Source organism: Pistacia vera, unplaced genomic scaffold (genome assembly GCF_008641045.1).
Source record: "Pistacia vera cultivar Batoury unplaced genomic scaffold, PisVer_v2 Contig68, whole genome shotgun sequence".
In the NCBI taxonomy this organism is placed as follows: Eukaryota; Viridiplantae; Streptophyta; class Magnoliopsida; order Sapindales; family Anacardiaceae; genus Pistacia; species Pistacia vera.
The window spans coordinates 103,168-175,256 of NW_022196534.1; the positions used below are offsets into that span (position 1 = coordinate 103,168).

Here is a 72,089-nt window from a genome sequence, read left to right on the forward strand (position 1 = left end):
TAAAATGGGACATTTGAGAATTACGGACAAAATGGAGTTTTTGACTCAGAAGTTAGCGGATTTCAGAAGTTAGGCGAGTTATGAAGCAGGAGAAAACACGATGAGCTTGTTCCAACGAGAGAGCACGAGAATCGAAGAATCAAGCCGACAGAAGAAGCAAGCAGAGTGGTAGTTCGTAATTCAAGAACTTTCAAAAAAGCTGCGCTGCGGTGAAGATTTGTCCTCGCGCGGTGAAAGTACGCCCAGACACGAAACAAGTTATATCTTTCTTCGCAGCGGCTGAGTTTCTTCTTCGCCGCGGCGACAGTCGTAATGCTCCAGTTTTGTAAACGCACCGTTTTACTTGGTGCGTGTTTTGAGAAAATTGGTGAGGTATAAAAGAAACACTAACCTTTTGCCCAGGGTCGTCAGAAGTCTGGGTTTAGAAACTTTTACTTTTCTGTGATTAAACTTGGCGAGATTTTCGCGAGAGAGGGTAACGATGATTTTGAACCAGGGATTCATCATTGGGGAGAATTTATTTCCTCTCCGTACTTTCAGTATGTTGAAATTGATATTATCGTTTCTCATTTGTAGTGTTCATTTAGCTATGAACTAACCCATTTTGGGGTAGGATTTTGATTGTAATTCGGAATTTCTAATGGGTTAAGTATTGATAATGTTATGTTCATTGACAGTTTGATTGTGGTTTGATCTGGTTTTAATTGCTTTATGGATGAACAGATGAGATTGAGAAATGAATCATGTTAGGTTCTTTGCGGTAAATCACCATTATGTATGGTGCTAGAGATAGATTCAAGAATTATAAAATCATTGTAGGATTATTATAATTAATGACTTTGGAATGTTTAACTTTCAAATTGTTTAGGTGCGGAAGTTAAAAGGAAAGAATAGAAAACATTAGCCTGAGAGGATGTTTAACACTAGTGAGTTTGATTTACATTAATGCAAGAATGTGAATGTAGTTAATTTTTAGGTTTAAACCCATAAAATCCGAATGAAGTCAAAAACCTGCCCGTTTTACTTGAATTGATTACTATCCGTGTTTTTCATCTTGATCATAGTAATTTTAGTTTAAAATTATTGTTCAGTTTAATTAAGAAATAGCTCCCATCAATCAAAGAAACTCGGTTGCTCCAACTGAGAACAGAGGAAGATTAGGCTTAGCTAAAATCCTCGTGGGAAACGAGACTCTCATCATTATATTACTTGTGCGATAGGTATACTTGCTACATATTGCATGTGTAGAAGGACACGCATCAAGTTTTTGGCGACACGTTGCCGGGGATCGTTTTAAGTTAACATTGAGTCTTTCTATAGTTAGCTAGATTGGATTTTTATTTTTGTTTGTGTTTTTCTCATTATTTGTTTTATTTTTGTTTTAATCTTTCAGTGGGTTTGTGATCTCACTTTCCTTTAGTTCTGTGTGCAGTTTTTATGCAGAAGAATGAGACATCAACCAGTGGCGGTTCCTGTTGAGCTTGAGATTGAGAGAACCGTTAGACAATGTAACAGAGAGAGAAGAGAAAGAGAGGAATTTAGTTGTAGAAGCAGAGAAATAGTTGTTGAAAGCGAACCAGAAAACAGGACACTGAGGGGAATTTTCAGTTACCACAGTGAATGGTTAGTGGTCGAGTATACTAGACCTAACGGTTGGAAGCAAACAAATTCAAGATTCAAGCCGGGCATAATCAGATGATCAGCAAGTTCGGTAGATTTAATGGTGTTGAAGGAAGATCGGAAAATCAGCCACATTGCAAAATTCTTGGAAATTGTGACACCTTCAAGTCGAACAGGAGCGTCGGATGCAACTATTAGGCTGCGGTTATCCCATTCTATGGGAGATAAAAACAAAAAGCCAAGGGGGGGGGTTTTGGGCATTACCACCGGAACTATAACAACTTGGATGATCTAGCAAGAAATTCCTTAACCAAGTTCTTTCCTCCAGCTAAATTCAGCAAAATTGAGAAATGATATCACATCATTTCTACAAGAGATTCCGAGTCTTGTATGAGCTTGGAGAGATACAAGGAGTGAATGAGGAAATGTCCGTACCATGGGTGCCAGGTTGGCTTCAAGTCAAACTTTCTACAATGGATGATGGGGTAAGTGTGAAACCACTGGTGGCATGCAGCTTTAGGAGGGCATTGCAAATAAGGCATAACTAAAGGCACCAGAAAAAGCCTATGAGTGCTTGAGGGTTTTGGCAAAGCAACAACTATCAAAGACCAACTGAAGCTGGAGCAACAACAGGAATCTTCGAGAGTCTCAATGAAGTTGATGCTCACGCCATATTCAGCCCAACTCACGGCACTTCAAAAACACACGTTGGGAACTATGCAGGTAAAACGCTATTCAAGCACCGCAAATACTGTGATTTTGTTGCAGGAACCATCGTGCAGCAGCGACCAAGTGTCAGTTGGGAACACATGTGCTTAGTATTTCATCAACTGGCAATGTGAATACCTTGACAAGAAACAGAGGCAACCAAACAACCCATACTCCAACAATACAACCCGGGGTGTGAGGAAATCATTCCAAAATTTGGGCTTGGGGAGAAATCAGAACCAGCAAAAATAATCAAGGGACCAGGAGGACAGTTCGAAATAACCAACCAGGGGTGAATAATCAACTGGGAGATCAAAGCATGACAACGTTGGAAGAGATGTTTGGGAAAATTTATGCAGGGAGGACATGGATTCAGGAATGAGACGAGGACGAATTTTAGAATCAAGGGGTGGCCATTCGGAATCTTGACGGTACAGATGGGCCAATTGGCCGAGAGAGAGCTTAATGAGAAACCACAGGGTTCCTGATCAAGCAATCCAGTAATAAACCACGGAGCAAGCAAATGCATAATGTTGAGAAGGGGGACAGTTTTGAAGAAGAGGTAGAGCAAGCTACCAAGGGAGGGTGAGCAACCGGAAAGGAAGCTTTGATGAGGAGTGATGAAGCGATAGTTGATGAAGAGAACCAGTGATTTGGAGGAAGAGAAAAGAAAAAGGACTGAAAGGCAAAGAAAGAAGGCAAGGGAAACGCCATTTCCCGAGATACCACCAGAGTGCCATCACACCCACCCGTGCCTTTGCATGAGATTGAGGAGAAAAAGAATCAGGATAAGCAATTTTCAAGGTTTATTGAAATTTTTAAAAAATTGGCATATTAACATTCCTTTTGCAGATGCAGTACAGTAGATGCCGAGTTATGCGAAGTTCCTTAAGGAAATCGGATTGAACAAAAGGAAGATAGAAGATGAGGAAACGATGATGCTACGAGGAGTACAGTGCTATCCTCCAGAAGAGTTACCCCAAAGCTCAAAGATCTAGGGAGTTTTAATATTATTGTAATTATAGGAGTATTACATTTGCGGATCGTGGTTTATGTGATTAGGGAGATAGCATTAATTTGTGCCCTTTTCTGTTGTTCAAGAGATGGGGAAATGTGAAGTGAAGCCAACGGACCTGTCGTTGCAATAGGGCTAGGTCAATAAAACAAGAGGGGGCTGTAAGAGGATGTATTAGGAAAGTGGGAAAGATAATTTTTTCAGAGATTTTTGTGGTATTGAGACATGGAAGACGGATAAGGAAAATTTTCCTATGGATTTGGGCCGACCATTCGTGGCCATGGGAGAGCACTAATGATGTACAGGAAGGAAAGTTACTGTTGAGGGTTCAAGATCGAAACAGTAACTGTCAAATGTCTTTGAGGCGGCTGAAGTTTTCGGCTGAACGGTGGAATATCAGGTTTTAGTGCGATGTGGTGGACAAATTGGTGAGGAAGGAATCTATGGAAGTAAACACCCCAAAATTACCTCTAGAAGCTTGTATCGGGCCAAATCAAAAACAGTAGAGGTTAGAAGAGTTGGTGGTAAGATTGTGCTAGGATGTTAGACGCACTTCAACCGATTGATGAGAGTCAAGTATAGAATTTAAGGAGTTGATTTTAACAAGCGAAGGAGAAGGAAAAAAATGAAGACGAAGCTCCAAATCTTGAATTTGAAACCGTTACCATCCCACCTCAAAAAGGTTTATCTGGAGACTCAAAAAAATTTCCCGGTGATTATTAGTTCCAGAGTGAGTACATTAGAGGAAGCGCGGTTGATTTAGGGTGTTGATGGGAACATAGATAGCATAGCTGGACAATTTCGGGACATAGAGCATCTCAACATCCTTTGCATGCATAAGATATCAGGAGATGATTTTAAGCCTAGGGTGCAAAACACAACGGAGATGAATCCTGTCGATGAAGGGAAAGTAGTGAGAAAAGGAGGTGTGTGAACTTTAGATGCGGGGATTATTGATCCTATTTCGATAGCCAATGTGTGAGCCCAGTACAAGTGGTTCCAAAGAAAGGAAGGTTCATGGTGGGTAAAGAAGAGGGAGAACGAGTTGATACCAACGAGGACGGTGACGAGCTGGAGGTATGCATGATTACCGTAAATGAATGAGGCGAACAAGGAAAAGATCAATTTTCCATCCTTCATTGATCAAATTTGGAGAGGTTGGCAAGACATGCCTCATTACTGTTACTGGATGGGTATCAGGATCTAAACTAGATGCCATCGCACAGAGGATCAAGGATAAGAGACAACGTAATGTCACTTGCCCTACAAACCGTGCTTACGAAAGCAGCCTTTTGGGTTGTGCAATAACACCAGAACAATTTCTCAAAGATGCATTTTTTTTGATGTGAATCTTTGGAGACCTGTGGAACAGTATAGAAGTCTTCATGGATGACTTTTAGTTGTTTGGTTAATCATTTGATAGTTGTCTAACTAATCTTTCTTCGGTTTTGCGTGATGTAAGTGACAAATTGGTGCTGAATTGGGAGAAACGTCACTTTATAGTCCAAGAGGGAATACGTGCTAGGGCATAGGATCTCCAAGGATGGAATTGAAGTGATCGAGCAAAGACAGAAGTGATTGAGAAAGCTGCCACCACCATCAAATGGCACGCAGTCCGAGTTTCTTGGGGCATGCGGGGTGTTACAGATTGCCTTCATCAAGGATTTTTCTAAGTTTTAAACCCCTTTGCAAGTTGTAAATCAGATGTTGTTTTGACTTTAATGATGATTGACAGCAGCCTTCGAACTCTGAAAAAATAGTAGGATCTGCCACCTATTATGCAGTTCTAATTGGGGATACCTTTCGAATTGGATGTGTATGCTAGTGATTTTATTTAGGGGTAGTTTTGGAAGAGGAAAAACAAAGTGTTGCATGTAATTCAGTATGCTGCAAAACACTCGTTGATGAAAATTGAATTACACCACCACTGAAAAAAGAAATGTTGGCCGTAGTTTTGCTTTGACACGTTCCGTTTCTTATTTGTTAGGTGCAAAGGTGATCGTCTAACGGACCATTCAGCAATTAGGCACCTCTTGGAAACAGCAAGAAGCAAAAAATGGCTGATAAGGATGGATTTTATATTCAGGAGTTTTGAGGTGGAAATTTGAGACAAGAAGGGGTCGGGAAAAATGTGGCTGGCTGATCACTTGTCCACGAATTGAGAGACCAAAATCAAGGGAAAGAGGAGGAAATGCCAATTAGAGAAACATTTCAGGATGAAAGGTTGATGAGAGTGGAAGAAGCACCATAGTTAGTTGCGGATTTCGAAAACTATTTGTCTCAGGGGCTCCCAAGTGGTATGACGTACAACAAAGAGAAAAATTATCTTAGATTTGAAGACTATTTTGGGAAGACCCATTCTAGAGAGACACTGTACCGATCAATGATACCCCGATTGTGTCCCCCCCCCCCGGAGGCGGAGATGAAGATTCTAAGGCATTGTCAGGAGAAAGGAAGTAGGGGGCCCATGTGGAAAGAGCTAGGACAGAGCCAAGGGTGTACATCGGGATTTTATTGGCCACCCTCTTTAGGATTTCCTCTGGATGATTCAAGAGGGTAACCAAATGGAAACGGATGGGTTAATATTTCAAAAGAAGATGAGATGCCGGTAGAACACATCTTGGTGGTTTGAGCTTTTTGATGTGGGGGGGATGATTTCATGGGTCTTCCAAGTCTTTTGGAAACACATTTATCTTGTTCTGCAGGGATTACGTGTCAAAGTGGGTTGAGGCAGTTGCATTGCCGAATAATGATTCTAGGTAGTGTTAGTTGTGAGGAAAGAATATTTTCTCAAGGTTGGGGGGGGGTACCACGGGGCAATCATTAGTGATGGAGGATACTAATTTTGCAATAGGCAAATGGATGCACTGTTGAGTAGTAAGTTATGAGTGACACATAGAGTTGCACACCATACCATCACAAACGAGCGGGCAAGTGGAACTGTAGAATACAGAAACTCAGGGGGATTTTGGAAAACTTTTTCCTTCTTTTTTGACAACCCCCAGTTAATAATCTAGGAAGATGGTACGGAAGCTGTGGATGTGCATATGGGATTATCGAACGGCCTTTAAGATCGTTGGTTGTCTCCCTGAGGAGGGTTTTTGGAAAGGCGTGCACTTGTCGGGTTGAACTCCAGCATAAGCGTACTGGGAGTCACGCAGCTACACCTGGACTTGAAAGCTGCTGTAGAAGAAAGATTGCTGACTTTGAACGAACTCCGATGAGTTTCGTTGCGAAGCATATGAAAAATGCCCGGATTCTATAAGGAGAAGACAAAAAGGTGGCGGACAAGATTATCCGAGAAAGGTATTTTGAAGGAGGACGAAGTTGTGTTTTTGTTCAATTCTAGCTTCGGCTATTGCCAAGAAAGTAAGTCTAGATGGTCAGGAACATTCACTTAGACAGGGATTCACGCATCCGGCAGTAGTAGTGGAAGTACACATGAAGAAAAGGGCACTTCCAGTCAAGGACAGAGATTGAAGCATACATTGACAGGAGTGATGAGTTGAAACCATCATAAATTGTTGGACATCCAACTTGAAAGGATTGAGACGAGTCGAGCTATCGACTTAAAAACAGCGCTTCTTGGGAGGCAACCCAAGGTTTTAATGTTTGTTTTTCATTTTGTAGTTTGTTTAAATGTGTTGAATTCATTATGAGTTTGTTATGATTTGAATGTTTGTATTTTTGGGTATTTCAGTGAGTCGTCAGCCAAAGAAAGGGAATTTAAAATGCTACAGACTGCGCCGGGGCGAAGAAGTCTTATCGTCGGCAAACAGCCTGGATGAAATTCGGTGTGAAAATTCCAGACTTCACCGGGGCGGAAGAAAGAAGAAGAACCTGAAAAATTGGGTTAGCTCTGGAAGTTTTCGCCGCCAGCAAAGGAATTGTCTTGCCGCGGTGTGATGAGAAGGAAATTTTTTTCAAAAATTGGCCTAAGGCATTCGCGTGGCGAAATTTTCTCGTCGGGGGCAAAGTAAGGTGTATCCTATGAAGGTTTTCACCCGGCGAAAAGAAATATTCTTCGCTGGGGCAAACCTGGGTATTTTTAGGGTCAATGCATGAAGACGTCGCCGCGGCGAACTTGTTCTTCGCACGCGACGATACTTTTCTATAACTACGCACTTTCTTTTTTTTCAGGTGTCATGCAACTTTTCATTGTCACTTAGAGAAAGAAAAGTTTTCCAAAATTCAATCTTTACCTTCCTAGGCTTTTCCAACAAAACTCTACTCCATAACCCTATTAAACACCTTCTCCAAAAAACCCATTTTTTTTTTTTTTTTTTTTTTTTTTGTTCGTTTTTTTTTTTTTTGTTTTTTTTTTTTTTTTGTTTTTTTTTTTTTCTTTTTCTTTCCTTTTCTTTCTTTTTTTTTTTTTTTTGTTTTTTTATCTTTTTTTTTTTTTTTCTGTTTTATTTTTTTCTGTTTTCTTTTTTTTTTTTTTTTTTTTTTTTGTTTCTTTCATTTTTTTCTTTTTTTTTTTGTGTTTTTTTTTTTTTCTTTTTTTTGTTTTTCCCTCTTTTGATTTTTTGTTTTGTTTTGTTTTTTTTTTTTTTGTTTTTTTTTTTTTTTTTTTTTTTTTTTTTTTTTCTCTTTTTTTTTTTTTTTTTGTTTTTTTTTTTCTTTGTTTTTTTTTACTTTGTTTTTTGGTGTTTTTTTTTTTTTTTTTTGGTTGTTTTTTTATTTTTTTGTGGTTTTTTTTTTTTTTTTTTTTTTTTTTTTTTTTTTTTTTTTTTTTTTTTTTACCTTTTTTTTTTTTCTGTTTTTTTTTTTTTTTTTGTTTTTTTTTTTTTTTTTTTTTTTTTTTTTGTTTTTTTTTTTTTTTTTTTTATTTTTTTTTTTTTTTTTCTATTTTTTTTTTTTTCTTTTTTTCTTTTTTTTTTTTTTTTTTTTTTGTTTTTTTTTTTTTTTTTTTTTTTTTTTTTCCCCCCCCCCCCTTCCCCGCCCCCTCCCCCCTTTTTTTTTTTTATTTTTTGTTTTTTTGTTTCAGTGTTTTCTTTTTTTTCTTATTTTTCTTTTTTTTTTTTTTTTTTTTTTTTTTTCTCTTTTTCTTCTTTTTTTTTATTGTTTGTTTTTTTTTTTTGTTGGCAAACAACAATTTTGCGAAAATTTCACGACGCGAAAATTTTGGATCCAAAATTGTTGGGTGTTTCAACGGGCTGTTTTTGGTTCATTGGTGGCAAAATACTCCTTCATTTTGGAAGATCTCAAGTACCAAGTTCTTATCGCACAATTTCAGTTTTTACATGAGATCTGAAAATATTATTGCCGATTGAGTTGTAGAGTTTTGGTGATTTTGAGCATTGAGTTTGTAGAGGAAGAGTGGTTCGTGCATTGGAGTGATTGTGAGGAGTGTGGGTTTTGAATTTTGAAGTGTTTGTGTGAAATGAAAATTTTGTAGTTGGGGCTAAAGCGCGATTTTGGAAGTGTGTGGTGCTTTTGAGGATTGAATGATTGTGTAGAATAACTAAGGTTTGAATTGGGGGTAAAATTGTGAGTGAATTTTTTTGTGAACAATGGTCCCAAAGTTAGCATCCCTACAAGGGTAAACAGAGGGGAACAAACGGTGACACAACTGTTATTAGTGCGAAGCCAGTAAAAGTTATGACGGCGGCAACCAAAAAAAAGGATAAGGGTATTATTCCTGGAGGGCGGATAACCGCGAGTCAGCCTCGGAAGGCGTAGAGGGAGCCGTTGGGAGATGTTTTGCGTGACTCCGGAACAAGCGGACTGCCAATAGATGCTAGTAAGGGGTTCTATGCCAATCTCCGGAGAGTAAGGAACGATACAATGTATAGTAAGAGGGACTGAGGTGCCATTTACGAACAGGGTGATCAATCAGTCTATAACCTGCCTGAATTATCACAGAGGAGTATGTGCGAGTTTTAAGAGATTACGGAAAGATGATAGTGATATCCTCCAGTCATTGCAAAATCGGACTGCAGAATGGGCAGAGGTATCGAAGAAACAGAAGAAGACTCTCAAGGGAACCGTTGCACACGATGGCTAGACTGTGGCAAATTTGTCTGTGCGGAAATTGATGCCGGAATTGCACATACGAACAGTGACTATGAGACAGGCCGTAGTTTCTACTCTTTCCAAAAGGAAGAAGTATCAAGTAGGCAGAATGATCTGAATCAGCATTAAGCTAGCATCCAAAACCAGGGGCGAACAAGTTTATGGTTTCCCACAATCTCATTATAGCTTGTTGCCTTTAGAGGGAGTCGAGGTTTCGGATGACGGAAGCCCCGTTATTCATGCTGCCCCAGACTTCTAGGACTTAGAGTATTACAAGAAGCACCTTGACCGTCGGAACGCTGCGTAACAAAGAAACAGGGGCCGAAAAAGCAAGCGAACAGGCTCTGCCACATCCTCCAGCCCCACAGCTACCAGAAAGAAATGAAGTGCAGCAGGATGATGGTTTAATTGAAATTATGAAAAAAAGCAGATTGGTGGTTGAGCAGACCCGATGATGCATGAGATGCACAGGAATAGCGTTAAGGAGCTCACCGTTGACACAGCATACCAATGGGCGATGGAACTAGTGAGTGGATGGACAATCAAGGAAGAAGCGGACAGAGAGGAAGATGAGAAGAAGAAGAGGAAGAAGAGGAAGAAAAGGCGAAGAAGAAGAAGAGCCGGAACACCCTGTTTTTGTTTGTCTTGTATGTTTATTTGTCTTTTTTTTATTTGTTGTTCATTCTAAACGATAAACCAGTTTAATTTTTGTTTGGAGTTTTGTTAGTTGTTTAGTGTTGCTGTTAATTTGTAGTTGTTGAGCGAGGATGAGATTAGGTTGTATATTTCAAAATCTAGTTGTGAATTTGTGCGTTAACATAAGGGACCCAGCCACAGTTTCATGTTTTGACAGGATTATGGGTTATGACAAAGTGCGGACCGGGTGTTCATGTGGAGCGACACTTCATGGATTAACCAGGGAGCATTCTCGTGCCTTTGTTGTTTTTTTTATTCTCTATTCTGATTTATGCATAATGGAACATTGGGGACAATGTCTGTTAGTGTGGGGTAGGAAATAGAATTAAAAACCTAGTTTAAGGTTAGATTGGTGGAAATAGTGCCCGCCTTAAAAATTGCTAGCCAGTACTTGGTAAACCTCTGGTATAACAACGGCACGTATTACAACTGAAAAAAAAAAAAAAATTGGTTTAGTGTATTTTTCGTTATGTTTGTTGGTTTTTGCGAGATGAATTGTACAATCAAGGATGAGAATGGGTTGTTGAAATTTAGTGTGAGAAATGGTTAAGCAGCTTTAAAGTTTGTGGTTATGACTGGATTTTTATGAGGTTTGTTGAGTGGTTCAGGCACCAATGTCATTATGTTTGGCACTGCTTAGATTCATTTTTGTGGTAGGTGAAGCTCTTGATAATGTTGGTGGACTCTAGAACCAGAGAGCAAGTGTTGAGGCGGAAATTCTGGAGGATCTAGATATGGTTGAGGAGTGATTTAGGCATTCTGTGGAAGTTTGAGCCTTTCTAGCCGACCATGAAAGAACAATTATCCCTAGTCACCATGTGAGGTATGAATTTTATGCTTATTTTCTCTGGAAAACAACAAAATTAGTCCCAAACTCCTTGTACCGAAACCATCTTTATCATACCCTTAGAGAATTCGCCTAATACAAACAAAGAACGGGAAGAGTGGTACGAATGGCCAAAGACTCAGTTGGGGGTTGGGGAGAAAAGGAATAATAACAAAAGAGGTGTCACTCATAAAGTGAATTGTTTTTGTTCATAAAAAAAAAAAAAAAATCTCTTCCTAGTTAAGGGTCATACCGGGGAAACAGTAACCGCTTCACAAAACTGCCTAGCAGTACTTGGCGACCTCTGGTTTAACAATGCAGACACCTTAAATGAATTTCCCGCAGTGTTGGTATCCAAAAATAAGAAAGATAACGTTTGGGAGTTGTGAATTAGTGGACATTCGATTGGTGGTGAGGAAGAAGTGGAGTTCAATGTGATGTTCGTTTGATTAGGAAAAACCGAGTTGTCTTACTTGTTCTTCACTATACTTTTTCTTGGAACCCACTACCCGAGCCTAATGTTACACAGCTTTAAAAGACCTTGTTGATCTTATCTTTGTCTCGTTCATAGTGGAGAGTAGTTCAATATTTAGGATTATGGAGTCTGCCACCATTTGATAAACTTTACATTTTTGCATAAATTAATCGGGAGTGGGATGTGATTGAAGTGGGATCATCTACTGGTGGCGATGTGAGGAAGACAGTCGATAATGCTTAAACTCTTGGAGGAGTGTGAACATTTCCTTATAATAATTTTCAACAAATTTTAGAGATTTTGAAATTCCTAGGCATCAATTTTTAGAGTTTGAGTACTTGTTGGGTTTTGTTCATTTCCAGTTTTGTTGTGGTGTGTTATGTTTCTTGTACGTTTGTTGGTGTTTTTTCGGTTAGTTTTGACGTATGCTCGGGACGAGCTAATCTTAGTTTGGGGGGTATTTGAAATCTCGTGGATTTATACAGTTTTTCATTAGACTTTTTATTGCATTCATGGACTTTCTAGTGGCATTTGTACCTGAATTTGCTTAATCTTTAATCTGTGGTTCTTTTAGGTTAAAATGGACATTTTGAGAATTAATTAACAAATTGGAAGTTGTTGACTCATGAAGTTAGCGGATTTCAGAACGTTAGGAGAGTTCTGAGCAGGATAAAGCCGATGCGGCTTGTTCCAAAGAGAGCGACCGGAATCGAAGAATCACGCGAGAAGCAAGCAGAGTGGCAGTTCGTGATTCAAGAAAACTTTTCAAGAAGGCTTCGCACGGCGAAGATTTGGTCCTTCGCCGCGGGAGTATGCCAGACACGAATAAAGTTGTTCTTCTCGCGCGGCGACAGTCGTAATTTCCAGCTTTGTAAAGCACAGTTTACTTGTGCAGTGTTTTTATAGGAATTCGGGTGAAGATAAAAGAAACTTTGCCCAGTACTCCTCTCAAATTTACCTCTTCTTTGCTCTCCTGGTCGTCAGGGAAGTAGGTTTAGCAACTTTTACATTTTCTTTGAGTAAGTTTGGAGAGATTAGCGATTAGAAGGGTGAAGATTGATTTGTGAAACCAAGGGATTCTCATTTGGGGAGATTTCTGTCCTCTTCTACTTTTCATATGTTAACTTGACGATTACGTTTGTTATTTGTAGTGTTAATTAGCTATGAACGAACCCATTTGGGTTAGGGTTTTGATTGATCATTCGGATTTCAATGGGTTGAAGTATGATCATGTTATGTTCAATATGGATCATGTTATGTTCATAGCCTATGTTTGATGGTGTTTGTTGCTATGAGTTTTAGTGTTTTATGGATGAACATGTCTGAGATGTGAGAAATGAACATGGTTACTTTGGGTATCACCATTATAGTATTGGATGCTAGAGATAGATTCAAGGAATTAATGAACTCATTGTAGGATGTTAGCTAACTTAATGCAGTTTGGAATGTAAACTTCAAATGTGGGTGTGCGGAAAAGTTACAAAAGGAAGAATAGGACAACATAGCCTGAGAAGGTATGTTAACACTTAGTGGAGTCGAATTTACAATTAATGCAGATGATGTGAATGTAGTTTAATTGTAGGTTACCATAAAAATCCGAATTAAGTCAAACAACCATACCGTTTACTTGAATTGATTTAGACTATCCGTGTTTATCTTTGCATTCATAAGTTCAATTTAGTTTCAAAATTATGTCAGTTTATTAGAAATAGCATCCCATCATAGCCAAGAAATCGATTGCTCCAACGTGAGAACAGTAGATACTTAGTGCTTAGCTAACAATCCTCGTGGCGAACGATACTCACTCATCATATATTACTGTGCGATTAGTATATTGCTAATTGCATGTGGTAGGAGACACGCATCAAGATGTAACAAGTATAGAGGACAAATTTTTGCCTTTAATACGGATGATTGTGAGATTAATGACATTAGTTGAGACCCTAGCGGTTGTGGATTGAAAGTGGTTAAGTTTACTTACTTAGAGACATTTTATGTGTGATATTTCATGGACAGTTTAGATCTCACAAAACTCTAGGCAATTATTTGACAACAATTGAGCGTGAAACTAGAGTTCACATCGCTTAGGAAAATGATTTTAGGGTGTTTTTGGACCGATGAGCCTGTCAAGCTGACCCTTTTTATCATTACACTAGTTAACCCTTGAGCCTTTTAGACACAAATTGAGCCTGTTTTTCTTTGCTTTGAACTTAATTTTTACCTACCCTAATGATGAGCCTTAAAACACAATCCTACCCGTTTTATCTGTTTAAAGAGACGTAATTGTAATTCACGCTTATTCGAATGTTGGTGAGGACGTGTAGTTTTGCCACAACCTAGGTTTAGCGAGAAATTGGTTGGGGGTTGTGGAGTGCTTGTAAAATAAGTGGGGGCGGGTGTGGTATTTTCTACTTTCTTTTATAAAAAAAAAAATGAACAAAAAACTGAACAAAAAATAAAAAGGAGAAGAAAAGAAAAGTGGGCATTGAAAAGCATTGTGAAATTTGAACTTATGGCAAATGGTTTATATTATTGCAAAAGAAAGAGCGTGATAAAAGGTGGCCGAAGCTACGAGTGAAAAGGGAAGTGTTTTTGTATGACGGTAAATAAGAATGAATGAAGGATAAGTTCTCATTGATTTTTGTGAATTCCCTTTTCGTTCTTTCCGTGAACCATACATGACCTAAAGTTACACCTTTACAAAACCAATTGATCCCAGGTAGTGTGAAGTTCTAAATTAGTGGGAGGAGTGGTTGAAAAAGTGAGCTTTGGCGTTGATTCATTGATCACCTCTAAGTCATGACTCGAATACTGAGATCAAAAAATTTTTTGTTTTTTTCATGAATGTTGGCATAAAAACATCAGGGTTTGTAGACTAATGGTTTGTGGTTGTATGGCTGTTCTAGGGTTGATAACAAAAATGGAATTGATGTTTGCATTGTCTGGGAACGTTTAGGTGATTTTTATTATTCTATTGTTTTATGTTGGATGTATTTTTGAGACACCTTTAGGGAATTGATCCAACGGAATTTTGGGAGTTTTGTTATTGTTTGTTTTTTGGAGTTTAGGTTAAGTTAGTAGGATGTGTGTGGGTATCATATCGCTAGAACCCCTCACGAGACTACAACTCTCAAACTAGGGCGCCTAGGGTTTGTTAAAGGCTTGTTGCATACGACTAAATGTACAAGCGTGTCAATCTACGAAAGTGGTTTAGGCTAGTTAAGATATAGGGTTAATGGTTATGTTATTTTCAGTCTCTCAGACTCTATTTTGTCAGCTAGTATCTAGGGTAACTAGCAAACAGTGTGAGTGTGATAAGAGCTGAAAGTATAAATTTTATTAGTGATTTAATTGAATTATTTGTGGAAAAAGGTGTTAATTGTTGGAATTTGAATTATTATTCATAAATACCTTTTACGGGATCACGGGTGTTATTTGGAGTATTTTCAGGTTCAAAACCGATATTTGACAAGAAAAAAGAATGAGGTCGATGGAATTCGGACGAGTAGGAACAACGGTGGAAGGATCGAGTTGAAACGAGGAAAGTTGTGGCAGTCAAAGATGTACGGAAAATCTGGAAATTCGTTATCATGAGTATGCCCGATGTTTCTGTCATAACTTGAGCTGTAGAAATCGAGAATTCAACGATTTGGTGGCTTTGGAAAGCTTATTCAGAGAGCTACAATGTTTGTTGATGGACTTCCTCTAATTCTGAATACGAATCCTTGGACAGAAAGAACGATCTCATGGGACTTATTACCGCTGCGGCGGGGTCACGGGTTTTGTGTTAATTCATTACCCATCCAAATCTTGAATGGAGTCGAAGTTTTCTATCGTTTTTCTAAGAACGACCAGAACCCTAGAGATATAAAAGAGAGTTTTAAGAAATTAAAAAGGACCTTATTGGGAGGAGGAGAAAGGACGGCTATATTTGGGAGATCGGGATTAGGAGCTCGTGCACTGATTAGAGAAGTTTTTATCTTTATTTCTTGAAATGTTCATTGAAGAGAAATGATGGATTTTTTACTTTCATTATGAACGAATCTTTTTCTAGGCTACAGAGTAGCCCAATTTTGAACATGTGTTCGAAGTATTATATTGTTTATATTGAGATGATTTCTAAATTTTATATCGTGTGTAATGTTCAAGTCTCAAGGGCCCGAGAGTTGAGTTGATGTATCATGGGTTGGGTTGGAAATGAGAGATGAAACCGATTTGTCTTAGGTAATAAAACCTAGATTGAGGCGAACAGCTAGAGATAGGTTACCGTGATTGTGAGGCTCCGTAGAGTTCACATAGAACTTAACGATCTTTAGCACCTTAAATCCAACTTAGAGTATCGTGGTTATGCTTAAAGGTTAATTTGCTAATTGCTCGATCGAGAGAGTTAGTGGAATATTAGGGGTTGGGCTTTGAGAAGAAGCTTAATTAGGTTGAAAATTGTCAATGCATAGAATTAAATTGGTGTGAAATCTGTGCCCTAGGTTTAGTCATATTGATTTCTTACCAAAGTATTTATAAAATTTGCTTTATTTAGTTTTTAGTTTATATTTCTTTTTCATTAAATCAATCTTAAATTCTGTTTTTCATCAAATAGCATAAGATATACTAGTTTGGTACTTGGTAGTAGTTCTCTTGGGATTCGACACTCGTTTATCGAGCTTTACTACTTGCACGATTTCGTACACTTGCGAATAGCTGTCAACCACCACTGGAAATTTGAGTCCACTCGATGTGCCTTTTTACTCTCGGAAGTTTCCACAACCGAGTTTCTCTTCCTTTGCCAGCACGACCCGCTCGGGAGCTGTCGCGCTCCATATCTTTCCGCCAACCTCTTTGGTAAGCTTGACCACTATCATTTGGAGCTGTTTAAGCTAATTTCCTTTCTTCTCTTAACTTGGTCCTGGAAGTCAACCGTGTTAAGAGAAGGTTCTCCCGCATATACGGTGCGTCTGAACTAGACGTGTAGGGTCAACCTTCTTTCGCAGTCGCTAAGTCTGCCTTAGATACGTGTTCTCTCCTTCAACTGAAGAGTCCCCCGGGGTACTCCAGTTGGACCTTTTGTTAGGCCAGTGCCATGGCAAGCAAAAATGCATATAAAACAGCAACCGTTTTAGACTCTCCTGGAAAGAGTAAAGTATTAAAAGTCCTCGACCAGGAAAACCGTCGACCGGCTTTGCATTGGAACCACCCTAATCATTAGGTTCGGCAAGGTTTTGAGGCCCACAAGCTCTAAAAGGAACTTTGGCACGTTTGGCACTCCAAAAGGGGGAAAACACTACCAATGTAGGTGCTTAGAAGTGACCCATACGAGTCCACATTGTGTGTCAAATCCTACAAACAGAGGACACTCGCAAGCCAGCCTTTTGCTTCTCTCCTCCCGGAAAGTCGGGGCCTCCCTTGTCCTGTGAGACAAACCACTGTAAACCCGGTTGCGACCTCTGAGCTCCCTCCTAAGTTGAAAAGCCGATAAGGGGCTGCAACCTCCAGGCTGCAACCCCTCAAGCCTTCGTCTCGGCCTCTGATTCCCGAGATTGCACACTTTTTCTTCTTGATTGTGGCCCATGTCGTAGTTTGGGCATGCGGCCGTGGCTGAGAAAAGTTGCCAGTTGTTCGGTGGGTGGCTGCGCCCCCAAACTGCACTACTTTGACAATGGTGCGCTGGGCTGCCCGGTTGGTTCTGTGGCAACGACCGGGGGGAAAACGAACCCTCTTCTATCTTAAACGACCTTGGGACTTGGGGTAGCTCGTCGCTAATGTAGGTATGTTAGAAAAGAGTCGGTACAGCAAAAAGAGTTCTGTACATGCAAAAAGACGTCGCTACATGCAAAAGCCAAAAGTTTGAGTTGCGGATATTTTACGAAGTAAGGTTCCAAAGTTGCTTTAGAATTGAAGAAGCCGTTACTTCCTCAACTTGGCAATTGGCACAAGCAGTTTTCCGTCGCGACAGGATCTGGCAGGTTACCAAAAAGCAAACTATCCGGTTGACGTCAGAAAAGATTGTCAACCTGGTCGATTTATTTCTTGTGAAGAGCCAAGAAAGATGTTAGAAAGTAAAATCCCAAAAAACCAGAAATTCGCTAAGTATCAAAAAGGGAAAGACCTACTCGGCTCCTTAAAATGGTAGATGCATTATGGAAAAGAAATAAACTTGGTCTAGATGCTTCGCCATGCTGGGCATAATAAAAATGCCTTCCTCGAGCGTGGATCATTCGGAGAGGTAGTAGAATCTTTGTCTTGCTCTTTTTTGAATAGTATGAGCAAGCCGAGGCTCCAGCGCAAGGTCCGTGGCCGAGGCGTACTCGGCACACACGCATATACCTATACTCACGCTATTCATATAAGCGTTAGGTGCAGCGGTAAAGGTGTTATCCTGAAGTGAGCGAGGACGACATAATAAAGGGTGGAAGGGAATTAGTGTCGCATTGAATATAACTTCAGAGATCGCAGCCATTCCCTCTGGAGGATTTTTGAGCTGTAGCGATCAACGGTGAGAGACGCATTATGCCCCAACATCGCTTGGGACTTCAAGAAGATTAATCGTTGGGTTTCACTCCACTATAAAATCCAGACTGCTAAGCAATTGCCACAACAATCTACTCTTTAGAAAAAGCACAAGCTCTCGTGAGACCAAATTTTCTAATCTTCAAGTTAGTGGCATCTTTCGCTACAGTGAGAAGGCATCAACTCCATCGACAAAAAAGGTAAGGAAGAGCCTTCCATGCTTGTTTTCTCTTCTGAATGTAGTTAATCAGGCGATAATAGTAGGTTTCTATAGGAAAGATTTATTGCTAACACAGGAATTGTGAATCCCAATATGGGAAATCAAGAGAATGAGAATGAGGATACTTTAGGGGGAAATGCAAATGGTGGAGCAGCAGTGGTTCAGAGAGCATTGAAGGACTACTCTAGTCCTACTATTGATGGGTGTTATTCTAGCATTAGGAGACCACCAGTTCAAGCAAATAATTTTGAGATCAAGCTAGCCATCATTCAAATGATTTAGCAGATGGTTCAATTCGCTGGGTTGGCTAATGATGATCACAACTTGCATATCGCCAATTTTCTGGACACATTCAGACATAATGGAGTCTCCGATGACACAATTAGGCTAAGGCTTTTCCCATTCTCTCTTCGGGATAAAGCTAAGGCTTGGTTGATTTCTTTGCCATTTGGGAGCATCACGACATGGAACGAGTTAGCTCAAGCGTTCCTCACTACATACTTTCCACCTGCCAAGTCTGCTAAGCTGAGAAGTGAGATTACCAATTTTTACCAACAAGACTTGGAGTCATTGTATGAAGCATGGGAAAGGTATAAAGATCTCTTACGGAGGTGCCCTCACCATGGCTTACCAATCTGGTCGCAAGTGCAAACGTTCTACCAAGGGTTGCTACCGACTATTCAAGCTATGATTGATGCTGCAAGTGGGGGAGCCTTGAACAACAAAACACCAGAGGAAGCATACAATCTAATTGAGGTGATGGCAAACAATAACTACATGAGGACTTTGGAGAGAACTCCAACAAGGAGATCAGCGGGAGTGCAAGAAGTTGACAGTTACACCGCATTGGCTGCTCAACTTTCAAACATCCAGAAGCAATTAAAAATAAATGCAATTGAATCTTCTTCTCTAACATGTGACCTTTGTGCAGGAAATCATCCTTCCAAGGATTGTCAAGAAGGGAACTCGTTTGCTCAGCCTGAACAAGTCAATTACGTCAATAATTTCCAAAGGGGGCAAGAGAATCCATATTCCAACACATACAATCCAATATGGAGGAAATACCCGAACTTCTCATGGAGCAGCAACAACAATGAGCATAAACAACCTCCTATTTTTCAGAATCAAGAGCCAACATCTAACTTAGAGAATGTGCTCACCAAGTTCATTGAAGAGACAAACAAGAGGTTTGAGAAGACTGACATCCTTGTCCAAAATCAATCAGCCTCTATTAGGAACCTTGAGACTTAAATTGGGTAGATTCATAACATATTAGCGGGAAGAGTTCAAGGGGTTTTTCTGAGTGATACAGAGAAAAATCCCAAGGAACAAGTGCATGCAATCACTTTGAGGAGTGGACAAATGTTGGAGAATTTAGAGGGTAAAAAACCGAGGCAAGAACAAGACCTGAAGAATGAGCAGAAAGATGATTGCCGCAGCGATGAGTATGGTGGTCACGGTGAGCGTCATGACATGGAGAATTTCGTCAGAAACAAAGATGATCGCCACAGCGATGAGGATGGTTGCCGCGGCGAGCATAATCCTGCTCCAAAAGCGTCAGAAGTTTTGACTAATCGCCGTGGTGATGCATCCAGTGGCCGCGGTAAGTGTGCACCTGAGCAGAAACCTCCATCAAGCCAGGCAACCCTTCCATAGCCACAACGGTTGAAAAATCAGAAGCTCGATAAGCAATTCGGTAAGTTTATTGACATGTTTCGAAGTTTACATATTAATATCCATTTTGTTGATATGCTAGAACAGATGCCGAAGTATGCGAAGTTTCTGAAGGAGATCCTCACACACAAGAGAAAATTCAAGGAACACGAGAAAGTTATGCTCACAGAGGAATGCAGCGTACTGATTCAAAAGAAACTATCACCTAAACTACGAGATCCAGGGAGTTTTACTACCCCTTGTATTATTGGTAGTTGTTATTTTGATAAAGTTTTATGTGATTTAGGGGCAAGTATAAATTTAATGCCGTTTTCCATTTACAGGAAACTTGGATTAGGAGAAGTGAAGCCAACCACTGTGTCTCTCTAGTTAGCTGATCGATCAATAACATATCCTAGGGGGTGGTAGAAGACGTCTTGATTAAGGTAGACAAACTGATTTTCCCAACAGATTTCATAGTGTTAGACATGGAGGAAGATCAGGAAATGCCTTTAATCCTAGGACGACCTTTTCTAGCAACGGGTAGAGCATTGATAGATGTTAATCAAGGGAAACTAATCTTAAGGGTAGAAGATAAGCAAGTAGAGTTTAATGTTTTTGATGCTAAGAAGCGTCCATCCAACTTTGACACATGCTTTGAGATTAGTATCCTTGATAACATGGTGAATACAAAATTAGAAGAAAACTACCCTGGTTCACCCCTAGAGAATTGTTTAGTCAACTCTGGGACTATGGAGGTTGACTTTGAGATGGTAGATGAACAACGATTAAAGCCCTATGTGAATGGTGAAATTAAGGATATGAGGGCTTGGATTCTCCTAGATGATCCGGATTGAAGAAAACGAAAAGTCAAGCTTACGACTTTAACCAAGCGCTTTTGGGAGGCAACCCAAGCCTTTTATTTTTATTTTTTTTCTTTTATTGATTAGTGTGTTATTTTGCAGGTGTTAATTTTCAAGTATGTTTATTTTTTTTTTCTGTTTAGTGCAAAGAATTTTGATGTTGTGTTTGTTTCTCTAACTTCATAAATTTAACACGTGATGTGTGTTTCCAATGAGGTGCACCGCAAGCTTCTTTGTTTTGACAGAATTAAAAGGCAACAATGGAATGAAACGAGTTGGTAATCGAATTGTCACATGTATTCGCACTTCACTATTGCAAAAGGGGGTAGCTTTTCTTTTTCTCTTTTTCCTTTTGTTTACATTTGTACATTGAGGACAATGTTGATTTTAAGGTTGGGGGTAGGAATTCACACCTTTGCGCAAATTATAGACATATGGATTTAGGGAGCAGATTTTGTTTTTCTTTTATAGTTTTTTTTTTTATTTATTGTNTAGATAATTTTGAAAAGATTACATTAATCCTAATTAAGCACTAATTACCCTTAATCAATAATATGGCTATTTAGTTAACACTTTAAAACTTGATAACCTTTTAATTAAATGTAAACTTCAAATGTCTTTTTAATAAACTCCCCCTTTTTTTTCAATTACAAACGGGTACCCGCCTCGCCCTTTTTCAAAACAGTCCAGGCCGATTACGGGTCAAAAATGGGTTCGATTTTATGAGTTCGTTCTCAACCTGGGTACGGGTCTATCCGCGGGTCTAAACCTATTTTGTCAAGTCTAAAATATTGGGTCCATTTGTTTTATTATTTTGGATAGGATTTTAAGAATAATATTGGATAGTTTAGTAGGGTTATTTTTACGAGAATAGGATTTGAAGAATATATGTTTGGTAGAATATTTTAACCTTGATATTTGTATTGAATATTTGATTGATATATTTTTTTATAAATGATTTATTAATATAATATTTTTGTGCATTTTGTTAAGATAATGTATTATTATAACCTTAAAACTTATCGATTTACATTTTAATAATATTAAACATTTTATTGGTAATTTTGTAACCAGTAAATATTAAAAAACAAAAACCCATATTAATTTCAAGTACTAATCCAACTGTTTAAAAACATCACATTAATACATATATGACAAAGGTACTAATTATCAACCCTTAGAATCGTTCTTACACGTATACGCCATTAACAACTACAACATGGTCCACGGTGCTGCCCACAGTGCATTCGTTATGTTATCCTATACAGTCTTCATGTTGTCTATAATATCTTGTTGCGGTTGACTCGGTCCTTCTCCATTTCGGCCATCTTCTGCCCCGTTTAGGCGATCACAATATACTTGCTCATTACCCGTATTTTCGGTATACTGTTCAAAGATAGGGTCCTCCATATTGTACATTCTAATAAAATTATGAAGTACACAACATGCCATAACAATTTTCCCTTGTTTGTCCTACGGGTAATTGTTCATTCCATTCAGAATACAGAACCATCTTTTCAAAACACCAAAGGTTCTCTCGACAACATTGCGGAGTGAAGCATGTATGTAGTTAAACAACTCTTGTGGCCCCCTTCGGTTACGGCGGTGATCAGAAAAATGGTAAGCCACTTGCCTATGAGGGGCGAGGAACCCCTCTCTATTTGGATAACCCGCATCAACCAAATAGTATTTCCCTGTAATAAAATCATACATGTTATTTAAATTATAGGGCCTCAACAGTTGAGCGAATACGCTATAATACGTCAAGAAAATACTTATACCTGGTGGATGATGTGGGAATCTAGAATTAGGATCATCAATAATTGAATTTAAAACTCTTGAATCATGCGTAGATCCTTCCCATCCAATAACGACATAAGTGAACATCATCCTAAAGTCGCATGCAGCCATTACGTTCTGTGACAACGTTCCTTTGCGATTCCGGTACCTATCGACAAATTCATGTGGAACCGAAACGTATACATGTGTGCCATCAATGGCTCCAATACAGTTCTATCATCAAAATTAAATTTTACTCATATTAACCGACAATCAACATTAATAACACAATGAACTTAACTATCCACTAATAGAAAACATAATGAACCAGTACCTTAAAGAAAGGGTAATATTTTTGGTTGGCTGATATTTCCCATGGAACATTGATAATCCGTGGATTATACAGTTTTTATTGGACTTTTTATTCGGATTTCAGGTGCTTTCTGGTGCATTTTGACCTGAATTGTTGCTTAATTCTTTACATTTCATGCTTCAGGTTAGAATGGACATTTTTGAGCAAATGAGGACAAAATTGGTTAATTTTGACTCAGAAGTTAGCGGATCTCAGAAGTTAAGTGAGTTCTGAAGCAGGATAAAGCACGATGAGGCTTGTTCCAAAGGGAGAGCACCGAGAATCGAAGAATCAAGCGAAGATGCAAGCAGAGTGGCAGTTCTGTAATTTTAGAAATTTTCAAGAAGCTTCGCTGTGGCAAAGACTTGTACGACAGACACGAACAAGTCTGCTTCTTTCTTCGCCGCGGCGACAGTCATAATTTCCAGTTTTGTAAAATGCACAGTTTTACTTTGTGCGTGTTTTTCTAAGAAATTTGGGGCGAGGTATAAAAGAAACACTTAACCTTTTTGCCGAGGGTCGTCCAGGAAGTAGGTTTAGCAACTTTTACATTGTCTTTGATTAAGCTTGGAGAGATTTAGCGATTAGAAGGGTGAAGATTCGATTTTGAACCAAGGGATTCATCATTTGGGGAGATTTCTTGTCCTCTCTCTTACTTTTCATTATGTTGAACTTGACTATTATCGTTTTTCTTATTTGTAGTGTTAATTTAGCTATGAAATAACCCATTTTGGGTTAGGGTTTTGATTGTAATTCGGATTTCTAATGGGTTAAATTATTCATCATGTTATGTTCATATGACTATGTTGTGATTGTGTGTTTGCTCTGTGTTTTAATGCTTTATGTGATGAACATGATGAGATTGAGAAATGAATCATGTTAGGCTTCTTGGGTAATCACCATTATAGTATTGGATATTAGAGATAGATTTAAGAATTAATGAAATCATTGTAGGATTCTTATGCTTAATGAGTTTGGAATTGTTAACTTTCAAATTGTTGGGTGCGGAAAGTTAAAAAGGAAGAATAGGAAAACATAGCCTGAGAAGGTATGTTTAACACCTTAGTGAGTTCGATTTACAATTATTGCATATAAATGTGAATGTAGTTTAATTTTTACGTTTAACCCATAAAATCCGAATGAAGTCAAAACTCTACCCTTTTTACTTGAATTGATTTCTATCCGTGATTTTCATCTTGCATTCATAATTTTTTTTAGTTTAAAATTTATTGTTCAGTTTAATTAGAAATAGCTCCCATCAATCCAAAGAAATCGATTGCTCCAACTTGAGAACAGTAGAATACGTAGTATTTAGCTAACAATCCTTGTGGGAACGATACTCACTCATCATTATATTACTTGTGCGATTAGTATACTTCCAACATATTGCATGTTGTAAGAAACACGCATCAAACATCACTGAAGTCAGGTGGTCTGATAAACTCTGTCTTCAACTCACATATCGCCTCGCAAACTGCACGAACATATGTAGAGATCGTCTCACCCGAATGTTGGAAATCCTCTATCATCGTTCTGATTGTCTCGTTTTTACCAACGATTGTTAGAAATATCATAACTTATTCTTCCAAACTCGTCTTCCTGGTTGGTCACAATTTGTCTTGCTCTGACAAAATGTCACATAAGTATGTAAAATAGTCTTTGTCCTTGCGACACTTGTCAAAGATCCTGTCAGCATGACCATTGACTACTTCCAACATGTACTCATGACCAGTTAATATGGATGTATGTTGTAGTTGACGCCCAGTTGTTTCTAACGCGGCAGCACCGCAGAGTGCAATGGCTATATCTATCAGTATTTCTTCTTTCTCATCTGTAGAACGTCGTCTTCTTCCTGTACCGCTAGACGACGCCATTTAAACCTGCACATTTGCAAAACATTGATCAACAATTAACAATTGTTGTACTACTTAGCAAAATATAACAGTCAATATTTAATTCTAATAACAATCCAAAACTCATATGAAACATGTAATTTCACATAAAACAGTAGCACAATTAATAAGTTCATACAGTAGCGTTATAAATTCTAATTCTAATGACAAGTGTCCATTGACGCATACAAAAGTGTTGGCAAACACTTAGGACGTACAGTGTCATCTACAAATTGCGAAAGTCGTTATAAATCCAATTAGTCTTTTCCTCGGGCGGGAGTTTCACAAATATCTCCCACCACCCTGGATTTTGACATAAGTACTTGACAACCGGCATGTAAAACTCTGTGGGTACTTGCATGGCCGTCATGATGTCAATACAATTGTTCATGGAAAACAGATCAGATGGACCACTGGTGTTCTCTTCGTCCCTCTCATGTCCACTGCGATTGCTAGCCCTCGATCCCATAGTCCGCTTCTCCACAAGCTCGTCCGTCAATCTACCAATGACATCCGCAAGTGATTGTCCCGGGCCGCTTCTGTTCCTCCTATTTCTCGCTCTTCCATGGCCATATGTGTTTGGCCGTTTTTCCCCTGTCGTCCGATCTGGATCAGGTTCAAAGTCACTATTATCCATGGGAACCGCGCCTTGATTGGAATAAGTGGAGGTCTCCACCGGTTGAGATGTAGATGTGTACACATATCTCCCAGTGGCAGTTTGCTTCTCAAATATGATTTCATAAAGCTCCTTGTGAGGAAGTCCTTTGTGGTAGAATTGTTGCACCAGTGGGTTTTGCTGGTAATGCAAAAGAATAATATATTAATATTTGGCAGTCCCAAAAAAAAAATGCGTACCATTATGGTGTTGTTGATTAATATTAGCTAAAAAAGATGAAAATTTACCTTGACATATTCTTGCCAAATCTCTACGGGACACGTTGGACTTTGCGACTCATGATCCCACCCAAACCCCGTATGTTGCAGCAATTTCCGTCATGATTGATATACTCTTCGCAGGCGAAAGTACTTAGAGGTTAGTTGTGTGACGTTGAGTCTCCTCGCAGCCACTGATGATAAAGTCATCTAACATTTCCTGATAATTTGCTGTTTTTATTGAAGTACCGTGTGAAGTTTTCGCCCGCTTAGACAATAGGACCAAAAATTTGAGGGTCATCTCAACGGACCAGGTCACAGCATCATTCATCTAAGGATAGTACGGTGAGAACGACATCCAATATTGGGACACCATACGAATCACCAATAACATTACAAAATATAATACTCACATGTTAACGTAATCAAGTAAACACAAATAAACTTATACCTCGTTCGATCCGACACTGCTTGAAGACACCAATGCAAGGGAATATACAAACAATGTCGACCAACAGGGTGTATGACGAACTCCAAGTCTGGAAAAACGTTGAAACTTTCGCCTGTGCTGCAAGTAGTAATCAATCCTGCGACGTTAGGACAAATTATACTGACATTTGTGCAAATGAGCGTAATTTGTTGTTACGATTAAAGAACGATGTCGAATCTACAGAATAAATATATCAGTTAGTGAAATCCGAAAAAAATATTTCTAATAATCCAATAGTTTTTTACTCTCAAAAGTTATCCATTACATACAGCATGTTACATACAGAACATATGAAGCTGCACAATATTTTGACGCATGTGCTAAACACGGTAAACAACATGGCACATGCTCTAACCGTTAAACTCCACAAACAAATCCACCAGATCCAAGTTTCTCATGTGCAAAAATCACTTTGAGTTCACCAATTATAAAATGCATTATTAAAGTCCAAATTAAAAGGAATAATAAAAGGAAAAAAAAGTACTAACACAATGGAAAAATTAAAATAAAAATAAAAATTAGGACAATTGCGTTGGGTGTCTTGAAAACAAACACATCACCGAAGCTAATTGGATTCGCAAAAGCCAATGGGTCTCTTTCCCTTCTTTGAATAAATTCACGGGTACAACAGATTTACAAACCTACAAAACAAAAAAAATAAATAGATTTACAAACTCATTCGCAAACAAATTCATGCGCACATCATATAGACAACACATTTACAAACCTGCAAAAAAAAAAATCAAAAACACTTTTCCCATTCACGGTGTTCCTTTCACAGAAGTCAGATATTTTCGGTGACAGTTTTACAGGTTTGTGGCTTAGCAGTGACAGATCTGAGTCATCTATGGGTGGTTGCGGTGGGGTTGTGACAATCGGAGGGTTTGTGGCTTAATGGTGATAGATTTGAGTCGTCTGTGGGTGGTTGCAGTGGGGTTGTGACGATCGGAGGGTTTGTTGCTTAACGGTGACAGATCTAAGTCATCCGTGGGTGATTGCTGTGGGGTTGTGATAATCAGAGGGTTTGTGGCTTAACAGTGACAAATTTGAGTTGTTTTTGGGTTGTTGCGGTGGGGTTGTGACGATCGGAGACATCGGGGCTTCACGGTGACAGATCTACGACGTACTTGGGTGGTTGTGATGGGGTTGTGACGATCAGAGACGTCGGGGCTTCATGTTGATAGATCTACAACGTTGGTGGGTATTCGTGGTGGGTTTGCGATGATGGTGGAAGATGGTGATAGGTGGTGGCCTTGCGGTTCTGTTGTGATGATGTTGGCGGATTGATTGGGTGGTATTGCGAGGCTGTTTTCTGATTCAGGTGGCTGGTCGTTTGGCTAATGTGCTTTGTTTTATATTTGCAAGTGGAAGATTATGTTAGAGAAGAAAGATGGTTTGTGATGGTGGTAAAGCACTGAAGGTGGTAATGCAAAGTGAGAAAGTGACAGTGGTGAAGCACTGAAACTGGTAATGCAAACTGACAAAGTGAAATGGTAAAGCACTGAAGCAGTGAAAAAAGGTGAGAAAGTGAAATAAAAGCAGGACTGCAAACTATCTTCAATGGTCAAAAAACTATCAGGAATTTATTTTCAGGATTGCATTGTGTAAATATTGAACCAAACGTTATTTGTAAAATCTGGTCGGGAATATGGGTAAAACTATTGAACCAAACGCGCCCAAAATTTTGGTAAATTTTGAAAAACAAATAATTTTCTTGAATTTCTAACAACTGATTTGACTATACCTCCATGTCTATTATCTACAACAACTTCGTGTCAGTAAATAGTAAGTATAGCAGATAACCCTTATCTTTTACTTACCAATTGATTATATACATGTAAGAAAAGTTACTTAAAGAGAGATTGGGTTTATAGCTTCACCTCCACTTATTAATCACATGTTGTAGTTCTTGCTTTTGCTTAGTAAATGGCTACAGTTACTATTGAGTACTGGCTTACCAAAATCAAACTTGCGAGTGGTGCAGATCATGTGTAGAGTCCAAGTGAGAGAAGACCTGATGAGGAGAATAAGAGGAAATAATGAGGGAGGAGAGAGAAAACAATTATATGTAATTTTAATTTTGGGGGTGTATTGTAATTTTCACAAGTATGTTTGTCATTTTTTTAAATAGTAGGGGGGTTAGTAATATTTTTGGGTACCCATCCGGTTCTAGGAATTAAGGAACCAAAACTGTTGGACGAGTATCTAGACCCGCTCACCACAAGAGACATCCCTCAAATATTAATGGGTGCGTTTGGTTCAATATTTTTACCTATATTCTCAACTGGATTTTACAAATAACGTTTGGTTCAATATTTACACAATGCAATCTTGAAAATAAAATCCTGACAGCTTTTTTGCCATTGAAGACAGTTTGCAGTCTTGCTTTTATTTCACTTTCTCACTTTTTTTCAGTGCTTCAGTGCTTCACAATTTCACTTTCTCAGTTTGCATTACCAGCTTCAGTGCTTCACCACCGTCACTTTCTCACTTTGCATTACCACCTTCAATGCGTCACCACTGTCACAAACCATCTTTCTTCTCCAACATAATCTTCCACCTGCAAATAAAAAACAAAGCACATTAGCCAAACGACCAGGCACCTGAATCAGAAAACCACCCCACAACACCACCCAATCAATCTACCAACATCACCACAACAGAACCGTACGGCCACCACCCATCACCATCTTCCACCGACATCGCAAACCCACCGACGTCGCAGATCTATCACCATGAAGCCCCGATGTCTCTGATCGTCATAACCCTACTGCAACCACCCACGTACGTTGCAGATCTGGCACCATGAAGCCCCAACGTCTCTGATCGTCACAACCCCACCACAACCACCCACAGACGACTCAAATATGTCACCGTTAAGCCACAAACCCGTCTAATCATCAAAACCCCACCGTAACCACCCACAGACGACTTAGATCTGTCACCGTTAAGCCACAAACTCTCCGATTGTCACAACTCCACTGCAATCACCCACGGATGACTCAGATCTATCATTGTTAAGCCATAAACCCTCTGATCGTCACAACCCCACCGTAACCACCCACAGACGACTTAGATCTGTCACCGTTAAGCTACAAACCCTTCGATCGTCACAACTCCACTGTAATCACCCACAGACGACTTAGATCTGTCACCGTTAAGCTACAAACCCTTCGATCGTCACAACCCCACCGCAACCACCCACGAACAACTCATATCTATCACCGTTAAGCCACAAACCCGTGAAACTGTCATCGGAAATATCTGACTTCTGTGAAGGGAAAACCGTGAATGGGAAAGGTGTTTTTGATTTTTTTTGATTTTTTTTTTTTTTTTTGCAGGTTTGTAAATGTGTTGTCTGTATGATGTGTGCATGAATTTGTTTGCGAATGAGTTTGTAAATCTGTTGATTTTTTTTGTTTTGTAGGTTTGTAAATATGTTGTACCCGTGAATTTATTTAGAGAAGGGAAAGAGACCCGTTGGCTTTTACGAATCCAGTTAGCTTCCATGACGTGTTTGTTTTCAAGACACCCAACACAATTGTCCTAATTTTTATTTTTATTTTGCCATTGTGTTAGTACTTTTTTTTTTCCTTTTATTATTCCTTTTAATTTGGACTTTAATAATGCGTTTTATAATTGGTGAACTCTAAGTGATTTTTGCACATGAGAAACTTGGGTCTGGTGGATTTGTTTGTGGAGGTTAATGGTTAGAGCATGTGCCATGTTGTTTGTCGTGTTTAGCACATATGTCAAAATATTGTGTAGCTTCATATGTTCTGTATGTAACATGCTGTATGTAATGGATAAATTTTGAGAATAAAAAATTATTGGATTATTAGAAATATTTTTTTTGGATTTCACTAACTGATATATTTATTCTACAGATTCGACATCGTTCTTTAATCGTAACAACAAATTACGCTCATATGCACAAATGTCAGTATAATTTGTCCCGACGTCGCAGGATTGATTACTACTTACAGCACAGGTGAAAGTTTCAACATTTTTCCAGACTTGGAGTTCGTCATACACCCTGTTAGTGGACATTATCTGTATCTTCCCCTGCATTAACGTCTTCAAGCAGTGTCGGATCGAACGAGGTATAAGTTTATTTGTGTTTACTTGATTACGTTAACATGTGAGTATTAGATTTTGTAATGTGATTGGTGATTCGTATGGTGTCCCAATATTGGTTGTCATTCTCACCATACTGTCCTTAGATGAGTGATGCTGTAAACTAGTCCGTTGAGATGACCCTCAAATTTTTGGTCCTATTGTCTGAGCGGGCGAAAACTTCGCACGCTACTTCAATAAAAACAGCAAATTACCAGGAAATGTTAGACGACTTATCATCAGTGGCTGGGAGGAGACTCAACGTCACACAACTAACCTCTAAGTACTTTCGCCTGCGAAGAGTATATCAAGCATGGCGGAAATTGCTGCAACACACGGGGTCTGGGTGGGATCATGAGTCGCAAAGTCCAACATGTCTCCTAGAGATTTGGCAAGAATATGTCAAAGTAAATTTTCATCTTTTTTAACTAATATTAATAAACGACACCGTAATGGTACGTATTTTTTTTTCGGACTGCCAAATATTAATATATTATTCTTTTGCATTACCAGCAAAACCCACTGGCGCAATAACTCTACCACAAGGGACTTCCTCATAAGGAGCTTTATGAAATCATATTTGAGAAGCAAACTGCCACTGGGAGATATGTGTACACATCTACATCTCAACAGGTGGAGACCTCCACTTATTCCAATCAGGGCACGGTTCCCATGGATGATAGCGACTTTGAACCTGATCCAGATCGGACGACAGGGGAAAAACGGCCAAACACATCTGGCCATGGAAGAGCTAGAAATAGGAGGAACAGAAGCGGCCCGGGACAATCACTTGCGGATGTCATTGGTAGATTGACGGACGAGCTTGTGGAGAAGAGGACTATGGGATCGAGGGCTAGCAATCGCAGTAGAGATGAGAGGGATGAAGAGAACACCAGTGGTCCATCTGATTCGTTTTCCATGAACAATTGTATTGACATCATGACGGCCATGCAAGTACTCACAGAGTTTTACATGCCGGTTGTCAAATACTTATGTCAAAATCCAGGGTGGCGGGAGATATTCGTGAAACTCCTGCCCGAGGAAAAGACTAATTGGATTTATAATGACTTTCGCAATTTGTAGATGACACTGTATGTCCTAAGTGTTTGCCAACACTTTTGCATGCGTCAGTGGGCACTTGTCATTAGAATTAGAATTTATAACGCTACTGTATGAACTTATTAATTGTGCTACTGTTTTATGTGAAATTACATGTTTCATATGAGTTTTGGATTGTCATTAGAATTAAATATTGACTGTTATATTTTGCTAAGTAGTACAACAACTGTTAATTGTTGATCAATGTTTTGCAAATGTGCAGGTTTAAATGGCATCGTCTAGCCGTACAAGAAGAAGATGACATTCTACAGATGACGAAGAAGAAATACTGACAGATATAGCCATTGCACTCTGCGGTGTTGCCGCGTTAGAAACAACTGGGCGTCAACTACGACATACATCCATATTAACTGGTCATGAGTTCATGTTGGAAGTAGTCAATGGTCATGCTGACAGGATCTTTGACAATTGTCTCATGGACAAAGACTGTTTTACATACTTATGTGACATTTTGTCAGAGCAAGACAAATTGCGACCAACCAGGAAGACGAGTTTGGAAGAACAAGTTATGATATTTCTAACAATCGTTAGTAAAAACGAGACAATCGGAACGATGATAGAGGATTTCCAACATTCGGGTGAGACGATCTCTAGATATGTTCGCGCAGTTTGCGAGGCGATATGTAAGTTGAAGACGGAGTTTATCAAATCACCTGACTTCAGTGATGTTCCATGGGAAATATCAGCCAATCGAAAATATTACCCTTTCTTTAAGGTACTGGTTCATTATGTTTTCTATTAGTGGATAGTTAAGTTCATTGTGTTATTCATGTTGATTGTCGGTTAATATGAGTAAAATTCAATTTTGATGATAGGATTGTATTGGAGCCATTGATGGCACACATGTATACGTTTTGGTTCCACATGAATTTGCCGATAGGTACCAGAATCGCAAAGGAACGTTGTCACAGAATGTAACAGCTGCATGCGACTTTAGGATGATATTCACTTATGTCGTTACTGGATGGGAAGGATCTACGCATGATTCAAGAGTTTTAAATTCAATTATTGATGATCCTAATTCTGGATTCCCACATCCTCCACTAGGTATAAGTATTTTCTTGACGTATTATAGCGTATTCGCTCAACTGTTGAGGCCCTGTAATTCAAATAACATGTATGATTTTATTATAGGGAAATACTATTTGGTTGATGCGGGTTATCCAAATAAAGAGGGGTTCTCGCCCCTCATAGGCGAGTGGCTTACCATATTTCTGATCACCGCCGTAACCGAAGGGGGCCACAAGAGTTGTTTAACTACATACATGCTTCACTCCGCAATGTTGTCGAGAGAACCTTTGGTGTTTTGAAAATATGTTTCCGTATTCTGAATGGAATGAACAATTCCCCGTTGGACAAACAAGGGAAAATTGTTATGGCATGTTGTGTACTTCATAATTTTATTAGAATGTACAATATGGAGGACCCTATCTTTGAATAGTATACCGAAAATACGGGTAATGAGCAAGTATATTGTGATCGCCTAAACGGGGCAGAAGATGGCCGAAATGGAGAAGGACCGAGTCAACCACAACAAGATATTATAGACAACATGAAGACTGTACGGGATAACATAACGAATGCACTGTGGGTAGCACAATGGACCATGTTGTAGTTGTTAATGGAGTATACGTGTAAGAACGATTGTAAGGGTTGATAATTAGTACCTTTGTCATATATGTATTAATGTGATGTTTTTAAACAGTTGGATTAGTACTTGAAATTAATATGGGTTTTTGTTTTTTAATATTTACTAGTTACAAAATTACCAATAAAATGTTTAATATTATTAAAATGTAAATTGATAAGTTTTAAGGTTATAATAATACATTATTTTAACAAAATGCATCAAAATATTATATTAATATATCATTGATAAAAAAATATATCATTCAAATATTCAATACAAATATCAAGGTCAAAATATTCTACCAAACACATATTCTTCAAATCTTATTCTCGTAATAATAACCCTACTCAACTATCCAATATTATTCTTAAAATCTTATCCAGAATAATAAAATAAATGGACCCAATATTTTAGACTTGACAAAATGGGTTTAGACCCGTGGATAGACCCGTACCCGGGTTGAGAACGAACTCATAAAATCGAATCCATTTTTGACCCGTAATCGGCCCGGACTGTTTTGAAAAAGGGCGAGGCGGGTACCCGTTTCTAATTAAAAAAAAAAAACCCAAACCGAACAACTTGAAACCCCTAACTCACTCTCATCTGTCACACTCACTCACTCACATCTGAAAACTTGAGTCACATACAAACGCAACTCCGCGTCTCCACCGTCGCCGCTTCTCCAGTCTCCAGAGCCACGTCTCCACCGACCGCCGCTTGCTTAGGTAACATACTCATACAAACTCAACATCATACCCTGATACACACAGCAAAGACTTCTCTCAGTCTCTTTGCGCTTATCTCTCTCTGGGTTATTCAAATTTTTTTGTTTCTGAGGTGATTCTGGGTTATTTATCAAATTTTTTATTAGCGAGGGCGAGTTTATCTATTTATAGAGGCTGATTAGGTGGGAGGAGATGTGTAAGATATGGTTGGGAAATCTATTTTTGTTGCCATATTAGAGGTGAATAATGAGTTTTCATATGCAAAAGGAAACATATATGCTTGTTATTTATCTTTATCCGTGGTGTAAACATGACCTGCTTTCAGTTAGAAGTTAATATGATATTGAGTCCTGGAAAATTTGCAATTTAAATTTTGAGATGAGTACTGTGATTGCTGTGTTTGTTGTGGTAATGTAATTAGTTTGTTCTGAAATACGTATTGTTGATTTCCAAAGTGACGATATTTATATAGACAAAAGAGTGATATCATTGCCATTGTATCTTGAATGCATTCAGAATATTTGGCAGGAGTCTCCAGTTCCGGACTGGGTGCATAGGTTCTTGTGAGGTTAATTTGTAGTGTCAAACTTGAACTGCAAATGGGTTCAGGAGATTTCTTGAAAATAAGAAAAATCTGCTCTAGATTTGTTGTCATTTTCAATGATACTCATTCCTTAAATTTGTCCAAAGAATGAAACCTTTAAAATTTTATCATTTGTCTTTGTGATCACTGAACAAAGTGCGAAAACAGGATCAATTTTTATTAGCCATCGGCAATTCTCAGTCAACAAACGTTGGATTCTTGTCTATCTTATAGATCTAATATCGGCTTTGTCAATTTGCCGAGTTCACGCCTATTTAGTTTGATTCCTATTGTGGATTCACATTTACAATTTTTTGTTTGTAGGAAAAGAGCAATGAACTGGGTTCAACGCAAGATCTATCTCTATAATGTCACATTTGGACTTTACATGTTGGATTGGTGGGAGCGTTATCTTTTCAGTATCCTCATTTTTGTTCTTCCTGAAGGATATGATATGTTTATTCCCCGGCCTAGTTTAGCCCAAGCTATACTTAGTTCATATCTTATTAATGCATGTGCTTTAGTTTTTATCATCAATTTACTCAATATGAAAGAAAAATAGTTGAGATTTGCCTGCTCTTGTAGCCGTTTTTTGCTTGTTTCACTCATTCACTATTGCATTTTTTAGTTCCTAAACTTTGACAGATATTTTGGTGATTGTGTGATGTGGTTCATATTTTACAATAGTTCAAGATAGTGATGAATTCAAAAGGTAACTCTAATAGTGTTGTCGTTGCTTTATATTTATTCAAGAGTTGGGAATTTCTGCGCATTAATTCGAGAATCTAGTTAATGTGTGAAAGTTGCGAGAATCAAGCTAGTTTGGGTATATTTGTGATATGCATAATTCCCTTATATATTTTGTCTAGATCTGGTTAATCAGTGCCATGATTATGATAGAAACCAAGTAATGTTGCGTTTGTGGAAGACCAAAACTAAGATGCTTCACTTACTAATGTAGCGATCTAGGCATTACATATTCGAATAAGTGAATTAATTTACAATCTCAATTTTTACTGGAACTAGCTGGAAATTATCGTGTTTACTAATGTCCGTGCTAATATTCTGTTAAGTTATGATTCATTTGGACTGCATTCAAATATGGTCTCCGGGGCCTCTGGCAGCACAGCTGAGACAGTGACGGGTTCTCTGTAATGTTTTGTATCATAATATCTTCCATGGGTTATCATCGAACATGTGTCCTGATCTTTTGAGATTTGAATTTGGTCAAATTTTAGGATGATACCGCATGTGAAAGTATGAAAAATTAGTTTTATAGTTATTCGTTGCTCTTTTAGAAAGAAAATTTGCATAAGCAATGGGAGAAGAAAATAATTTATATATGCCTTAAGTCATTAAACCATTGTGAGACTTCCTCTAAATAAATAGAGCTATAGGTATACTGTCCTGTAGAAATCTCATTTTCTGTTTAGTTTGCGTTTCTAAATATACCTCGATTTGAACTTTAATTCTTCTTCATGATATGAGTACTGGGTGAAGATGTTATTGGCTGCCGTCTTTTTTGTCATGGAACTATGCTAACTGTTAAAAGTGTCGCTTTGCATGATTTTGTCTCTCATTCTAATCTTTTCGTTCATGCTACATTCTTCTTTTTCTCTTTATTTCCTCTAGTTTCTGATACAACACATGAAGTGAGGGTTTATAATAAGAAGCGTGGGAAGAGGCACCAGGGATCAATTGTGATAAAGGGAACAACTAAAGTGTGAGAGAAGCAAAAAGGTGGAATCAACAGGTGGCAACAGATAAGTGGCTGAAACTGAAATTCCGTTAGGGAAGGAGGTGAATAAAAGGGAGCAGCAGAGGTTGAAAAGGCATCAGAGAAGAATGGAGAAAAAGGGGAGGTAGCTGGCCCTCGAAGTCCAGTGTATTAGTTCCATTTATTTTCCTTGTGTTGTTAATTAAATTCTGGTATTGGGTGTACCATACATGAATGTAACTCAGATTTTACCAGGAAATACATATTGAGATTCTGAATGTTAGATTATTTACAATCATGGTTGAGTATTTTGTGTTGGAAATGTGGATGGTTGAGTATTTGATGTTGGGAAATGTGGATGATTGAGTAAACAAAACAGAGTAGGTTCGCAACAATTTGGTATCAGAGCACGCGTGTGGGTAATGGTAGCAACGAGAATGGAATCTAGAATAGAAATGTGGAAAGAGAAGTGAGAAATTGGGGGTTGACATGGGAACATTCGTGAGTGCATGGTTGAGATTCAAAGCTGGATGAGACGAAAAGATGAAGAAGAAGTGGGCGAGGTGAACCATCAACATCCAAGAACGTGAGAAATCAGATGGGGAGAACCATAATGGAGACCAGTGGATCGGGAAATTCAGGACGAATCAGAGGTGAGTAGGAGGACGTAAGCTTGGTTACCCATTTTTGTGGGTGAAGATCCGTATGGGTGGATTTTCGAATTGAGAGGTACTTTAGTTTAAATGGAATCCAGATGAAGGGAAACTCACAGCTGCAGAGTATGTATGGAAGGGGAAGCTATTAACTGGTATCGGTGGATGGAGGTCAGAGCACCAGTTAACTCGTGGCATCATTCAAGCTCGCTTAATTCAGGGTTCAGGGGTCTCAAGAAAGCAACCCTTACGAGACTCTATGGCCATGAAAAAACTAGTACAGTTGCTGAATTTAGACGCAGATTTGAGGTTGTCGCGACTTGTTAGTGGAGGAGAAGGAGGAGATCTTGAGTGCTGCGTTTTTTTAATGGACTTAGGGCAGAGATTAGGGTTGAATTAAGACTGATCCCGCCCAACACACTTCTTCAAATCATAGAGAGAGCATAGAGTGGAGGAACGCAACTGAGCTTAGAGGAGGCAAAGAGTGGCCCGCAAGAACCAATAAGTGGAATGGGCCTGGTCTTCATGTTGGATTAAAACCTTGGATCCAGAAATTTTAACCCAAATGTTAACCCAATTACAACCCGACCCGATTCACTCAAATCCCAAATTCAAATGAATCCCTAAGATCAAATGCATTTCAAATTCTTCTCCAACGTGGGACGACGAAACGCAGAGAGTAACACCAGGGTCATCGCTTCTTCACTGTGGGTTCATGCTTCATTCTTCCCCTCGCGAAAATGCGTCCACAACCTTCAAGTCCTTCGACAGAGTTCAGCCTCCACGACGTGATTCCCTTTCCGAAAGATGACAGAGGCAGAATACAGCGAAAAAGGGAAAAGGGCTTGTGCTTCAAGTGTGATGGGAAGTATTTCTTTGGTCATAAGTATGGTGAGAAGCAATTTCAAGTATTCTAGTTGACGAAGAAGAAGAAGATCCGGGTTCGAGTGACGTGGAAATCAGTGAAGCAACGATGGAGGAACAGGCCAAGGTAATGTTGAACTTTCTTTGAGCTCGGTTGTTGAATCAATGGCCCAAAAACGATGAAGTTGAAAGGGAATATATGGTCGGAGGGTGATTATCTTGATTGCAGTGGGGTTCCCACAATTTCATTAGTAAGGAGATTGTGAAGCTGGGCATTATTGTGACACAAACACAGTCGTTTGGGGTACGTGTGGAGATGGGTATAAGGTGAGGAGTGAGGGAGAGTGTAAGGCAGTTTGTTTAGAAGTTCAGGAGGTAGATCTTCAGGATTTTTTTTCCTTTTGACATGAGTAGTGCAGATGTTGTCCTAGGTATGGCTTGGTTAGAAACGTTGGGCGAAACTACAAGGATTCGCGAAAGCAGGTAATGAAATTTCAGCTGGGTAAGGAAATGGTGACTCTTATAGGTGATCACGGCACTTAGTAAGACAATGGTCTCCTGAAAGCAATGATCAGAACCTTGAAGAGTGAAAGGACTGGCTATCTGGTCGAATTTGGGCAATTACAAAAACAAGCAATGAAGAAGCTGATGTCAGTAGTAGCGTGTTATCAGGTTTAGCAAAATTCCAGCGGTCTTTGAGCCATTGCCAGGGTTACCACCAAGTAGACCTCAGGATCATGCCATTTGATTAAACCCTGATGCCCAACCCCGAACCTTCGACCTTATAGATGTCCCTATTACCAAAAAAATGAGATTGAGAAAATCATCAGTGAGATGTTAGCCTCTGGGATTATTAAGCCGAGTATCAGCCCTTTCTCCAGTTCGGTTCTGCTGGTTAAGAAGAAGATGGTGGGTGGCGATTTTGCGTGGATTACAGGGCACTAACAAGGTAACAATTCCAGACAGGTTTCCCATCCCCGCCTTTGACGAGTTATTCGACGAACTTGGAGGTGCCAAGGTATTTTCCAAGCTGGATTTAAAGTCCGGGTACCAAATCAGAGTGCAACCAGAGGTACCCACAAGACGGCTTTCCGAACTCACGAAGGGCACTACGAATTCCTCGTTATGCCATTCGGATTAACCAAGCCCCATCCACATTCAAGCCTTAATGAACGAGGTTTTTCGGCGTACCTTCAGAAGTTTGTCCTGGTATTCTTTGACGATATTCTGGTTCAGAACAAAAATGGACGACACATGCAGATTCAGTCTATGTTTCAGACACTGCTCGAACATCAGTTAGTGGCCAACCGAAAGAAGTGTTTCTTCGGAAAACTCCAATTGAATATTTGGCCATTTCATCTCGGCACACGGTTTGGCTATGGATCCCTCAAAAATTGAAAGTATTGTCAACTGGCCCCGTCCGAAGGATGTGAAAACACTCAGAGGGTTTCTTGGCTGACAGGGTATTACCGACGCTTTGTAAAAGGGTATGGTAGATAGCACTACCCTTGACTAATTTGTTACGCAGGATTCATTCATGTGGGGGTGAGAAACGAGGAAGCATTTGAGGCATTGAAATCTGCCCTGACCAGTGTACCATGTGTTAGATATGCCTGATTTTTCTAAACCATTTCTCATTGAAACTGATGCGTCAGGGTGTGGTTTGGGAGCTGTTTTAGCAGGAAGGAATGCCTCTGCTTTTCTCAGTAAAGGTCTACAGCAACTTGAAACTCAAGTCGGTTTTAGAAAGAGAAATGATGGCATCGTGATGGCGGTACGAAATGGAGACATTAGTTGCTGGCCGACGTTTGTCATTAGAACTGACCAGAAAAGCCTTCATTTTCTGACTGACCAAAAGTTGTTGAATGAGGAGCAGCAGAAATGGGTGTCAAAATATTGGGTGCAATTGAAATACAATATCGCCGGGGCCAGAGATAAGGCTGCGGATGCATTGTCCGCGCCCGAGAATGTGGAGAATAACGCAATTTCAATGGGCTGTTTCGGCGGATCGAAGAACTAAGAGGCCATCCAACAGATGATAAGTTGCGGCACTCACTCAGCAGCTCATGGTAACCCTCATGGCCATCCTCATTTCAAACTCATGGGCAAACACCTTATGTATCAAAACAGGTTGGTTGTCCGAAACAAGCCCCCATATTCAAAACTTTGCATGAATTTCACTCATTCCTGATTGGACGCCACTCTGGATTTTATAGAACATACAAGCGCCTGTGAATGTGTTTTATTGGGATGGAATGAAACGAGATATCCAAAATTATGTGAATCTTGCGTGTGTGTCAACAAAACAAATATGAAGTATGCGGCCTGTGGTCTATTGCAGCCCCTTCCTATTCCCATCCCGGTTTGGGAAGATATTCCATGGATTTTATAGTGGGGCTTCCAAAGCACACAATGTGGATACTATTTGGTAGTCGTTGACAGACTCACTAATATAGCCATTTTCACACTCAAACGCACCTTATACAGCCAAAGAGGTAGCAGCCGCATTCATCAAGATGTAGTACGACTCCACGGCTTTCCAAGGAAGATTTTCGGATCGTGATCGAGTGTTCATGAGCCATTTTTTGGGGAGAAATGTTTAAGCAGGCTGGCACTAAGCTTACATGAGCTCGGCTATCACCCGCAGACAGATGGTCAAATGGAAGTTGTTAACAGAGGTTTGGAGACTTACCTTCATTGTTTTGTAGGAAATCAGCCTCGGCAGTGGCTCACGAATTCCATGGGCTGAATTCTGGTTTAATACTACTGTAGCAGTCCAAGGGTATGAGTCCTTTCAAGGCCTGTACAGACGAGAATCCAACATTGTTGAAATACGCAGACCACAGCTCACCGGTAGATGAGTTAATCAGCAGCTTCAAATCGCAACAGTATTCTCCTAGAACTTAAGGAGAATCTGCTTAAGGCTCAAAACCGCATGAAAAGTTCAACAGATGCGAAGAGACGGGATGTTCAGTTTGAAGTGGACGAACTTCTATACCTTAAGCTTCAGCTAACGTCTGAAATCACTCGCTACCCGCTGCAACAAAAAGCTAAGTCTCCCGGTTTTAGGACCGTCGAATCCTGGAAAAAATTGGATCAGCCGCCTACAGGTTAGAACTCCCCGCTGGTGCTCGTATCCATAATGTTTTCATGTGTCCCAACTCAAGAAAGCCAATTTTCCTCCACCGAACATTCAGCCTCTCCGAATCCTTAAATGAGGATCTGGTTTTAGTTGTCGAACCAGAAGAAGTGCTGATACGTGCAAGCTAATCAAGTGTCAAAGGGAAGTTCTAATTAAGTGGCAAGGGTGCCCCACCATGAGAATACTTGGGAAGAGTATGACGGCCTGAATTCCCATTTCTTTTCCCCACCTTGAGGACAAGGTGGCTTTCTTCGGGAAGGTATTGTACAACACGTGAAGTGAGGGTTTATAATAAGAAGGTGGGAAGAGGCACCAGGGAATCAATTGTGAAAGGGAACAACTAAAGTGTGAGAGAAGCAAAAAGGTGGAATCAACAGGGGCAACAGATAAGTGGCTGAAACTGAAATTCCGTTAGGGAAGGAGGTGAATAAAAGGGAGCAGCAGAGGTTGAAAAGGCATCAGAGAAGAAGAGAAAAAGGGGAGGTAGCTGGCCCTCGAAGTCCAGCGTATTAGTTCCATTTATTTTCCTTGTGTTGTTAATTAATTCTGGTATTGGGATGTATCCATACTGAATGTAACTCAGATTTTAGGAAATACATATTTGAGATTGCATGTTAGATTATTTCAATCAATGGTTGAGTATTGATGTTGGGAAATGTGGATGATTGAGTAAACAAAACAGAGTAGGTTCGCAACAGTTTCTTAATTTGATCTGTGGTTCAGCAAGATAAAATTTATGTTGAAATTTTAATGTTATTTTGCTGCTTGTTGGTGTGTGTGTGGCCTAAATTAATAAATTGACGTACTTGAAGGAGGCAAGACTGGAAATTGCCAACTGTAATCGATTTGATCTTGTAGGATTTAAGTTTCATGACCATGTTGAACCTCCATTCTGCATAGTCATTTTACATACCCCTTATATAAAGGAATAAAAACAGTAAATGCAACTTTGGAACGGTTGTGTCTATTTTATCTAAACCCATTTAAAAGCTTTGGCAAGGTTTCCAGTTGTTACTAACAAAATCGTAATGATGCTACTAATGTTCTTATTGCTGGTGCACTGTTATTTGTAGCAACTCTGGAATTATGGATGCCAAAATGTTTTCACTATCTCATGCATTCTTTTCATTTTATTTCAGGCATTTAACATGAGTCTCAGTAGTTAACTGTGGCAATGGTGGGGCACAAAAATTTCGATATGCTGCAAAGGATGCCACAATTTGGATTTAATTAGGAACTTTGTTATTGCAAAAGCAATTGTGCATGTTTGTATTGATGTATACCTAGCATAAGGATTTTGTTGATTTACTTGCCCTTTTCCCGTGCTTTTTTTGATTTTGTTATTATTTATAAACAATATCATAGAAATTTGAATTTGTTTTGTACAAAGTTTTTAGTGCAGTCTTATGATTAGCTGTTCTTATAAACCGTTGATAGTCTTTCATCTGTAGAAGGTAACTCTCAAAGCATCCTATGTTGTAAGCTCTATCTTCAATGAAGCTTGAAGGAGATTGGTTGAATTTTTCTTAATAGTAGGGGTTTTTTTGACAAAAAAAGAAAATTAGTCTTTTTTGTCGGTATAATTATGTATAAGTTTTTTTTTTAAGTAATTTAGGAAATTATTTGATGTTTCTATTTCATTTTATTTTTTGGTGTTAGATTTTAGGTTTGGGTTGTTTACTTGTTATTAAACAACGGTGGGACTTGCTCGGCGTAGGCTTGATTTTTTTCAAGATGCAAGCTTGGGTCGAGGAAAAAGCGGTGGCTTTTATTTTTTTTAACACTTCCCTTATGGTCTGGGGCAAGGCCTTTGGGTGAATCCAAGCTTTTCCAGAATGCTGGCCTCTTCTGCAAAGTTCAACTCAGCACCAGAAACTGCAGATTCAAAAAATAGTGAACCTGTATATTTTTTCATAGCCAAATGGACGGTGCCAAAAGATTCCGAACCAATCTGTTTACCCCTATCCATCACCGACTTGAGGACACGAGCACTGCTGATCTGAAATCATTTGTTCGTTTAATCGATCAGCAATGGATAATAAATATCGTGTTTGATTTTCTCGACTGATCAAGTACAAAAACCTCGACTCACCCTTCGAAACTCTTGATCTTTGTCTAAGCATACAGCTTTCAAATTCTGCAGCAGTCAGAAAGAAACAAAAAAAAAAAAAAAAAAAAAAAAAAAAAAAAAAAAAAATTTACTTGTCTACAAAACCTGTAATTCATATCAAGAGCGATTTCCTGAGGACCAGAAAAAGGTTACGCATCCAAGCTGCAGTTTATGTGTCTATCTCAGATCAAAATTACGTAGTTATGTGACTAAGTCAAAGATGTGGCATTTCCTTTAATGTGGTAATGAATTGGGTCACTGTGTTCATCCTTTCCAAAGAATTCATATTTGCTATATGTTCAATCATGATTTCGATCAAATAATGGATAATAGAAGGATTTGGCTAGACCTCCCAAATGGTTTCTCTGGTAAAATACCCTGTTTTGAGTTTTGCTTACTGTAATTATACGACTAGTATACCCTTTTAGTGGACTGATATATTAGAACAAGCTATATCTTAATAAGAACTGTCTTCTTCAATGAGGAAGCTGCAATATCCTGAATAGCAGTAATGTTCCATACTCTTTTTTTAATTTTTTATTTTTTTTTATTGGGGTTTGATAGGATTTGTTCTATTTTATTCTTTAGAATTTTCAGAATTTTGTTGATCAATCTCTGGAGTTTTGTATGATGACTCATGTGCTTATAAATCATTTCTGTATGTAATAGATTTATTCTTCTCTAGAAGTAAGATCCTCCTTATCCACTATGATCATTGTGCAAATTTAAGAATTCAGTAATTCGATTATTCTTATTCAAGCAATCTTCTTGTTTTATAAATGTCATCAACTACTTGGTTGTTGTTCAGTTAACCCATATGCTTTTCGCCAGTGCTATTCAGAATTTTTTGTATTGCCTTACCACATCTCTACAAGTGTTTCTGGATCAAGTTGATCCCTTTTGGACTTGACTCTTGTTTAAATTAACAGATGTTTGATTAATTAGAGCCTTTCAATTATTTTGTAGAAAAACCCTTTAATTATGAAATGAGGTTCTGTTTCTGATGATGATACTGTGATGGTTGTGTAGGAGATTTTGTTAGCCTGGAGTGGCAGTTTTCTAGTTGCACTATGTTTGGTGCATTAGGATCTTCCTATTTTATGGTGACATATCATTTCTGAGGCAAATTTGTGGTTTTGAAAACATCAACTACCTGAAATTAGTCTATTTGTTGTTGTTGTGCTTGGTTTATTTTTATTTTTCTTTTCTTTATTCATTTTTTTTTTCTGTTTACTCTATTCTTTGGGTCAATTTCATTAGTGTCCCCTGAGGTGTGGCTAAATATGGGTAACGTCCTTGATTTCAAAAATGTTAGAAACCCTCTTATATAGAAAATTATTATAAATCTGCCCTAAACTTCATTGGAAACCTCCCCTGAAGGTTATTAAAAATCAATAAATTTTTTTATAGACAGTTATTAATTATAGTAATAATTTAATAATAAAAAAATTGAAAAACTATAATTGTTTATATACCTGCTTCATAGAGGATTTGACATTTGAAGCAGTTTCAGAAATATAAATTGTAATGCACTTTGCTTCAGGATTTATTGATAAAATTTTGCATTGTATATAAAACCAAAAAATATCTAGGTGTTGATTAAGCTTAAATTCTGTTAAAACTTGACTTCATAAAATTTGTTATAAACGTTCTTGTAGGAAGGTTACTGGGTAAAAACTAAACAAAGGCCCTTCCCTTTATTTTAGTCAAACCTCAAAGTTGATACTGAAATAATTCTTTCTTTTCTAAATTAGAATAAAAAATCAGTAGTTCTACTGCGTCGGGCGTAATATTCTTCATGATATGGAAAGTAAATTATGCTCCACATCATGGTGTAAGTGGCGTTTTTTTTTTTTTTTTCAAAAATATTTAATCTTATTCCATTGTTTACTAATTACTATCTTAAGGCCATGTGCTCTTTTTCTTTTACCTTGCTACTATTGTAATTTGGATTTAATGGGTTTCTTCTGTTAGTGCAAAGTAGGATAGTATAATTTTCTTCCAGTCTGAGTATTCGCTGTTGCATTTGCACTACTTGCAGCAGGTGCTGTGATATTTACATTGAACGTGGCTATTGGTAATGGCTTCTCTCTCAGTGTGGTGGTGTCTGTGTGCACATAACATTAACTAAACGTTACTAAACTTAGGGTCAAAAAATAATTTACTCAAGCTTTTTTTTTCTCTGTTGAAAGTTTAAGCGTTTTCTTGGACATAAATATAAAATTTGGAAAATGCAAAATGCATGCAGACATGTTAACAAATGACTTTGACTAAGGTGAAAAACTACATTGTTACAGGGTGGGCACATAATATTCTTCCAGAGTCGAGTCTTCTGGGTATTGTCTATTCCCACTTGATGTTGGAGCCTTGATCTGTATGTTGAGGAAATGTGATAGTGAAAGTGGTTGTGGTGTGTGTGACATTGGCTTGGAGCTCATGGGCTGCCTATCCTTTCATGAGTTCAGCCGTGAACCCCAGGAGAAAGCCCTGGCACTGTACCCGTCTCCTCATGTATGTCCTGTGGGTTTTCTCATCATCGCCATTGATTAATGAAATGATGTGCCCATTATAGGGGATTCCCATACCCAATTGTAAGTACACCCGTCTATATAGGAATTTTATATGTTGGTCAATTTTTTTTCCATGTTAATCTATTTTTTGACCCTACTTTGACTTAATATGTTTGGAGACTTGAACTTTGAAATATTATACTTGTATGAAAGAAATTCTTGGTGGCTCTGCACTTCATTCTTTCATACATATGGCTTGAGTCTTGTTGGTGGGTGTGTAGCCAAAAGTTGGGGCGTGTGGTAATCAAATGAGGATTGACAGTAGTAAACTTCCTCTTGAGAGTTTTTGATTAATTGTATTGGGACTATGGGATACATATATTTCTTACAAATAAGTTTTTTTCATTCCAAAATGTTGTGGGTACTGGTTGGTCCCGTCAAATGGTCTTCTTTTGAAGTAATTGAAATGATCTTGCCAATTATTGTTAAAATGGAGTTACGCTTGATATTAAGAATATCTCAAAATAAAAATCTTGATTACATTAATATATTTTGTTTAAAAAAATATAAATATTTTAATATAATTGTTTAGTTAATTGAATTTCCAAGCAAGCCATTAATTCCCTTCCAATATCTGAAATACAAATATTATCCATATTATTTCGTTAAATTTAATATAAAAAATTAACATATCAATAACAATAAACAAAAATTGTTATTTTAGAAATTTGAGAGAAAAATATTGGACGATAGATAAATGTGACTTATTCTAATTTAACTGGGTACTAGGACGCATGATAGAGCACGGGCACCCAAATATTAATAAATAATATAATAAAAAGGGAGAAAAAATGTAATATTGAGATGTGAAAATTGACATCACATAATGAAAAAGGTAGTACGATTCTATATGTGTTGTTACCTAATGGGCGTTATATATTGAAATCAGAGACTGACATCTACTCTGTTTTTGCAACTTGAATTGGTGAATGGTTAAACTCTTTAATTATTATGCATGTCAGTACATCCAGTTGTACTCCGCACTTGATATTTAATTTAGCTAATTACATTTTCACCACTAAATAAAATGTGGTTGATAAATGAGGTGTTGTTAACGTTAAGAGTCAATCAATGAATTAATGGTGGCTATCTCTTTCATTATTTAGCTTTACAGCTGACATAAAACATTTACATGATGATGATAAATTTAATTAGTGACAAATTACAGTCCCAATACAAGAAAGAACAAACTCATTGTCAGATAGCCTCTTCTCATTTCTCTTTCCCACTCTCATCACCACCAGTCCTGTCACTCTCCTTCTCAACCAATTCAATTTTCATCATTACATTTTTTGTGGAGAACTCATATTTCAAAATAAAAAGTATTATATATTTCAATAATGATGGGATTATAACAAGTTAATCTTACTTTTTTATTTACTATTCTATCCATGCCTTAATATTACTGTGTTAATGAACAAATTATTGCTGAGATTTGGTATTTGCATCATATAAAGGTTGCTTAAGTTTAATATCACATTAATTACATAATATACACAAATTAGACTTATACGTTTTATAATTATAAAAATATATTCTTTTATCATACTAAATATATAAAAGTACAAATTAGAAGGATATTAATACACTATAACATGAAAATTTGTTTTAATTATTGACCTTAAAAAAAAAGGTAATCTTACAGGCAATTGGGTGGAGAAGTCGTTATAAATACTCAAATGGAAGAAGTTCATATTACAATAGTTAGTTTTTTGCACACTTTGACTAATTTCTCGGGGTCAAAAGTTACTTAAACTATCTCTAATCACAAATACTAAATTAGTACAACTTTCACACCAAAATGATGCAACTTTCACAAAATTTTACCATTATTTCTCTAATCCATTGTACTATAAGACACCAAGAGATGTCCTCAAAACCTCTTAAATAATATATTTAAGAGTTTTTATCATCTTATCCGACCACCCAATAGTGGTTTACAATAGAGATATTAACTCATTTTATTAGTAACTAATAAATTCGAATCATGTACCCTTTATTTTTTTTATCTCGTTTATTCTAATAACAATCAATAAGATCTAGCTACCATAAACCTACAACTCAATATCAAGAATAATATACTTTGATAAGTCATTCTCTCGTATAAGATACAAAAAGTATATTTCTAAGTTACCATGTACAATATATAAACAAGATAATAGCATTTTCTCCAAAGAGGTTTGAATTAAAGTGACAATCACACTCAGAGATTTTTTTAAAGTGACAAACAAACCCAGAGTTAATTATAACAGACATCTGTGAAAACTAACTCTTATAGGTAATATAAAGAGATGATTGGGCACAAATTGTCGTCCATCAATAAATCCCACAGCTCAACCCTAGATTGGAGTAATGTAGGACAAAGAGAAGTTCTGGTGAAGTACTGAAATGAGATTGCCGATTGGAAAGAAAACATAAACAACGAAAGCATTCTGCTCAGCCGACACTAACACTACTTTATCTTTATCTTTCATATATGATTTTTGTTGTAGTTGAGTCAATTTTATTAATTTTTCTTTGACATCTCAGCATAAAGATAAGGATTAACGTAATTATCTCGTGTTCATTTAATATTTTATTTAATCTCAGCTAAAAACTTTTCAGCCATTGGAGAAAGTACATATTATACAGAAAGATGATGTCTGTATTGCATGGTGGCCTAGTCAAGCCTGCAAATACACGAACACTGTATAAATAGTACCAGTACTACTTTTTATAATTATACTGTTGAAGCAAGTGTGGAGAACACTTTGGTTTACGTAGAAAGAGCTTTCTGAAATCTCTGCTCTGCAATTTGCTTCTCAGTTCTGAGCGACTGAGGGGTCTGAACTGACATGGGTTCTGATTCCTGAAAGTATTCTTTGGCATACTTGAATGTGACCTTGTACGGCCATCAAAATCAACCAGACAGAAAACAAGAAACATTTTTGCTTTTGCTTTTGCTTTTGCCTTTGCTTAACTTATTGGATGAGTTTTACTTGTAGCAAGAGTGCTGGATACAGGAGGGCAACAGTTTGATTTTGATTTGATGTTGTTTCATCATGCAGAGAAGAAGATGACAAGATGTTGCAAAAGCCAAAAAAAAAAAAAAGAAAGAAGGGTCAGAAATACAAACCCTAAAATGATTCTCTCTGGATAAAACTGTGCAAAATTGAGAGCTGAGAAGAAGACTAGAAGAGACGAAACTTTAGGTATGGGGCAGGGTTTATAACCATTTCCCCCTCAACGTTATGGAAAGTAACAAATGCACCCAAGGATTTCAGAAAAGTAACAAATGCACCCAAAAAAATTGATTACTTTACTACAAAAAGACATAATACCCTTTGTCTAATTAAAAAAAGGGTATTATAGTCTTTATATTGTAAAGTAACTAATTGTTTAGCTATGTTTGTTACTTTCTGAAACTTTGGGTGTGTTTGTACTTTCCTAAACCTTTGAGGAGCAAATATATACACTAGTTTAGGGCAGAGTAACGCTCTAGGTGTAGGGCATTAAAGGTCATGAAGATTGACTCCTATTATTAGGTATATAGGTTAAGTCTAGTAGTGGGATCTTCTCTGTTTTGATATTAATTAGCTGGCCTGGCTGGCTCTCAAGAAATTATCAAGGACAAAAACTATTGACTATTCGCTACCTCAACGCTATGTTAACCACGCGCATTTTGCAGGCCTTTCAATCATATATCAACTTCCAATCCGAAATAATTTATATGACTCGTACATTTGCTCTTTCAAACGTTTATATATATATAATTTTTACGTGAGGTTTTATGTTTTTAAAATTATCAATTAAATAGTAATTTCAATGATTACTCTTATTAAATTATCTTTATTAGTAATCAAACAAGAATTATAATTTAAAACTTTTTTATTAATACATCCAAGAGTCTCTATCGAATTACTCAATCATCGAAAAATAGTTAACGTTTCTTATATTGTGATGGGTATTCATGAAAACAAATTTTTTATTTTTTATTTTAATATTTTAAGAAGGTTTTTGATATTTTAAAAAAGGTTTTTGATAATTATAGGAAGATTTTTAATTGACATGAAAATGAAATAAACATGTAATAATTAGCATAGACCCCTAAAAGTAAATACATAGTTGTAACCAGTGATTAAAATAACTATTTCAATGTGTACTAACATTAATTTTAATAGAAATTATTAAAATTATGGAGAGTGGATTTTAGAATTCATAAAAATGTAAAACAAAAAATTCCAACACCAAATCAAAATTATGTACATAATATGGAGAAATCTTGACGCAAGAAGAAACATATAAGATCATGATCACATTCAAGCGAGACTTGAACATAACCAAGTTGAAGAGAGAAACAATATTAAGTCTTGATGGGCAATAATGGAATCTAACAATATATGTTATTAGCCTATATCATTATCATGCAAAACCAGATTTGCCAATAATAGTGATAACAATGGATGATATCGCATATTGGTGTTTAAAGAGTCAAGTTAAATAGATATGGGTTGGATCTTAGGCTTGTAGTATGAATATGTGGGATCACTTAGTAGATTAGTTGACTCGTTACAAGTGATATCAAAGCAAACAAGTGAATTGGGTTTGTTAAGGTGACTTAGATCACATTGTACGAAATGAGTGAATCAGGTTTATTAAAGTGATTTATGCCGTAAATCAGGGTTACTATAGTGATTTAAGCTTAGTTTGGGATTGTTGTAACTTCTCTTTTAATCACTTTTGGTCTAATTTTATAAATAATCAACTTTTGTTATAAGTCTGCAAGTGTTTGTTTTGTTTAATTTTAAATTACTTTTGCTTTTAGAAAATGATATATGATAAATGTAAAATGATAAAAATAGGTTTTTTATTATTAAAAACAAATTTTTAAATATAAATATACAAAATTAAAGCCTGGCTGATGGGTTCACCGAGATATCAACAGTTGGCGGTGGCCAAACGTCATCATGGTGGTGCATCCGATGACACTGTCCAATTCATTGGATAGATCGCCAACTAATCTAACCAATGGAACAATAAAAAAGGTCGAATGTTGTGTTTCACGCGCAACAAGTTGGAAAAGGTTTGGCCAAACTTTTCCAATCAACTGTGGTTAAACCTCGTAGGATCTAGCTATTTTAAGTTTTTAACTAAACCATTAACTAGGTCAGCCAGTGATCTACCAAATGAATTGGGCGATGTCAAGGGACACACCTTCGACAATGGCGTCCAACCACCACCAATGACTGATGTCTGACCACCACCTTGTTGTCTGACATTTAGTTAGTTCTAAAGTTTTCTAAATTAAAAATTTTATATATATTAAAAAATCGTTTATAATAAAATTTTGAATTTAAGTTAATCTTTGGGTGTTTTTGGTAATTAACCCTTTCAAAAGTAACTTTGGAATTCTAAAAGCTACGGTCCATTTGTTTTATTATTTTGGATAGGATTTTGAGAATAATATTGGGTAGTTGAATAGGAGAGTTTTATTATTTTGGATAGGATTTTGAGAATAATATTGGGTAGTTGAATAGGAGAGTATTACGAGGTAAAATTTAAAAATTTACAAAAAAACCCCCTCGGTTTGCTAATTTAACTAAACACCCCAATATATAATTTTTTTGTAAAATAATAAAAACACCCCCACCTACCCACAGTGCCAGATTCCGGTCACCACTGCTGGAATCTGGTCAGAAAATGGCGTTACGACGCAGACTGGTTGGATTTGGTGGATAGGACATCGATATGGCCTTTTCCGACCGGAAAATGCGAGATCTACGGTTAGATTTGGTCATCGACGGTCGTAAAAGTCCAAATCTGGCCGTTGTTGTCGATCAACGATGGTCAGATTCACTGTGGATCTAACCGAAAAAGGCCAGATCGGTGAATCACTGGCTAGTTCTGGTCGTTTGTAGGCCGTTGTGACAGATTCCAGCTACCACCGATGGTGGTTGCCGGAATCTGGCAAGTATAGGTGGATAGGGTGTTTTTGTTAATTTTTAAACTTTTTTCTGGGAGTATTTAATGAAATTAATAAACTTAAGGGGTCTAAAAATAATTAAAAAAGAATATACTAATATTTCTTAAATAACGAAACAAACAAGTATTTTGGAAATATGATTGAAAATATGGGTAGAAATAATAAGCCAAACGAAGCCTACAATATTTGCTTTTAAAATCCTTTTATAAAATAGATTATTTCATAAAGGTGGTTGTATAATCAGTTTTCAAATTAGTTTATAAACATGTTTTAGGTTATAAATGATAAAACAAGTGATTTATTAGAGAGATTACAACAATCCCAAATTAAGCTTGAGATCGTGAATCAAATATGCAGTTTTTCCTTATTCATTTAAATTTTAATATATTTATGAATTCTTAACTATTAATTTTAATTCTTCCCTGTAGTACAAATCTTGGCATCAAATGGTGACAATGAGAAATAAATCAAAAAATAATTTTAAGCCAAGAATAAAAAAGAAAAATTCACTTCAAAATGTGTTCAAATATAGGAATGGGATCGCAGATTCGAAGTAGTGGGGCCACACACAAGGAATAGGAAGCAACCAGCGGCGTTTGAAATACACGCGATTCGAGAGAAAGTGGGGGAAAAATAGCATCTAGATTATCCCTCCAACAGTAGTGGTTGTACCTTTTATTAGTCAGCATCTAAATACCTGCCCTCTTATTAGTTAGAAGTTAATCAATTAATTAAGAGTAAACGAAATTTTTCCACCCAAGGTTTGGTCAATCCGCAAATTCTCCCCCCTTGTTTCATATAAATTAAAGATTCTCACCTTAAATTAACATTTTTCTCTTAAAATAATCCCATCATCTCAAATTTCTCTCAAATAACCTACAAAAGATCCCAGCCAAGCCAAGAATCCGACATCATTAGACCTCTCTGACACCACCATCAGCATCCCCTTATCCTCCTCACCAAAACCCCTAACTTTTTTACCCGATTGCATCTTAGTGAGGTGCTAGAATTTGGCTGGAAAGGTGCGACAAAACATAAAAATCTAAGGGAGAGGCAGCAGCGATCGATGGGTAATTGCAGTTGGTAATGTTGGGGGTTTTGATGGGGGGAAGCCAATGATGCTATTGGTAGTGTTAGAGGTGGTTTCCAGTGTCGAGAATTGTTAGAATTTGAATGAAACGCTGACTGAAACTAAAAGCGGCGATCAATGATTGGGGGGTTCAATTAGACAGGGAGGTTAGGGGTTTTGATGTGGGGATTGTAATAGTAGTTTCGAGAGAGGTCAATCGCGTCGAGAATAGGTCGGAATGACTAGAAATTGTCAGTGGGGTGAATTTGAGAAGTCATGGGTTATTTTAAAATTTTATGGTGGGGTGAATTTGAGAAGTAAAATGTTATTTTAAAAATTTTATCTTTGAAATGGCTATTTTACTTTTTTAACGGTTAGATTAAACAGTTATATGTTAATTTAAGAGTAAAAATTGAAATATATGAAATTAGGGGTGGGAACGGAGATTCGCCAAACTTGGGTTGGGAAAAAGTTATTTACTCATTAATTAAGTAATTAAAAAGCCTGAGCTGAGCCTCTGACTTATTAGACCTTGCAGACTCAGAACACAGGCTAAAGAAAAACAGATACTTTTGCACAGAGCCCATCATAACAAACCTATAACCCCCCATTAACACTAAGCCACCTGGAAAATTAAATTTAAATAATTTAAAAAAATAACCCTTTTTTTATGCCTCAAACCAAGGCAGTAGTTTTTTCCATCCTCCGAATTCCTATCACATCTTTCTGAATTCATCATACTCAAAGCCCTCTCTCTCTCTCTGCCTTTCCAGATTTTATCTACCAAATCAAGCAATCGCCTCTGCCATGAAATATCAAATGACAATTATGACAAATGGGACACTATAAAAAAAAAAAAAATTAAATTTTGGGGTTTATTTAACTTCTGCCAATATCACGTGCCCCCATATCTGTGTCAGTACTTGAAAATTTGATTTTCAGATTTTACTCAAGTGGGCATCCACGAAAATGGTTACTGGTGATTATTTATAGGTTTTCTGAAACTGTGTCCTAATTTTTAACCTCATTTATTGCCACTACTTTTTCCCAGATCTCTCTCTATCTCTCTATCAGTAGTCGCAGAGCAGAGTCAGCAACCTGTTCAAATCCTTCAAAATACTTGTACAAGCAAAACTCCTGTAAATCACTCCAGTCCCCAACCTCCCAAACCCCATTTGGCCCCATTACTGATTGAGTGATTTCCGATCTCCTCCCAACTAAACAAATCCAAAACCCCTTTTTGTTTTTCCCCCTCTTATTTGCTGTTTTACTTGTACTTAATATCCCTCCGTTTCTCTTTTCCCTTTTCTTCCCTTTTATTATTTTTATTATTTTCCTTTTTGCTTTATTCTCCTCTCTCTCTCTCTCTCACCTTTCATATTCCATATAACCCACATCAACTTCTCTATAAATTCTCCAAGTTTCTCTTCTCAAACCCATTAAAGCTTTCATCTTTCGTCTTTTGCAAATACTTTTCAAATACTTTCTTCATTTTTCTTTCTTTACAAACGCTTGGAAAGTGAAGAATGAAAGAGTATTGGACTTCTTTTGCTTCTTTGTTAGGCGTTTTGGCCTTCTGTCAAAGCCTTCTTCAAGCTATTTTCCCACCAGAACTCCGCTTCGCTTCTCTCAAATTCATCTCCAAATTCTTCAATGTCTTCTCTTCATATTGCTACTTTGACATCACAGAAATTGATGGTGTCAACACCAATGAACTCTACAACGCCGTTCAGCTTTACTTGAGCAGCTCAGTTTCCATCTCCGGCAGCCGCTTAAGCCTCACTCGTGCTCTCAACTCCAGTGCCATCACTTTTGGCCTTTCAAACAATGACTCCATTTACGACTCCTTCAATGGCGTCACCGTTCTCTGGGAACACGTGGTTTCTCCGAGACAAACTCAGTCATTCTCTTGGCGACCTCTCCCTGAAGAGAAACGTGGCTTCACTCTACGCATCAAGAAGAAAGACAAGTCTTTGATTCTCGGTTCTTACTTAGACTTCATCATGGAGAAAGCCAATGATATCCGAAGAAGAAATCAAGACAGGCTCTTGTACACAAACTCGCGTGGCGGATCTTTGGACTCGAGAGGCCATCCATGGGAGTCCGTATCATTTAAGCATCCCAGCACTTTTGACACTTTAGCCATTGACCCACAAAAGAAGATGGAGATTATGGAAGATTTGAAGGATTTTGCAAATGGGCAAGCTTTTTATCAGAAGACTGGAAGAGCATGGAAAAGAGGGTACTTGTTGTACGGACCTCCTGGTACTGGTAAATCTAGTATGATTGCTGCCATGGCTAACTATCTTGGTTATGATATTTATGATCTTGAATTAACTGAAGTGCATAACAACTCAGAGTTGAGGAAGTTGTTGATGAAAACAAGTTCAAAGTCAATTATTGTGATTGAGGATATTGATTGTTCTGTGAATTTGACTAACAGGAAGAGTAATAAGAGTCATGGTGGTTCAGGTTCAAGAAATTATTATGAGCCTGAAATGAGATATGGGTCTGGTGGTGTGGTTGGTGGTGGTGGTGTTGGTGATGAAGGCATAATAATAACTCGATTACTCTTTCAGATTATTGAATTTTTAGGACGGGATATGGTCATGTTGCGGGAGTGAAAGGATTTTTGTGTTTACAACTAATCACATTGAGAAGCTTGACCGTGCATTGCTAGAAGTGGAAGAATGGATATGCATATTTCCATGGTTACTGTACTTACCCTGCATTGTTGATTTTGTTGAAGAATTATTTGGATTATGAAGAAAGTGATTTGGAAAGTGGGATGTTGATGGATTTGCAGGAGGTTATTGAGAAAGCTGAGATGACGCCTGATATCAGTGAAGCGTTGATTAAGAACAAGAGGAATAAGGAGAAGGCGTGAAGGAGTTGGTTGAGACATTGAAGGTGAGAGCTGAGAAGAGGTTGAAGAATGGGCTTGAGAGAGAAGAAGAGTAATTCAGATTTGTTGACGAAGAGAAGAAGAAACAAGAGAAGAGGGCTTGAAGTCCTAATAAAGAAGAAGGAAAGATTTTGATGAAGATCACAACACTGGCAAGAAGGAACGTGATGAGAAGATGAAATCAAAAGAAATTAATGATAATTATGTATTATTTATTAATTAGTATAAAATATTTTTTTTCTCTTTTCTTGTGGTTAATTAAGGTTAAGTTTGGTTAAGGTTTTAAGAAAGCTGAAGATGAAAACTAAGCTAGAACAGCAGATTGATCTGCAAATTTTGTTGGTAGGGCCAGCGGGGGGAAGAAAGGGAAAAACTACAAGAGAAATTAATATATATATATATATAATAAAATTGATGTTCAATCCTCTTAAGTTTGATGTATATCTATGGATCCTAATTATTTTATGGATTATGTTATATTATAATGAAAACTATATTTATATATCATTTATATATGATTATGATCCAAAGAAGGTTATTTACATGTGGGTTTGGTTTGCCATGTGGATTTTTGTGTTTTGTTTAATGTGAATTTTTTCTCTTGAAGAATTTTTCATTGTGTACCCTGCACATGCATCCATAACAAATAATCCTCTAGGGGAATGCTATTATTGGAACCCAATTTCAATATTCAATTTCTAACTAGGTATTCCCTGTCTTTAGTAAGAGCACATGGCTGCATTTGTATCTAAATAAAACAATTTCATAACTATAGGTCTTTCTAAGTAAGATCATCTTGGACAATATGTAATTATAATCCATGACTTGAAGTACCTCTAGGTGATTGAGTGGTTCGTAGAAACTTTGAGTGTTCTATTTAAAAAGTCTTGAGTTCGAATCCCTCCTCGGTTGCTAATAAGGTAGTCATTGGAGCTTTTACTTGGCTGATATGTTAAAGTCTCAGGAGATTAGTTGAGGTGCGCGTAAGCTGGTTTGAACATCCGATCATAAAATATATATATATATATATATATATATATATATAATACACATTGTTTTGAGTTTATAATTGTTTTTAAATTTTTTGGGGGTTGTTATTATTTTCAAGGAGCATAGATTGTTGGTATAGTTAAAAATTACATGTCAATGTTGAGAAATGATGCCATGCTTGAAATTTTGGGAAATTGTTTTTATGGTGTTTGGCTTTGCCTTTACAATGCAGCAAGGCAGCTAGATGCATCAATCATATCATTTCAATGAAGTTCTTCAATGCAATTATTAAGAAAATGTTGATCGTTGTGGACATGTTTTGATGTTTCTCAGTGTCTTCTCGGACGTTTGTGAAAAAGTTTTCATATCCCTTCTCAATTAGCTTCTTTTGCTTTATTAGCCTATACAAATATGGAAATATTATTAACCTACATAATATGATCCAATTAGTGTAAATAGTTGAATTGACAAATTGATACTTCCTAATATTTTTCATTAAAGTTGATAATGTTATCACATCAGTATTAAAGTATGTTCTTCAAACCTAATTAACAGATAAGACATAAGGGGTCGTTTAGAGATTATAGTAAGTAAAAGTAAAAGTAATTAAACAAAATTCAGACCTTCATTGATCGAGTTAATGTAAACAGTTGAAACGACAAAATTGATAATTGTTTTTTTATTGATCTGTCAATGTTATCATACAAATACTATAAAATCTTTCAAAAAGTAATTCATCTTAGTGTATTCTTGAAGGATCTGTTAATGTTATTGGAAGAATACTATAAAATGTCTCAAAAAGTAATTCGTATTATTAGTGTGTTCTTGAAATGACGAACTAATGGATAAGATTAAAGGGTTAGTTTAGGGATGAGACAAAAGTAAAAAAAAAGTAGAAACAATTAAACAAAGTGCAGATTTTGTGTTGGCAAAAGAAGGATTTTGAGTAATAAAAGCAAGGAGAAAGTCTAATGATATAGTGAGAAAAAGTTGACATTTTGTTGTTTGTGTTTTCTTTGATAAAGTGAGTTGGAAAGGCAATTGGTTGTCAAGCCAAATTATAGATCAGCTTGCCTTATGTGCTGACAAAATGACAGCAAAATAGAAATCCCCTCTTCAAAATTTGGTTCAAATTTTGCCATCAGTATACACATCTTGTTTTAGCATGAAAAGGGAGACTTTTTTAAAACCATGTTATACATGTTAAATATAAGAATAAAAAGGTATAACTTTATGCACATCTTTTTTTGATAGCCTTCTATACAATATTCATCTCCTTTACTTGCAAGAAAAGAAGAGAATTCTGAGCAACTTTTTATTTTTTTGGGGTCAATTTTGGCCAATTCAAGGAGGACACTTGCTAATAGTATCATTTGGATGTGGGTTTACATTGTCAACTTNTTTAGAGATTATAGTAAGTAAAAGTAAAAGTAATTGAGCAAAGTTCAGACCTTCGTTGATCGAGTTAGTGTAAACAGTCGAAACGACAAAATTGATAATTGTTTTTTTATTGATCTGTCAATGCTATCATACAAATACTATAAAATCTTTCAAAAAGTAATTCATCTTAGTGTATTATTGAAGGATCTGTTAATGTTATTGGAAGAATACTATAAAATGTCTCAAAAAGTAACTCGTATTAGTGTGTTCTTGAAATGACGAACTAATGGATAAGATTAAAGGGTTAGTTTAGGGATGAGACAAAAGTCAAAAAAAAAAAGTAGAAACAATTAAACAAAGTGCAGATTTTGTGTTGGCAAAAGAAGGATTGAGTAATAAAAGCAAGGAGAAAGTCTAATGATATAGTGAGAAAAAGTTGACATTTTGTTGTTTGTGTTTTCTTTGATAAAGTGAGTTGTCAAGCCAAATTGTAGATCAGCTTGCCTTTTGTGCTGACAAAATGACAGCAAAATAGAAATCCCCTCTTCAAAATTTGGTTCAAATTTTGCCATCAGTATACACATCTTGTTTTAGCATGAAAAGGGAGACTTTTTTAAAACCATGTTATACATGTTAAATATAAGAATAAAAAGGTATAACTTTATGCACATCTTTTTTTGATAGCCTTCTATACAATATTCATCTCCTTTACTTGCAAGAAAAGAAGAGAATTCTGAGGAACTTTTTATTTTTTTGGGGTCAATTTTGGCCAATTAAAGGAGGACACTTGCTAATAGTATCATTTGGATGTGGGTTTACATTGTCAACTTATTATATATTGAGGGGTGTCTTTGGCCCCCACTCTTTAATTTATAAATGTTAGAATGAAATAGTAAAGCTGGGTTTTACTTTAAATTATTAATTTTTTTAGGTAAAGTGAATGCTTAACCTGATATGAGAACTAAAATCTTTTATAAGTGTGGAAGAGATCTTAATATAAAATCCTACTTACACCAAATTTGATGTGATTGTTTTTGCTTTATAAATTTGATTTTTCCAAGAGAGAGAGAGAGAGAATTGATTATAGTTTTTCTTTTCAAATAAAAGAGATGATTATTTGATCTTCGTGAATTACTATTTACTAACAGAGTCAATCACGTTATATTTTATTCGTTAACTTTTGAATAAATTTGAGAAGCGTACGTAATAGAGAGCCTATTATAATAACAAATTATATAGACCTTCAAATCACTCTTTAACAAATCTTTTCCAAGAATCTTTTCATAATTAAAATTTCAGAAAATTTTGATTCAATGAATGTCTAATACTCTGCCTCTAAGACCATCTCCAACACCAAATTGGGGCAAATTTTGGTGTAAAATACTATTTTATCTTCAATCTACAACACCAAATATTATACCATTTTTTAGTATAATAATTAATAATTAATCTATTTCACTCATTATTTTTGTATATATTAATTAAATATTAGGATGATATTTTTATTAAATAATAATTATTTTAAAAATTATACTAATTTAATAAAATTAAGCATTTATTTAATCAAATAAACATTACATTTAATATAGAAAAACATTATATCTACTATAAAATTATACAAAAAAAGAAAAAAAAAAAAAACAACAACACAAAGGTAAAATTTCATATTGATAGTAATTTAATTTTTTGAATTAGTATGTTCTTTCCACAAATGATCAATTAATGCATTTCGAAGAGCATGGTGAGCCTCTGTATCCTTGATTTGTTTATGTCGAACAAGAAAATTTCGAAATTGGACATTCTCATCTACGACAATTTCAACTTCGGGAGTTAGTGCTTTCATTTTTTGAATTATATCATTATTATTATAAATAATAATCAAATAAAATAAAATACAAATAATCAAATTTGGTGTGATTTTTGGTATAAAATTTAATACTCAAATTAACTTAACAAAATAAAAAAAAATAAAAAAACAAAAATTTTTAATAACGTGGCGCTTTGGCATGGGTTGGAGATGCCCTAAGAAAGTCAAAAACTAATCTTAAAAAATACAACATGTGTTTATACCACTAATTAGCTTGCCCATAAAACATACAAACTCAACAAGAAAGAAAGACTAGTCTACTATGAAGTTTTTTTTGTTTTCCTTTTTTATGACCGTGGAGTCTGAACCGGTCTACGTGCACCTCGACTAATTTTTTAAGATCTATTGAATATTTTATAAATCCAATCAGTGGCGGATCCAGAAATTTTTTTTAGGATGGGCCAAAATAAAAACTAATTACATATTAATATTTTTGTTAGGGTGGGCCAAAATCCAAAAATTATATATATTAATATTTAAAAAAAAAATTTAAGGGTGGGCCAAAAGTGGGCTGGATCTGCCCCTGAATCCAATGTTCCAAGATAAGTTATAAATATGGTTGATAATCCCAAAGTTCGAACTAGAAAGTCTACCATAAAGTTTATGGAAAAGGTAAGTAATTGTTTAAGAGAATATAGACCAACTTGGTTGGTTAAGACTAGAGCTACCTTAATCTCCAAGGAAGAGATTACCTTACATAGGTAGATTCAAAGGGACCGCCTTTGTTACCAACCCTAAAGATTTTTGTTTAAGGGGTTGGTTTCAAACGTTCCACACATAAATCCTTTTAAGTCATGTAAATCTTTCTATTTTAAATCATGTTTGTCCGACGTGAAATTGTAGTTCAACTCGCTCGAGATGGAGAGTTCAAATCAAGGTCAGATCTTATTGCCCACATATTTCAAAATATTCTATTATTTATGTAATTTTAACCTTAAACTTATATTTGTTTCACCTTCCAATTTTTGGATTTCACAATTGACCACAAACACCTTGTTCCCTATTCTCAATTTTTCTTTTTACCTTGTTGGTGTCAAAAGTCTTATATCGGTTAAGAGACGAGAGTTTTGGTTGCTTATATAGTTCTGACCACCCAGACGAGGGTCTTGGATCTCTTATATAGGACCCTCACCACTCAAAGATACATTTTCAAGATGAAACCGTGTGGATCCCAAAGTCTAAAGCAAACAATACCTATAGGAACACCTACCATGTGTCTGGATCCGACATACATCAACATACCTACTTACTCAATGAATCAACTAATTGTATCAAAAGATTTTTCTATCTATTATGATTTCTTGCTTTAATAAATCAATATCTAGGGTCTCCTTTCAATTATAATTGTTTTGCTGTAATAAACTCTAGATAATATCAATCTTCATTTAATTATACATTCACAAAAGCATCTTTTTCTATTCAAAATCATCTCAAGAAAATTATTGAGCACTACAACATGAAAAACGTGAAAAAATAAAAAGGGTATATAAAGCACTAGTAAAAAAATAAAAAAACTAAACAAAAAATAGCCTTGGGCCATAAGGTTGTTTCTTCAAAAAGAGTAATACTACATATACAAATAAATCTTAAAAAGATTAGTGCACAAATTGATGTGATACAAAATAAATAGAAGAGTGAATATAATGTGTTTGACTTTTTATATTCACCATTTCATTCATTTTATGTCACATAAGTTTATACACAAATCTTTGTAAGATTTGTTTGTACATTTAGTATTATTGCTTTAACAATGTGGCTCGGTGATTGATGTCCTAGAACTTTATTTCATGTTCCAATGTACTAATTTCTACAACAATTTCCATAACACTTAAGAGGGGCCCTGAAAGAACTAGTTTTCATTGAATATAAGAAAACCTCTTTCTCGTATAAACTAACACCCTAAATCGATTGTAAAACTTATATCTTTTCACAACGAACGAGAATTTTTAACCTTATCAACAATAATAAATATGTACACAAAATCGTTTAAATTTCAAGAAAGCTCACATAAATAAAGGAACAGAATAGGTATTTATTAGGGTTTGGAAACATCACCACCAATGCCAAGCAAAAAGCATGATCAAGAACACTTTTCAACTCTCATCTTATACGAAAAAAACAAGCAAATTTATTCTTATGGTTCCCCATTGATTGAAGCAAGTAATGGCCCACGAACAAAAATTATGTGGTTGGTGGACAAGCTTTGGCTTTGCTAACATTTAGTCCAATGGCGTTGTTCTTGTACAGTCAAAAGTTAGAATAATTTCAAAGGTGCCGGCTTATTCCAGCTCTTTATTTTCTTCTTTGAATGAATTTCAGGATCTTAGACTCGTTCTTAAATAGAATATAGGGCACTGGGTAGAAGTTTAATCCAAAATTAATTGCATACAATTTATATAATTTATTAAATATTTTTACAATAGGAATTATGAGAAAAGAAACCTAAATGAATGTCTTTTAGAGCAATATTTAGATATGATGTTTTTAGGTTGAGGATTTTCAATTAAAAATCCTCTTGATATAAAATAATAATAATAATAAAAAAAAAAATTCAAAAACACCCCAAATAAAGAGGAATTTAATTGTTATAAAATATAAAATGAGCATATAATGTTTCTAATGTTGGCAATTGAACAACAATGCAAAACCTTTTTTTTTTTTTTTTAGGTAACTGAAAAATATTCAATGAGCATATAATGTTGGTAACTGAGGTCTCTAGGTTCACAATTAGAGCTTGTCTAATCCTCAGGGCCATAGAATATCCTGCAAGTTTAATGGACCAAGCTTCAATAGATCAAGGTAATTGTATAAATTATATGATAGGTACATGTCATGCGACTCGAACACAAAACTCCCCTTAGGTATAACTAATCCTAACAGCTAAAGGTTCTGTCATTCGACCAGAAGGGGACGTGCGAAGACAATTAGAAATTTGTGTACATTATTATAGATTAAAAAAAGTTTAAAAAATCCTGATTTAATTTAAAAAATAGTTTATACTAAATTATTACATTGTGTTGAGATTTTTTAGGACTATTTTTGGATCGAACTGAATGCTAAGTAAGTTGTTAATTTATATAATAAAATGAAAATATGGTCGCCATTCTTTACAACAAATTGTCAAAAAAGAATCCAATCTTTGGTTACATAATTCAATAATAATAGATATGATAAACAAAGTTGTAAATATTGAGGTTCCATTTGGCATAAAATCCTTAGAAAGATGCATGCCATGAAAACCGAGGGGAATATTTGCATTTCAAGTTTCATTTTCACTTCATTATAGCACGTAAAATATTTATTATTAAAAATAAAATTCTTTGTTTTAAAAAACAAGAGATATAACAAATTTAAAGAAAATAAATTAGGTTAAAATAAGTTTAAAAATAGTTTTAAGATATTGTTGTAAAAACAAACGTAAAATTAGAAAGAAAAAAAATGGGTTAGTTTTCTCTATCTCTCTCTCTTTATAGCTCTTTTAACTAAGACAATATTTTCTGAGCGCGCGCGCACACACACACACACACGTACACATATATATAGATATAGATATAGATATAGATATAGATACATATAGAGAGAGAGAGGCGGATGCAATATTACTGAAATATTAATATGTAATTAATTTTTATTTTAGTTCAACCTAACAGAAATTTCTGGATCCCTCCTATATACACATATTATGAATCCCTACTAAAATCATCATAAACCACTTGTGAAATTGCATACACATTTCTTGGAAACTTGGCCATTAGTAGAGATTACTTGTGAAGAGAAATAAAGTAGCTTAATGGGATAACCTGTTTTCTTCATTTTGGGAAAAAAAAAAAAACATTTGATAACATTATTGAACCTGAAAGCCAAACAAGTTACAAGTAAAGTATAAAATAAAAAACATAACATATGATTTACCCTGATTCATTCTAATTAAAGAATTACGTCTAGCATTCAAATAGAGAATTTTATTAAGTATCAAAACTCTACGGCAATTACAAAGAATAATGACAACAAATCATTCTCAATCTCTATTATCTCCATTCTTTCAGACATTTGGAGCGGGATCCTCGAATGAGTCATCATAGATAGATAATTTGTCAAGGTTAAGAGAAGTATACACCATATCTAACAAACATGTTATAAAAAAATAACGATGAAATATTTTCCTATCAAATATCCCATAATTTCTTTATCCACTCTTACAATTGTCCGTACAACTTCAAACATATCATAAAATAAATCTAGAGTATCATCATTCCATGCCGCTCATAAGGCAAGACTTCGTCAACCGAATGGTGGCCATTGAACTCATTGGATTAGAATAAAATCAAATGAAGAATCAGATACTAATGCGAAAGAAATAAAAAAGAAAGACCATTGAATTGAATAGTTAATTTTTAATTAAATCAACTCTAAAAAGGTTAGATTATTTGTACTACAATTTAGAGAAGCAACTGAGCTGTAACCATTAATTTTGTCAAAAATTATTAGGATTCTTAGACCAAATGACTCACCAAATTAAATAAATTGACGAAACCAAATTACCCTTTTGGAATATGTTGAGCTTTCTTAGATTTGCTTCCAAATTCAATTCTAAAAAGATCCTAGAAAGTGGGAAACGTATATTTATTTGTCTAGAAATTAAATGTGAATTTGCAATTTTGTCCAAAAGTTTCTTGCTTTCTGATTAGGCCAAGAAAAATGAATATTCTCTCAATTATTGGTAAACAAACGAATATAAAATGTAAATATCTATGGAGTTTACTTTTTAAACTATTTTTTCTAACTTATTATATATCATGTAAATTTATAATTAAAATTTGTATTTCTAATATTATTAATAAAAAATAAAATATGGAGGTAAGCTCTGCACTATTTAATACACCTCTCCAAAGAACTCAAATATGGGTGAGATTAGCTATTCTCAAGCTGCAATTTAAGACAATCAATTTTCCATGCTGGGATTAGTGTTTAAGATAAATTTCATTAACTTATTTAAAATTTGATAAAAATACAAAGACTTAAACTAATTAAAAAAAAAAGTCTGCTTAAATTTAAAAAAAAAAAAAAAAAAAAAAGGAAAGAAAAAAGAAATTATGAATCCCCACTAACATCGTCATAAACCACTTGTGAAATTGCGTAAACACTTCTTGGAAACTTCTCCATCAGTAGAGATCATTTGTACATAAAAAAAGTAGCCTAATTGGATATACCTCTTATCTTCATTGATGAAGTCTTTTCCTATGAATTATCCCATGTTTTCTTTATCGCCTCTGAAAATTTTTTATAAAAATATTTTTTTTTTAATAATTGAGGTATTCAGACTAGTTTACGTATATTTTAACTAATTTTTAAGGAGAATTATCTCACAGTAGTAACCCACCGTCATGACTTTCCAGGTAAATCATGAACAAATGTATTACCTTTACACCTAACGTGGGAATCGAACCTGAGATTATGGGTTAGATCATTTGCATCCCCCTCAAATGTGCCATGTAATATTTCTAGGGTATCATCCTTCTATGCTGATCATATGACAAAGACTTTATCAACCAAATGGTAGCCATTGAACTCATTGGATTCCTAATGGGATTTACCTTTCTTGTTCATTTGAAAAAAAGTTTTTGATAATATGTGATAAAAGAATATCTTCTATGAAACATCCAATAATTTCTTTATCGACCCTAAAAATGGTTTGTACAGATTCAAACGTGTCATAAAAAAATTCTGAGTACCATCCTTCTACGCCGCTCATATGGCAAGACTTTATCAACCAAATGGTAGCCATTGAACCCATTGGATTAGAACAAAAATCAAATGAAGAATCAGATACTGAATGTGAAAGAAAGAACATTGAATTGAATAGTTAATTTTTTTAATGAAAATCAACTCTAACAGAGTTAGAATATTTGGACTAAAATTTAGAGGAGCAACTGAGCTGTAAGCCTGTAACCATTAGTTTTGTCAAAAATTATAAGGATTCTTAGACCAAATGACCCAAGAAATTAACTTAATTGGGGGAACCAAATTACCCTTTGGAATATGTTGAACTCTCTTAGATTTGGTTTCAAGTTCAAGTCTAAAAAGATCCAAGAAAGTGGGAACCGTATATTTATTTATTTAGAAATTAAATGTGAATCTGCAAGTTTTTCTGCCAGTTTGTTGCTTTCTGATTAGGCCACGAAATTTGAATCTATGTTCACTTTTTTCTTTTTCCAATTTATTTAGCTAATTTACGGTTGGCATGTTTTCATAATAGTCAAAAGAATGTTAGATTTTTAGCCATTCCTTTACATTAATCTTGATGTTTAGAGGATCAAATGCGATGAATGGTTGATATTTATTCAAAATTTTGATAAGATATTTTTTATTTTTAAATCATAAATTAAATTGAAACATATTTACAAAACCTCGAATCTGTTGTATTATTTTGTATTAATTTTAGTTCAAATGGAATGCTATTATTATCTACGTTTTGAAAGGGGAGTATTTCAATTTTCAGGTCAATATTGGGGGAATTTGCATGTCTTGTAGCGCAGGCTCATCATTAAAATTAGAAGTTTATGTCAGGAGCATTCGTATTAAGGGACAGGATTGAAAGGGTCAAAGATCAAAATCATCAATCCATCCAAACACATGAAATTAAATGAAAGCTAACACCTCGTTATCATGTCATCACGCTTTGGTCAATAATATCAGGCAAAGAGGTTACGATCATTGAATGAGAATTACTTAACCCGATATCCATACATTAGGGTAGTAATGATAAATGTACAAAACCTTTTACTTCATGCATTTTCTTGGCTTTTTGAGTTTAAGATGCCTATAATCTATAAATTAATAAGGAGAATTTAATTATAGTTTCGCTTACAAAAGGAGTAGAACTATTGACACCCTACTAAGGAACTAAAGCAACCCAATTTATTAAGACACAAAGTTTTAAAATTTTTTTTTTTTCTTATGATGCTCCATAAATTCCATAAAATGCTATACATACCTTATATATATAGCTGCAAAAATCTACTATTACAGAAGTAAAGTCTAATCCCCTGAGAGTGAGGCCACTGACATTCCGTTGCACTTGCACACAAAACAAACAAGCGTGAAGCTTACGTAAAACTAGTGTGGTGTCTGCCATAGGTACTCCGACACTCAAGTCAGTAAGGTTGAATGAGGCAATTTAGTAAGGGTTAAAGGAAGGGTTGCCAGAGGTTAAGTCGGAGACTAGAACCACGGCATAGTAGTGTGGCTCTTAGGGGTAAGAGCTTGGATGCAAGTAAGAGGTATTGAGATTGAATGCCTAAATAGAGAAGTGACCCCTGTTTATATAGTAGTTGTAGGATCTTTGTGTCCTGGTAGGACTCTGAATCCATAAGGGAAGAGGTGAATAGGAAAGATTATGGTGATTCTGGTTCACTTGCCTTATTAGTAGCAAAAGTCCTAATTCATCTAAGATACGGAATCTCGTGCGAATTATGATAAATCCAAATAGGAAGAGTCCTACTTACCTTGGTCTGGAAGGCCTGACCTTAGGTGGGCTACTGGTGACGTCTAATATGGAGAAAGGTTGGATTTGGGCCACATGTTTTGGCCCATGTCATGAATTCTGATGCTGGCCCAACCGGAATTGGATCGTAACCTCAGGCCTTGGGCCTGATAAGGCCCAAGGTGATTTTTGACCCCCATAGTTAGCCCCCCACTCTCTAAGCTAAAAAGTATTTAGCTTGGAGAGTAACTCGTCCGAAGGGAGGTTAACCAGGCTAGTGGCGATCTACTAGGACGAGCGAGTGTTCCTTTGACTGAGTGAAGATGTCCCGTCTTGATGGAAGGTGCGAGGTGCCTCTGTTGGTTATACTCATTCGACCAAACGATCTGAGTGATCGAACGTGAAACGCACTCTTGTGTACCTAAGCGCACTCGACTGATTGAGTCGAGTGATAGTATACGAGACGCAATCCTTTGTAGCTGCATCCACTTGGCTAATTGAGCCAAGTGATAGGGTGCAAGGCGCAACCCTTTATAGTACTCAGTCGGCCAGTCAGGCTGGGTGCTTATGTGGTATGAACTTCAAAGGGAAGATATTTGTCTGCCGATCGAGAGATGAGTGAGCTTAGGGCAACCACTCTTCCAGAAAGACGCTGGATATCTTTGATGCATATTGGCAAGGGAATGTTTAGGATGACTCGAATTTGATTAGGGTTAGCCTCTATCCTACGCTAAGTCACCATATACCCCAAGAACTTACCCAAAGAGATCCCGAATGAACATTTGGCTAGGTTGAGCTTCATGTTATACTTTCTCAAAACTATGAAGGCTTGAGTTAGGTGGTCTAGATGCTGCTCGGCTGTAAGGAACTTGACGAGCATGTCATCAATGTACACTTCCATAGTATTCCCCAGGTGTTCTGCAAACTTCTTGTTGATGAGCCGTTGATAAGTGGCCCTAACATTCTTGAGTCCAAATAGCATCACTCTGTAACAGTAAGTGCCCCTCTTTATGGTGAAAGCAGTATTCTCTTGGTCATCCGGATGCATGAGTATCTGATTATAGTCGGAGAAGACATCCATGAAGTTGAGCAACTCATAATCGACTGTAGCATCGACTAACATGTCGATGTGTGGGAGAGGGAAGGAGTCCTTGGGGCATGCTTTGTTCAACTCTGTAAAATCTATGCAGACTTACCATTTTCCATTATTCTTTCGAACGACCATCACATTAGCGAGCTAGTCAGGGTACTGGACCTCCCGAATGAGCCCATTTCTTAAGAGTTTTTCTACCTCTTCTTTGATGACTCGATTTTGCTATGGAGCAAACTTTCTTCTCTTTTGTCTGACTGGGTGTCAGTCGGGATCGACCTGGAGATGGTGTATAATAGTGTTAGGGTTGATCCTTGTCATATCCGCATGGGACCAAGCAAAGCAATCACGATTCTTATGCAGGAAGTTGATCAATCACTCTTTGATTTCGAGGCTTAGTCGGGATCTAATCTGAGTCTTCTGGTTAGGGTGATCCGGGTCAATCTGCACTTCATCTAGTTCTTCCATTGATGGTTGATCTAGCTCGACTAGACGAGTCAGATTTATTTGTAGTTGCTATAAAGTATTGGACTTGCCTTTGAATGCATTCTTGTAACAATCCCTCGAGGCCTTTGAGTTGCCTCTTATTTCTCTTACTCCCTATTTGGTACGAAATCTGATTGTCTGATGGAAGGTTGAAGGGACGGCTCTCATGTCATGGATCCAAGGTCTGCCTAGGATGACGTTGTAAGGTGATGGGCAATCCATCACCAGGAAAATAGTCTATTGGTTTACCCCACTTGTGTAAATAGGAAGGGTTAGGGCTACAAACGAACCGAACAAAAACGAACACCCCTATTCGAAAATTGTTTGATAAGCACAAAGGGGTGTTCAAAATCGTGTTTGAACCCGAACGAACACAAAATGGCCATTCGAGTTCGTTTGATTAACAAAACGAGTTGTTCGTGATCGTTCGATAAATTGTTCGAAAAACTCGTTCGAATAACTTGTAAATACCTCTCTCTCTTTTAGCATGGATGTCAACAGAAACACTCGTGACCTCTCACTCCCTGTCATCGATTTGTTTATGCAAAAATTGATTTCATTTTCATTGTAAGTTGATGGTAATGCAAGAATTGGAAAATGATTTTAAAATAAAATTTAATACCTTCCAAAATTGCAAAACGACAAAATGAGGGTTGAGGCATTGATCTCTTTTGGCCTCTGGAGTCTAGTGCAAAACGGCAAAAGGGAAAATGGGGGCTGAGGAGTTGAGCAAAATTGCAAAAGGGAAAATGGGGGCTAAGGCTAACTGGTGAGTGCTGGGGCGTTGTCGCGCTGAGCAAAATTGTAGAAAAAAATTAGGGATGTGAATGAGGTTGTCGCAATTTGCAAAAGGGAATATGTGGAATTGGGTTTGGATTTTTATTTTAAAATTTGGGTTGGGCCAAGTTATTATTATTATTATTATGATCATTACATAAATTATCATAAATATTTTAAATGTCTACATATATATTTTGTATCAACACCCATAAATTCATAGGGGTATGAATGTTTATTGTAATAAATGATCAATACAAATGTGTGATTAATTTGTTATATATATATAACTTAGGTTTAATTAAGCTATTACGTTATTAAATTGGTCATGCTATATATCACTTGATTATACAATGTGTTATGTTCATAAATTTATCATACTATATTTAATTATTGATTATATTTAGAAAAATATGAAGTAATTATGTTGTTAGATTTGCTATGTTATATATCACTTGATTACACAATCTATTATGTTATTAAATTTGTCATATTATGTATCATTATAATTTATTTTTTATTAATTAAAATGCTATATACTTATATATTTAATTATTGATGACATTTGAAAAAAAAAAAAAATCCAAACATATTATATATATATAAACAAAAGCATCATAATATTTTATTATTGATTACCAGTAAAAAAATTCATCCAATTTAAACCAAACATAATATAAAAAAGAAAAAAAATGAAAAAATATAAATATGATATTAATGCAACTCGAACCAAGAACCTTAAAGTCAAAAGACTTGCATTTTTTACACTAAGCCATAAAAAATCCTTGATAAAATTAGCACCATATAAATATAAATAATAATGTATACCATGTTTTCGAACATAAATAAACGAATAAGCGAGCAGGTTGTTCGCAAACGGATGGATCACTCAAACGCAATATGTTTGCGAACATAATCAAACAAACACCCTATGTTCGAACTCGAATCGAACACATAATCGAAGGAACATCTAACTGTTCGTGAAAAGTTTGTTATCGAGTCTAATCGAGCTATTATCGAAAAAACATCGAGCTATTCGCAAACAACTCGATTTGTTTGCAGCCCTAGGAATGGCTATCTCCCCGATTGTGTATTTTTGCTCAGAGTTGAACTTAACCAAGATGGTGGGGCGCCTGTTGATGGTTGACTCGTCCAGACCCATTATCTCGACTGCTTCTTGGAAGAGAATGTTGGCTGAGGAGCCTCCGTCCACAAATACTCTCCTTACTAGAATGTTTGCTACCTACAGGGTGATCACTAAGGCATCATGGTGCGGGGTAGTCAGGGTGGTTGGCTCATCGTCTTCGAACTAGATGACTTGCTAAGTGGGCTTCTATGTGGGTGGATGGGAAGAACGGGTTTAAGGTGATGGCTCGATCGGGCATGCCTTTTGCCGAGGAATAACTGACTCTGCTAATCTCTAAGTCTTCAGATATCATGTTAAGGAAACCTTCCGGTTTTGGATCTGGTAGAGGCGAGGCTCGGTTTTTCTCATCCCTGTTTTTTATGGTGATCTTGCCCTTATTAGTCAACAGGTCCCGAAGATGTCCTCTCTTAATTAAGGCCGCAACCTCCAACCTCAACGCTATGCAGTCGGTTGTGTTATGCCCATGGTCATAATGGAACTCGCACCATTTGGTCGTGTCCCTTTTGATGTCGAGTCTCAGCTTGGGTGGCCACTTGACTATCAGGCTCATCCTTTTTATTATGAAATCTACTTGGGCTGGCTCGACATTGAGGTTATACTTAAGGACCATGAATGAAGAAGAACTGGAAGGTCTGTATGCAAGTCGAGCTGAGGGGCGGTCATACAGTTTTCAGTTGTTTCTATTAGAACTGCAAGCTGGAGTTGGGTTGTTTGTTTCGTATTGCCGAGTTTCTGAATGTCTCTCACTGATGTTTTGTCGGTGTTCATCATAGGGTGTATAAATTTACGGTTCGCTTCATCCTTTTCCTATCTTATCTGGATGATTGCTTAGGCCAAAGCGTTCTTCATAGATTTATAACCTAGTTGGTGAGGTCTTTGTAGAGTTCCCCATCGAGGAGGAGTTCTTTCCTAAAATCATCCACTGTTGTCTCAAGATTGCAGGATGAGATTGATATCTTCTCCTTATTGAATCGATTGACGTATTCCCGTAACGGCTCTCCTCTCTTCTGATAAATCCAGTATAAGTCAACCGATAGCTTCTCAAGTTTCTTTCTACTTGCAAACTGCACAACAAATATGTTGGTGAGCTAGGCGAATGAGCCTATAAAGTTGTTGGGGAGTTTTGTGTACCATTGAAGGGCCGATCATGATAATCTGGAGCCAAAGCTCTTGCACATGCATGCTTCCCTGAGATCTCGTGGTATGGAGATGACAAACATTCTATGTTTGTATGAAACTATATGATCATCTAAGCCGGTCATACCATCATAGGGTTTCATGTTTGGGATGGAAAATTTTTTAGGCATCTCGGTTTGGGCTATTGAGTCAATGAAGGGTGAGTTGACATAACTGTGGGGAAGGCTCTTCTTGGCTGGGGTGGGGACTCCAGGTATGTGTCTCATCATAACTTCCATATTTTCCAAGTTCTTTGCTAATACCTGTTCAAGGGGAGTAGCAATAGACAACAGGTCCGGATTGACAGTTTGGGGATCTGTGTTTCTCTCACTCGGTCTCGAGGGGCAAGCTGAGTCATCGTGAATGGCTTGGTGGTTGTTGTTTTGTGTGTTTGGGCCTCCATTCATCCCTTCAAGATGAGTCATCCCCAGCATAATGATTCGAGTGCTGGCATGGATGGTTAAAGGTGTGACTTGGGGGCCGTTCGACCCATAAGGATGAGCTAAGTCGAGTGGTGTTTGGTAGGGGATGCTACTCGACTCAT

At 36.7% G+C, this 72,089-nt stretch overlaps 1 non-coding gene and 1 pseudogene across 1 annotated transcript; one reads left to right on the plus strand and one right to left on the minus strand.

Moving 5' to 3' along the window:
* Window positions 1-18,604: 18,604 nt before the first annotated feature.
* LOC116113525 lies at window positions 18,605-18,711 on the minus strand. Its single transcript, XR_004125426.1, has one exon. It is a non-coding gene; the product is annotated as a small nucleolar RNA R71 (small nucleolar RNA).
* Window positions 18,712-53,702: 34,991 nt separating this feature from the next.
* LOC116113470 lies at window positions 53,703-55,205 on the plus strand (annotated as a pseudogene).
* The last annotated feature ends 16,884 nt before the right edge of the window (window positions 55,206-72,089 follow it).